The sequence below is a fragment of the Leucopleurus acutus genome (genome assembly GCF_964270905.1).
Source record: "Leucopleurus acutus genome assembly, chromosome: 12".
NCBI lineage: Eukaryota > Metazoa > Chordata > Mammalia > Artiodactyla > Delphinidae > Leucopleurus > Leucopleurus acutus.
This window is the reverse complement of record NC_139154.1, coordinates 82,163,366-82,235,454: the sequence shown is the minus strand read 5'-3', so window position 1 is coordinate 82,235,454 and position 72,089 is coordinate 82,163,366. Positions and strand designations below refer to the sequence as shown.

At 37.2% G+C, this 72,089-nt stretch overlaps 1 protein-coding gene across 1 annotated transcript; it reads left to right on the top strand.

The window, feature by feature from the left end:
* Positions 1-16,632: 16,632 nt before the first annotated feature.
* PELI1 (pellino E3 ubiquitin protein ligase 1) lies at positions 16,633-65,334 on the top strand. The gene is made up of 7 exons (XM_082851894.1): positions 16,633-16,933; positions 52,931-53,070; positions 55,829-55,958; positions 59,536-59,637; positions 61,866-62,063; positions 62,154-62,342; positions 62,920-65,334. Exons 2-7 carry the CDS (start codon positions 53,000-53,002, stop codon positions 63,484-63,486), a joined length of 1,257 nt encoding a protein of 418 aa, XP_082708020.1. The 5' UTR covers positions 16,633-16,933; positions 52,931-52,999; the 3' UTR covers positions 63,487-65,334.
* Positions 65,335-72,089: the final 6,755 nt, after the last annotated feature.

Below are 72,089 nucleotides of genomic sequence, written 5' to 3'. Positions count from 1 at the left end.
ATTACCTGGATTCTTTAACAACTAACAACTGCCATACACACACGCGTGCATGCACACACACACACACACACACACACAACTTGGAGCTTAAAAGAGACTTAATAATCACTGGTAGTTTTATACAATAATGTTCTTAGCAGCTTTATTCTCATTAGCCAAAACTTTGCATTAAGCAAATGTCATCAACAGGAGAAAAGATAAACATATGTAATAGTGATAGCAATTATAAGAAACAGATTGATCCAACAACAAGGATGAATTTCACAGGCATTATACTGAGAAGAAGCTGAACATAAAATAGTATAAAGTTCTAGAACAGGCACTAATCTAAGGCTTAAAACAATCAAAGTTGTGATTGCCAGGGAGGAGGTAAGAGGCGCAGGGGAACCATCTAGGGAGAGGGAAATGTCCTGTGTGATGACAGAGGTTTACATACATATATCCATTTGTCAAAACTGTACAACTAGGATTTGTATATTTAAATACATGCACATTTTACCTCAAAAGACTGTAAAAAATAATTGAATGGAAATTGGAGAGTAGGTGGAGGTATAGATGATACAAGAATGACAGACTGTTGATCATTGTTGAAGCTGGGTGTTGAGTACATATGTTATACTGCTTACTTTGTATATGTTTGGAAATTTCCATAACACAAAGGTTTTATGTTTCTTTTTTTTTAAATAGAGAGAAACTTAAGAAATATAACAACCAATGTCATTTATATTCTTTTTTGGATCTCAGTTCATAAAAACTGTCTGGATATTTGAGGATATTAAGGAAATATTCAAGAGAGGGTATTTTTAGGTGTGATAATTGCATTATAGTTATGTTTTTAAAATAAAGAATCCCACTTTTTAAGAGACACATATGGAAATACAGATGAAATTATATGGCATCTGGGATTTGTTTTGAAATAAACCAGCGGGTGTGGTAGAGGTAGAGATGAAACGAGATTGACCAGGAGTTGAAAATTGTTGAAGCTGGATGATGGGTACATGGGGTTCGTTAGACTACTCTCTGTCATTCTGTATATTTGAAATTTTCTGTAATAAAAAGATTTCCAAGTACTACATTTTAAAAAAAGTACTCCCATAAATTGAAAAACTCCAGGCTGGCTAAGTCTAGTCAAATGGATGGAACTGTATCTCTACTAATGTTCAATGCTGATTCTATCTGAGAAGAGACAGGGTAGATTGGGGACAGGAGCCTGGGCTGGTAACACTAGAAGGGGGCGTATGGTGACTCAGGTTGGGAGGCTGGGAGCTTTGCATGGTGACACAGTGGGGTGGGGTTGTGAAGAAACTGAGCTCTGAGAGGTAACTGTGGAGGCAGGACAAGCAGGAGACACAGATGATTAAGGCAGGATGTGAAACTGCATGGGGGAATTATGTGAGAAAATATTAAAGCAGTACCAGTTCAAGAGAGGTAGTTGTGAAGAATCAATCCTCAGAGAGGCAGAACTCAAATAGGAAATTTCTATTGGCAAAGTCCAGGATTCCTGTACTTAAGTTTACAAAGAGATTAAAACAAACAAACACACAAACAGAAACCAAAAAAACTGAGGAGTTTAAGAAGTAACTTGCTACTTTACTTATTAAAGTAACTCAGAGGACTAGAGGAAACAAACATGGAAGATTGGGTTATGGGCACCTACCTAGCTGGGAGGATGAAATAGGGAGAATTCAAGTGAGTATCGTGAGATTATAGTCTTATAACTTACCAAATTTAAATATGATTCTTTACCCAAAACCCTCTCCCAACCCTACCCTGGCTTCCCAGTATTCCCTAACCATGTAACAAGAGTTTCTATAGTACCACCTGAGGCTGTAATGCTTAACAGTCAACGTGGTTTTTTTTTACTTGAATACTAATGAAGTAGTATTTTAGAAAGTTGGATGTGTTCTTAAAAGTAATGGTATAGGGCTTCCCTGGTGGCGCAGTGGTTGAGAGTCCGCCTGCCGATGCAGGGGACACGGGTTCGTGCCCCGGTCCAGGAGGATCCCACATGCCGCAGAGCGGCTGGGCCCGTGAGCCATGGCCGCTGAGCCTGCGCGTCCGGAGCCTGTGCTCGGCAACGGGAGAGGCCACAACAGTGAGAGGCCTGCGTACCGCAGGGAAAAAAAAAAAAAAAAAAAGTAATGGTATATGGCTAAGTATTTGAAATACTTTTCAAAAATAATGAAAAATAGGTTCCTCTATCATGGCAGACTGAGCTAATTGGAGCCACCTTTTCTGATACAAATATATAGACATGCTGGGTAAATATAACAACAGAAACAAAAATGAAGCTTGAGAGAAAGAGAAATCCCTGCTGCCAGAAAAAAAAATGTTGTGTCAGGGGAAAGGGACTCAAAGTCAGAGACCTGAATCTAGGCCTGAGGGGCTGGGGGCCAGGGTTTCAATGCCCACATGGGGACAGGAGATGTGCCCTCCCACCTGCAGTGCAAAGGTTAGAACTGGGACTCCTGCTAATGCCAGGACTTCTAAATAGCTGCACAATCAGTGAAAAGGAGCTAGAAAAGTTTTGTCTACCAGACTAGACAAGTAGCAAGCAGTTTGTTTTCTATTCTGAGCTCTGAGTAGAGAAAAAAATTCTCCTTGGAGAAATCTAAACCCAAAGCTCCATAATTGGTGACTATAGGGTCTGGATTTATACTACCTTTGTGATAAGAGACTCTCAAGTTGAGAAACTTTCATAAAAACTAGTCCAGGTAGTAAACATATTATATACATATATATGTATACAATATACACATATATACATATATATGATAAAGGACTTATAACTAGAATATATAAAGAATTTCTATTAATAATAAAAAGAAATTGTAATCGGAAAATGGGCAAGATTTTAACTTAAACTTTTCAAAGAAAGGATTCCCAAATGGCCAGTATTCTTACAAAAAGTTGCTCTAACCATCAGGGAAATGGAAATAAAAAACACAGTGGGATTCTACATACTCACTAGAATAGCTAAAATGAAAGTGACAGAAAATAGAGGTTGGTGAGAATGTAGATACATAAATATAAATAAGCATTTATTGTAAAAAAAATAACAATGACAGCTGACTTTTAGGGAGTTAAGAACAAGGTAGCACTAAAAACAATAATATGGAAAGTGGGGCAGGCAGGGTATGATCAGAATCTTTCTGAATTCCTTGTATTGTTTGGGAGCTGCTTTAAAATGTTGATTAAATAAGTATACCCTATTAAAAATCTAAGGGTAACCATTGGAATGATGGATATGGAATGTATAACCACCTAACCAGTCAATGCGGTTGGCATTTTGAGTAAGACATTTCTCCTTTGTGCAGTAATCCTGGCCCTGCCTGTGAAATGCCAATAGCAGTGCTCAGTCATTGTGAAAAACAAAAAATGACCACACACATTTCTAAATGCCCCCTAAGAGATCGGTGACACCACTAACTGGGAACCATGTTATGAGAAGGATAAAATGGGGGGAAATAAGGAAAACGTGAGCAGATCAATGGAAGCTAGGAAAGGGGTGGTGGAGGAAAAACAGGGAAGAATCAATTAAGGACATTGTCACATCCATTGGTTTTCTTTTGTAAACTCTTAGATTTAGAAAATATCTTAATTTGTTTTAAAGAACACTCATTTACCATCTGTATTTTTGCAAGGGTATTTTATTTTGCAAAAAGATTCCCATTTCCTCTATCACAGTCAGAGGTACTGTCCTTTTCTATGAAACCTTATCTGAAAAAGATATCTACAACCTTATAGACAAATTTTCCACAGTAATGTATCTATTAAAGTCAATAAATTAATAATGGAATATCTCAAAGATTTAGAATCATATATTAATGATAATCCTTAACTGGTCTGAATATATAAAGCATTGGTTTTTCAACTATAAGTAATTTGTTGGTTAGACTCAAATCTAATCTTTTATTATTTTTTTCTTTTATCAGGTTTTTAATCTTGAATAAGAAAATTAAAATTTTTGATAAAATATTTTTAAATTTCTTATATCCTTTCACTGTAAATATTGAAATACTCCAAAAGATACTGCTTTGGAAAAAGACACTAGGGACGTCTTAGCTGCCAAATGCAATGGGTTTTTTCAAACTTCATTTTACCCAACCTCCCCCATTCTAAAACACTTTCCTCCTTTGGAGTCCATGATAATGCATAATGGGTTTCTTCCTACTTCTCTGCTATTCCTTCTGTTTCATTCATGAATCTCTTTCTTCCTCTTGCCAGCCCTTAATGTTGGTATTCCTCAAGATTTTTTCCCTGGTTCTCAAGGATCAAGCTCTGAGCTCAGACAACCTGGATATGAATTCTAGATTCACAATTTTGTATAGTTCAGTAACCTCAGGCCTATAAGCCCTGGTTTATTCAAAGTTAAAGTATTGTATTAGTTAGGGTTCTCCAGAGAAACAGAACCAATAATATATACACACACACACACACACACACACACACACACACACACACACACACACACACAAAGATATTTGGCTTACACAGTTATGGAAGTTGACAAGTCCTAAGATGTGCTGTCAGCAAGCTGGAGACCCAGGAGAGCTTATGGTGTAGTTCCAGTCTGAAAGCTGACAGGTTCAAGACCCAGGAAGAGCCAATGTTTCAGTTTGAGTTCAAAGTCAGGGAAAGTTCAATGTCCATGCTCAAGGCAGACAGGCAGGAGGAAAAGCCTCCTTATTTGCAGAAGGGTCAGCCTTTTTGTTCTATACAAATTGGCCTTCAACTTATTAGATGGGGCCCACACATTAGGGAGGACCCTAATGTAAAGAAGATTAGGGCCTTTACTCAGTCTACCAATTAAAATGTTAATCTGATGCAAAAACACCCTCAAAGACACACCCAGAATAATGTGTGCTTTTTTTGGTGTTTTAAAAAATTAATTTTAATTATAATGGGAAAATAGGAAATAACGATAGAACAACCTAAATGCATATATAGCTAAACAGTATTAAAAAAAACACTACAAAAAATATATATATTTTAACATCTTTATTGGAGTATAATTGCTTTACAATGGTGTGTTAGTTTCTGCTTTATAACAAAGTGAATCAGTTATACATATACATACGTTCCCATATCTCTTCCCTCTTGCGTCTCCCTCCCTCCCACCCTCCCTATCCCACTGCTCTAGGTGGTCACAAACCACCAAGCTGATCTCCCTGTGCTATGCGGCTGCTTCCCACTAGCTATCTACTTTATGTTTGGTAGTGTATATATGTCCATGACACTCTCTCACTTTGTCACAGCTTACCCTTCCCCCTCCCCATATCCTCAAGTCCATGCTCTAGTAGGTCTGTGTCTTTATTCCCGTCTTACCCCTAGGTTCTTCATGACACTTTTTTTTCTTAGATTCCATATATATGTGTTAGCATGTGGTATTTGTTTTTCTCCTTCTGACTTACTTCACTCTGTATGACAGACTCTAGGTCTATCCATCTCACTACAAAAAACTCAAATTCGTTTCTTTTATGGCTGAGTAATATTCCATTGTATATATGTGCCACATCTTCTTTATCCATTCATCTGTTGATGGACACTTAGGTTGCTTCCATGTCCTGGCTATTGTAAATAGAGCTGCAATGAACATTTTGGTGCATGACTCTTTTTGAATTATGGTTTTCTCAGAGTATATGCCCAGTAGTGGGATTGCTGGGTCGTATGGTAGTTCTATGTGTAGTTTTTTAAGGAACCTCCATACTGTCCTCCATAGTGGCTGTATCAATTTACATTCCCACCAACAGTGCAAGAGTGTTCCATTTTCTGCACACCCTCTCCAGCATTTATTGTTTCTAGATTTTTTGATGATGGCCATTCTGACCGGTGTGAGATGATATCTCATTGTAGTTTTGATTTGCATTTCTCTAATGATTACTGATGTTGAGCATTCTTTCATGTGTTTGTTGGCAATCTGTATATCTTCTTTGGAGAAATGTCTATTTAGGTCTTCTGCCCATTTTTGGATTGGGTTGTTTGTTTTTTTGTTATTGAGTTTCATGAGCTGCTTGTTAGTTTTGGAGATTAATCCTTTGTCAGTTGCTTCATTTGCAAATATTTTCTCCCATTCTGAGGGTTGTCTTTTGGTCTTGTTTATGGTTTCCTTTGCTGTGCAAAAGCTTTGAAGTTTCATTAGGTCCCATTTGTTTATTTTTGTTTTTATTTCCATTTCTCTAGGAGGTGGGTCAAAAAGGATCTTGCTGTGATTTATGTCATAGAGTGTTCTGCCTATGTTTTCCTCTAAGAGTTTGATAGTGTCTGGCCTTACATTTAGGTCTTTAATCCATTTTGAGTTTATTTTTGTGTATGGTGTTAGGGAGTGTCCTAATTTCATTCTTTTACATGTAGCTGTCCAGTTTTCCCAGCACCACTTATTGAAGAGGCTATCTTTTCTCCACTGTATATTTTTGCCTCCTTTATCAAAGATAAGGTGACCATATGTGCGTGGGTTTACCTCTGGGCTTTCTATCCTGTTCCATTAATCTATCTTTCTGTTTTTGTGCCAGTACCATACTGTCTTGATTACTGTAGTTTTGTAGTATAGTCTGAAGTCAAGGAGCCTGATTCCTCCAGCTCCATTTTTCGTTCTCAAGATTGCTTTGGCTATTCGGGGTCTTTTGTGTTTCCATACAAATTGTGAAATTTTTTGTTCTAGTTCTGTGAAAAATGCCAGTGGTAGTTTGATAGGGATTGCATTGAATCTGTAGATTGCTTTGGGTAGTAGAGTCATTTTCACAATGTTGATTCTTCCAGTCCAAGAACATGGTATATCTCTCCAGCTATTTGTATCATCTTTAATTTCTTTCATCAGTGTCTTATAATTTTCTGCATACAGGTCTTTTGTCTCCTTAGGTAGGTTTATTCCTAGATATTTTATTCTTTTTGTTGCAATGGTAAATAGGAGTGTTTTCTTAATTTCACTTTCAGATTTTTCATCATTAGTGTATAAGAATACCAGAGATTTCTGTGCATTAATTTTGTATCCTGCTACTTTACCAAATTCATTGATCAGCTCTAGTAGTTTTCTGGTAGCATCTTTAGGATTCTCTATGTATAGTATCATGTCATCTGCAAACAGCGACAGCTTTACTTCTTTTCCAATTAGGATTCCTTTTATTTCTTTTTCTTCTCTGATTGCTATGGCTAGAACTTCCAAAACTATGTTGAATAAGAGTGGTGAGAGTGGGCAACCTTGGCTTGTTCCTGATCATAGTGGAAATTGTTTCAGTTTTTCACCATTGAGGATGATGTTGGCTGTGGGTTTGTCATAAACGGCCTTTATTATGTTGAGGAAAGTTCCCTCTATGCCTACTTTCTGGAGGGTTTTTATCATAAATGGTGTTGAATTTTGTCATAAGCTTTTTCTGCAACTATTGAGATGATCATATGGTTTTTCTCCTTCAATTTGTTCATATGGTGTATCACGTTGATTGATTTGTGTATATTGAAGAATCCTTGCATTCCTGGAATAAATCCCACTTGATCATGGTGTATGATCCTTTTAATGTGCTGTTGGATTCTGTTTGCTAGTATTTTGTTGAGGATTTTTGCATCTATGTTCATCAGTGATATGGGCCTGTAGTTTTCTTTCTTTGTGACATCTTTGTCTGGTTTTGGTATCAGGGTGATGTTGGCCTCATAGAATGAGTTTGGGAGTGTTCCTCCCTCTGCTATATTTTGGAAGAGTTTGAGAAGGATGAGTGTTAGCTCTTCTCTAAATGTTTGGTAGAATTTGCCTGTGAAGCCATCTGGTCCTGGGCTTTTGTTTGTTGGAAGATTTTTAATCACAGTTTCAATTTCAGTGCTTGTGATTGGTCTGTTTATATTTTCTATTTCTTCCTGGTTCAGTCTTGGCAGGTTGTGCATTTCTAAGAATTTGTCCATTTCTTCCAGGTTGTCCATTTTATTGGCATAGAGTTGCTTGTAATAATCTCTCATGATCTTTTGTATTTCTGCAGTGTCAGTTGTTACTTCTCCTTTTTCATTTCTAATTCTATTGATTTGAGCCTTCTCCCTTTTTTTCTTGTTGAGTCTGGCTAATGGTTTATCAATTTTGTTTATCCTTTCAAAGAACCAGCTTTTAGTTTTATTGATCTTTGCTATCGTTTCCTTCATTTCTTTTTCATTTATTTCTAATCTGATCTTTATGATTTCTTTCCTTCTGCTAAATTTGGGGGTTTTTTGTTCTTCGTTCTCTAATTGCTTTAGGTGCAAGGTTAGGTTGTTTATTTGAGATGTTTCCTGTTTCTTAAGGTAGGATTGTATTGCTATAAACTTCCCTCTTAGAACTGCTTTTGCTGCATCCCATAGGTTTTGGGTCGTCATGTCTCCATTGTCATTTGTTTCTAGGTATGTTTTTATTTCCTCTTTGATTTCTTCAGTGATCTCTTGGTTATTAAGTAGTGTATTGTTTAGCCTCCGTGTGTTTGTATTTTTTACAGATCTTTTCCTGTAATTGATATCTAGTCTCATAGTGTTGTGGTTGGACAAGATCCTTGATATGATTTCAATTTTCTTAAATTTACCAAGGCTTGATCTGTGACCCAAGATATGATCTATCCTGGAGAATGTTCCATGAGCACTTGAGAAAAATGTGTATTCTGTTGTTTTTGGATGGAATGTCCTATAAATATCAATTAAGTCCATCTTGTTTAATGTATCATTTAAAGCTTGTGTTTCCTTATTTATTTTCATTTTGGATGATCTGTCCATTGGTGAAAGTGGGGTGTTAAAGTCCCCTACTATGATTGTGTTACTGTCGATTTCCCCTTTTATGGCTGTTAGCATTTGCCTTATGTATTGAGGTGCTCCTATGTTGGGTGCATAAATATTTACAATTGTTATATCTTCTTCTTGGATCAATCCCTTGATCATTATATAGTGTCCTTCTTTGTCTCTTGTAATATTGTTTATTTTAAAGTCTATTTTGTCTGATATGAGAATTGCCACTCCAGCTTTCTTTTGATTTTCATTTGCACGGAATATCTTTTTCCATCCCCTCACTTTCAGTCTGTATGTGTCCCTAAGTCTGAAGTGGGTCTCTTGTAGACCCACTTGTTTTTGTATCCCTTCAGCCAGTCTGTGTTTTGGTGGGAGCATTTAATCCATTTACATTTAAGGTAATTATCGATATGTATGTTCCTATTCCCATTTACTTAATTGTTTTTGGTTCGTTATTGTAGGTCTTTTCCTTCTCTTGTGTTTCTTGCCTAGAGAAGTTCCTTTAGCATTTGTTATAAAGCTGGTTTGGTGGTGCTGAACTCTCTCAGCTTTTGCTTGTCTGTAAAGGTTTTAATTTCTCCATCAAATCTGAATGAGATCCTTGCTGGGTAGAGTAATCTTGGTTGTAGATTTTTCTCCGTCATCACTTTAAATATGTCCTGCCACTCCCTTCTGGCTTGCAGAGTTTCTGCTGAAAGATCGGCGAGAATAATGTTTAACCAAATATCTGGACATTCCATTAGCCCAGTGAAGTTGATACATAACATTAACCATTGCAAGTACTTATCTCACAGGGTGGTAGCAAAGATTAAATGAAATATTATACAGCAGTTGCTTGGCACAAATAAGATCTTAATAATGCAGTAAATATTAAATACTGTCATCATCATTACTCTACATACTCTTCCTGGGTGATCTTATCCACATTCTTGGATTCGGTGATGGGATGAGTCCTAAATATTTATCTTATGTTTACTGATTATCATAGAATTCATTTCAAGCTTACATGTCCAAAATAAAATTCATCATTATCCTTCTCTACAAAGTTGCTTCTCCTCTAGTGTTCACTATACTAATGAATAACTCCAATATGTAATGCCCAGTTACACAATCAGAAACCTCCACATTATTCTTCCCTCCTTTTCCTTTTACCTCCCACATCCAATCAGCCATCAAGTCCTGTTCAGTCTGCCTCTTAAATGTCTTTGGTATCTTTCTCTTCTTTTCATGCTCCACAGCTATTTAGTTTGTCCATCATTTCTCACCTGAATTATTGCATATTCTCTTAACTGATCACCATGCTCAAAGATAAATATGATTTATGTCACTCCTCTGTTTAAAATCTTTCAACAGTTCCTCATTGCCAAACTTCTTGGCATGGCACGGCATGGCATACAATGACTTTTGTGATCTGATGCCAGAAAATTCCCCCAACCTCAACATTCAGGGTGCCCATGTTACACCCTATGATCTGGCCATACTGAACTGCTTGTAGTTCTCTAAATAGGCCCTGCTATTTCATTTTTCCATGTCTATTCTTAAAGTGCTACTTATACTGAAACGTCCTTACTTACCTGATGAACACCTTCTCATTTTTCAGGACTCAGCTCAACCACCAACTCCTCTTAGAAGTGTTTTCTGACTGCATTCTCATGAAAAATTGATTATTCCCCCGTCTACACTCTCACTATTCCCTGAACATCATTCTAGAAAAGTGCCTATAAAATTTTATTGCACTTATCTATTCACTTGATTGTAAGCTTTTTCTGGGTTGGGAACATGGCTAATTAATCTTTGTGTCCGTAGCCTGGCACCATAGTAGATGCCCAATAAGTATGTGGTGAAAGAATGAATGCATGAAATTTGAGGTACAAAAATACAAGTAATTATTCCATGAGTAAATAAATCGATAGGAATGGAAACACAATCTAAATTTTCTCTTCATGAGTTTTCCACTTCTCTCATTATTCAGTATTTTTTAAAGTTCCAAAATAACTGCTGGCACTCATGTTGGTTGGACTAATACTGAGAATATATAGGCTGCATTCTTTGGTGTACAAGCATACTCCTTTAAAACATTAAAATCTTAACTAGCTTGTCTTTGACATTTTCCAAATATATCTAAAATGTCAGAGCCAGCATTTGGGGCCTACAAATCTTTTGAGTGAAAGCCCAGGCCTTCAAATTGTGTGCCATTCACAGGTTTAAAATAGGAACATGTTCCATGTTGGCTGTGAGCTATTTGGAGACTTTGAGGACATTAGGAGAGAATAATTTTATTTGGGGGAGGAATGTTGGAAGGTAGGAGTTTTGAGAGAGAACCTATTTATTATCTGAATATTGAAATGAACACACACACATGCACGAGCACACACACACATACTTTATTACTCTCAAATCCAAGAATCTCAGCAAGAGTCCGATATGCAGTCCAAAATGCAGTCTGGGGTTTTTCTGATCCCAGAGGGAAGCCTGCCTGAATTTTTAGCAACAAAAAATAACTTTTAGCATACATGAATTAACAGTATATAATCATTTGTCCATATAAAGTAAGAGAAATTTGGACTAAACATAAAAAGATATGTTCACTTGCAGGAAATTAAAATTTTCCAATAAAAGGAGAAAAACAAGTTTGCAACAGTTTTTTCAAGTCATAAGAAAAGTTTGGTGTGTCCAATTTCCTCTGCATCATTTAGATAATGCATTTAGATAAATCTAGTAAATTAGATTTATCACATGATGTTTTAGAGAAAGGTACCAATATTGTGATTTTTCCTTATGTTCATATCCTAAATACCATTTTTATTTGCTTGGGGGAGAGTAGAAACATAGTTTTAGTTGATTTTTACATAGTCATACAGTAGAGGAAATGCTGAAATTTACTGAGCAGCTTCCCAAGATGAAAAACTTTTTAGAATTTAAGGGATAGAAATAATCCAACTTGTTAGTCCCTTAGGATTCACTTTCTTACTGAAATGGCTAGATATCTGAATATACCAAATTTGAAATTGCAGATAACAATAGATTAGCTACTTCAGTCAAGGAAATGAAGGTATTAAACTAGATATGTGGACTGAGTAGATGGTAATCAGAGGTGCACTCACTTTCCGTGACTGAACTGTCCTCTGTTCAAAGGACTGCAGATTTTGAAGAACTATACAGAACTGTGTGGTGGATACAATTTCAAAAAGAGATTCACAGATTTTAGTATATAAGTGAATGCCACCTTGATTTTCTACACCTAACTTTGGAGCACAAACCCCACCATATGTCTAAAAGGTGGTACATCTATCTTATTTTTGTGGATCTGTTTTAAAGTAACATATATTGACTGAGCATTTACTATATTCCAAGGACTACGCTAAGCAATTTACATGTATCTTCTCTTTCAAGAAAAACTGAAGAATTAATAGTAAGTGATGTTCATACAAAAGATGAACTATCCTTGGAATTATAGTGACAATTATGAACTCCAGAACATGTGTTGAAGTTATTGGCCATGTGGCCAAATTCTGGGCAATGTGCGGGTCTGCCTGATTCTGGGAAATACACTTGATGAAACTACTTTTAGGCCTGTGGCTATTCTGATTAGGTTCAGCTGTACATAGCACAGACTACAAAATAAATATGCCTTTAAACAAGACAGAAGTTTATTTCTCTTTCACTTAAAAGAAGTCAGGATGTGAAAAGTCCAGAGCTGTATGTCAGTTCCATGGTCATTAGGGACACAGATTTCATCTATATTTCTGTTTTTATTAGCTATACCTATTATTATCTATACCTGTTTATTATTAGCTATACCTGATTGTTTTATTTTTGAGGGCTGTTCTAAGGTTTAGAATATGCATTTTTAATTTATCAAAATTTACCTTCAAATAATAGTATAATGTAAATTCTAATGATATAATTCCATTTCCTGCTTCCATCCTTTGAGTTCAAATAGTTATTGTGGTCAAGCATTTTACTTTTACTTATATGTTATAATTTTTGCTTTAAATAGTCAATTATCTTTTAAAAATTTTTTAAATGAGGGGGAAGTCTTTTATATATTAACTCATGTAGTTATCATTTCTGGCACTTTTCATTCTTTAGCATAAATCCAAGTTTCCATGTGGTTTTGGTTTTTTATGCCAAAGAAGTTGCTTTAACATTTCTTGTAATGCAGTTCTGCTGGCAACATTCTCTCAGCTTTTGTTTTCTTTAGCCTTCATTTTTGAAAGATATCTTCTCTAAATATAGGATGCTATGTGACAGACTGTTTTTTCTTTCAGCACTTTAAAAATGCTCTTTCATTGTCTTCTGACTTGCATAGTTTCTAATTAGAAGTTTACTGAATTTTTGTCTTTGTTTCCTTACACATAACCTACCTTTTCTTCCACCAGCTGCTTTTAATCTTTTCTTATCACTAGTTTTCAACAATTTAATGATGTCTTTTGCAGTGGTTTTTGTGAGCATGTGGGAATGTGTGTGTTTATCCTGCTGAGGGTTTACTGAGCTTCTTGAGTCTCTGGGTTTATAATTTTAATCAAATTTGAAAATACTTTCAGCCATATTACTAATAATTTTTCTATCACCCCTCTCACCCTCCTCTCGTCTGGAACTCCAGTTACACCTATATTAGAATATTTGGTATTATCCCACAGATCACCAAGGCTCTCTGGTTTTTTCTTTTTTTCTTTTTGGTTTTTGTTCTTTGTGTGCTTTATTTTGGCTAGATTCCACTGTTATGTCTTCAAGTTTACTCATCTTTTCTTATGAGTGCCTAATCTACTTCTGAGGGTTAATCTGATCCAGTGAAAATTTTATTTCAGAAGTTGCAATTTTAATCTCTAGAAATTCTATTTTTATGTCTTTAATTTCTCTTTCAGTATATAGAACATATTTATAATAATTGTTTTAATATTTTGACTGCTAATGCTACCATCTCTGTCATTTTTTGGCTTTGTTTATTGACTTTTTTTCCTAAAAATGTAATAGATTACATTTTCCTACTTTGTAATATGTCCTAGTTCTCTTGCTAGTTCCAACGCATCTTCATGCTCTTCCTGCCTACTCTTTAAGTGCTGATGTTCCCAGCACTTAAGACGTAGGCAGGAAGAGCATGAAGATACCTTGATGCTATTATTGGCTCCTCCTTTTCTGCTGTGCATTCTCTCCCTGGCTGATCTCATCTGCTCCCAGAATTTCAGTTACCATCTATATGATGGTATGCTCCGATTATATCTTCTGCTGTCCAGATTTCTCTTCAGAGCACTAGATTCATATGTATAACTGCCCACTCCACTTCTCCACCTAGATTCAGAGCCATCTCAAACTCAGCATATCCAAAATGAACTCGTCAAATTCCCCCTCAAAATCTGCTCAATGTCTTGTATTCCCTAACTCAGTGAATGGCATCACTGGCTCATAATCATACAAGCCAAACATCTGTGAGTCATCATCTTTCTCCTTCCTTGTAGTAGGTATTGTGGTTCTCCCCTTCTCAGCCTCCATTCTTCTTTTTCTAGGTAATTACCTCAATTTTCACTGGGATATCCACACCTTGTCATCACAGCTTTGGACCTAGAGGCAGGGCATATGTCTTTATCCTAAGATAACTAACCTCATGCCATCCCCTGGCCACCATGAATCAATTCTTGAGGCTTCTGGGAAAGTTTTCTCTCCTTTCTAAAAGAGTTTTCATAAATACTCGCTCTTCTTCTCTTCTTGGACCTAGATGGTGAAACTCACAGCCATAAGAATTGTTGGCAACTGTAAAGCCAATACTAAGGAAAGAAAAGCAGTGAAACAAGAAAGAAACGTGTCCTTAATGACATCACTGAGCTGTTGAATCATTCAGCCCTGTAGCCCATCTTTTCACTGGCCTTTCTATCTAGACAGGTCAATATTGGTTTATTGGTTAAGCCAGTTAGAGTTGAGTTTTTTGCTGCTTGCAACCCAAAGCATCATAATTGATAACTTTCCTTCACCCTTCACCCCCAAACACAGGAAATTTACTCACTAGGTTCTAGTAATTCTATTCCTTAAATAGTGTCTGATTTCCCTCAGTTCTGTCTCTTGCTAGTGCCAGTGCCAGTTCAGGCTCTCTTTTTTTAAATGTATAAAATGCATTTCTAAAGTGTATACCTTACCAAAATTTCATCTGCTTCCAATCCTGGCATGGCTTTCCCTTGCTTCTAGAAAAGACTCTACATTCTTTGCGTATTGTACAAGATTCTTCATGATCTGTCTCTTTTACCTTCTTGTGTCTCCTTTTGCCACTCCCTTCAATCCCATCCTACCACAGGCAATGCTGAACTCTTTGCTGAACCAAAATACTCTTTGCTCTCACGCCTCTAGCACTTTACTCTCGCTGCCCTAACCGTAACCCTAACCTATGCTCCCAATACTCTCACTCACTTCTCCCTTCTCCTTCCTCCACCAGAGCACACAAACACACTAACTCCTAGTCATCCTCAAGTTTAAATGTTCTTTGAAGCATTTCCTGACCCTGCCTGAGTCTGGGGTAACTGTGTGTCAAGGCACCTAGTGTACTTTCCTACTAAAGTATTTATCACACTGAGTCTGTTTATTTACCTGGCTCCTCCTCTGCACAGTAAACACTTTGAAAATAATAAATCCTTCTTTTACATTCCTGTATCTCTATTTCTGGGAACTAATAAAGTGCCTGAGACATGGTATACTCAATAAATGTTTTTTGAATGAATAATTATGTGGTCTGCAAACATAAGGATACTTGATCTCGAAACTCTCTATCCGAAAACCTTAACTTTTCCTGTATTCCTGATTTCTAAGCATTAATCTTTTTCTTCCAGAATATGGGGTTCTAGGTAGGCAGAGAAGGAAAACAAAAGAGCTTGGGGCAGGCTGCCTATAGTCCTCTGGAGATCCAATAACATGTCCTGCCTTTCACCACTCTCCTCCACCACCTATTCACACCTGGGTGCCCTTTGTGGGTGTCGAGTTAGCTGATGAGCCCAACAGCATACTCAGACCTTGCTTCAGATTTCTCTTATTGCCAAATGAAAGCTGGCCAATGTATATACCGTAAACAATGTTCAAATTTCCACTTATCTTTTAAACTTCTACTTTATGAAATTTGTATTTCTTAAAAATTGTAGGCCTTAAAATTTTAGAAATTTGGATTATTTTGCACTGATCAAGTAAGATACAGCGATCTTAATCCCAAGCTTTACCTTTACTGGCCTTAAAGTTAGATGTGACTAATTGAGCGAAGAAATGAACTACCGGAATCTGACAGTGGCAATGTTCCTAGCCGTTTTGTAACCTAATTAACTGTTATGTTATTGGCAGCTACTACCTTTCTACAAGTCTTAGGTTGAAAAAAACAAAAACAAGCAAAGAAAACCTTGAATTTAAGGCAGAGAGGATTCGCCTGAGGGAAGGGTGGGAACTGGGTATTCGTGATTCCGAATTTATGGGATAAAATTAAGCAGAAGGGAAGACCGAGATATGGTGAGGAAGTCAGATTTCACTGCGCACTTATGAGTGGTGAGGGTAGGAGTTGGAGGTGGAGCGAAGTAAGAAGGACTAGCGAAGAGCGGGATCCCTAACAGCACAATAATACAAGGAGGGCCTTGTTCAGCCAGGAGCAGCACTGAACACGTACCCTTCCTTAGGGTGTCGGTGAGCATAGTAACAGTGGGGCCGAGCCTCTCCCCTCGAGCATGCGTGGTGCAGAGCGAGCCCGGAAACGATCTCAACAAGGTGCACCTTTTTTCTTCAGGCAGAGAACTACAACTCCCAAGAGACCACTCGGCGCTGCAGCGCCGCCTCCCGCTGTGGCCCTACCCCCGTCCCCTCCCTCCGGCCCCGCCCTCCAGCTAGTCCCCTCCCCTCCCTCCGAGAGTGTGTCAGTGACCCAGAGGCGGTGTGAGGCGGAGGAACCGTCGGGGGGCGCCGCCGCCGCCTCCAGCAGCTGCACAAGCCGCGCCGCGCGTTCGGATTTGCCTCGAGCCCTCCGGGAGCGCATCACAAAGCGGACCCCACGGCTTTCCCTCCGCCCGCGGCTTCTCCAGCTCTTGGCTCTGCGGCCAACTTCCTCTCGCCGGGCTCGGCCGGCAGGCGAGGAAGGCTGCGGTGGAACGCTGGGCTGTCTGCTCGTGCTCCTCGCGCACGCACCCTTCACCCCCCTCGCTCCGGGTCTCGGGGCCGTGCTGGGATTCCGGGCACCAGCAATTGTCCGGTGAGTGTGGCCGCGGCGTGCCGTGGGAGGGGTCGCGGCGGGGCCACCGAGGGACGCGGGCCAGGCGGGCGCGCAACTTCCTCGGCAGCTTCCCCCGGCGGCCGGCCGGCTCTCCCCGCCCGCCTGCGCGCCCCCGCGCCGGAGGCGGCCGAGAGAGGAGTTTGCGGCGCCTGCATCCCGCGCTCTCGCAGTAGGAAGCGCCTTTGTCAGGAGCCGGCGGGCGCCCCCTCCCCCTCCGCCTGAGTGCGGGCGCGCGGCAGCCAAGTCCGAGCCCCGCGCCCTACGCCCCGCGCCCTACGCCCCGCGCCGGGCCGCCAGCTGCTGGAGGGGAGCTCCGCGGGGGCGGGGAGCAAGACAGAAAAAAGAGAAACAAAGGGGGTGGTGGGCTTTTGTTTGTGCGAATCTGATAACTTCTTCCTTCCTTACATAACACAGACTCCCGAGTTAGTCATTCTTTTTTTTGTTACGACTATTGCCATCATCTTTGCGTGTCCTTCGCGTTTTCTTTCATCTCTGGATCTCAGAGCACTTAAAAACACTAATTAATTACACCTCCGGGGCCCCTACGAAACACGTTAATAAGCCCGTTTCTGTAAGTGGGTAAACTGAGGTCCAGAAGAGCTCTCTAATTGATGGATACGCTTGCTCTTCCACCGCACCTGGTGTCTGAGGACCTGAAAGCATCTATGAGTAAGAACTCGTTCTTCAGTGCCCCGTGGAAAAGTTAAAGGTGCTCATTTTACTTACAGGCTAACTAAAGTCTAAAAGAAGTAGGGGTGATGTTAGGTAGTTCAAACAATAACTCTTCTTACATAGTGTTTGAATCTTAAAACCTCAAAAGAGTCTTGAAAAATACTCCGAGTGGGGAAAATACTGTACATCACAAACTCACCTCACCCATCTACTTTTATTTTTGTACATGCAGGTCTCTTACAAGGCGGGAGAGCAGTGATGGGGGATGGGGGTTGGGGGAGGGAGGACAGAGATTTTTTTAATGGAGGCTTAACAGATTTTAATCACTACACACAAGGAAATGTGTCTTGGTTTTAATAGCACCAACAACCTTCCCACCGTTTAGTCATCAGATAATTGAGTGAGCACTTTATCCATAAGACGCCGGTTGTGCTAAGAACTGACGCTTTAAGTGTACGAAACGGTCATCTGTTTGTTTTGGTTCAAAGACTGTGTACTTCTCTTACTCTGTAAAATGTTATTTTGTTTTCTTAGCAGCTGATCTTTTGTTTTAGAACTGGCTTTGTCTTTTTCTACATTGAATATGTGTTACTTTTGTAGCTGAGCAGAATCGTAACAGTGTTGTTGTTGTTTAGTTTGAATAGTAGCGTGAATTTAAATTTTTGAATTGTGGAGAAGGTTTGGTTTCTCCAGTTCTTCGGTTTCAGTTTATGACGTTTTCTTTATAGCTAACAGAGAAAATGTTTTCTCGGTGTGATCAGATTTATATCTTTCAAAACATTGTCCTTCTTGTACAAATACAGCATATGAATTCCTTATGTTTTTTATTCACATCAAAAACCTCTTCTGGAGGAAAATACATAATTCTGAGGACAAGTTTGTTTATTTTGGTAGTTGAACCAAACTGGAAGGTACTAAAAATTTAAATCAAGCATCATTTCTACTAGTTATTTCCTGAGATGACTAATGATCAGAACTGTAGTAACAGTACTTTCTCTTCTCCTAAATTCTCTTGAATTTAATTTTGTATTTTATAGTTGCCCCCAGACTTTAGATTCTGGTGGTCCCATCAGAAAAGGAAAAGACATTTGTTATTTTAATATTTTTCCCCTAATCCTCTAAGCTGTCCCCTTTCTGTAGTATGTTGAAAGAGATCTTGAGTTTAAAAAATTGAAAAATAAGTTGTTTGGAACATACAGTTAAGTGTATGGAAAATTGTATGTAGTGAAGTGGTTATAGTACTTCATCTAATAAATTTAAGACTTTTAAAGAGAAAACTGTCACCTAGGTTTTTATTAATATTATAGAAGTGCTGTAATGTAATAATAGTAGTATTTATTGACTTGCAAAAAAGTGATCTGGGAATTGTGCCTTAGTGGCGGATTGGGGGGAGGGGGCGGAAATCTGTGCTCTCCTTAAAATTTTCATTTAGGTGACCTTACAGTTGGTTATGTTGAACTTTTTCTGTAGTGTTTACAAACCAAATTTGCCAGAGGCATTTGTACTTTAAGGTAGCTACTAACACAATGTCTGCTCAGTCACTGGAGTCCAAAGGCAGAAGTTAGTGTTGACTGTCAAAGGCTGGCATTGCAGGTTTCCTAGTTTCTTTGGGACCCCTTAAAGGAAATGAGTGAAAAGTACAGGGCAGGGAACTGAGTCTAGTACTGCTGAGCTACAGAGCCAAGTTTCAAGGGAAAGCCTGAGTGTGTTTGCCTTTGTCTTTGTTTCAGCTTCCTTTCTGGTTGTCAGAATGTCACTTGTATATGAAGAGTTCTGTCAATTCAGAATATGCCTTATTGTGGTTGTCCAGTAGGTCAGATGATAAGGACTATAGTAGTCCTGCTCTGCGAACAATTGTTTTCAGACAGAAGCTTCTGTAACTGATAGAGATTTTAAGCTGGAGGAGGTAGAATTGAAAACTATCTAACATTCTCGCATACATACATCTTACCATGGCATGTCAATATAGACCTATTCTCATATTTATTAAATCAGAAAGGCTTATATTGATTGTTTTATTTCATCTGTTTTAACTGTGTATATGAAAACATAATGACAAACACATGATGGCACTGAGAGATGGTTCTAGGAGTTTCTTAGGAAAAATCATCTTATTTCATAGTTACATTTGTGTCTTTTAATTGAGGAGAATAAAACAAATTTAAAAGCCAGTAGAAAGAAGGAAGAAAATCAGTAGAATGAAGGAAACCTGGTGAAGATGTTTTTATAGAGAACAATATTACAGATTCCTGACAACATTGTATAAGGGACAAAATTCTAGCTAAAGTCTGTAAAGAGTGAATTCCACTTAGCATTTTCTGTTTGTAGATCTCTAGCCATCTTTTCATGATTCTCTCTAAATATATCACACAGGAAAAGTAAATAGAAAGCATTCTTTCAAGGCATTTGGGTTGTTGGAGTATTTTTTTACACATGTGGTAGTGGAGGTTTATTGTTTTTCTTTAAGTTTGACCTCTGCCAGAGAACATTTTCCCCAGACTAATGTGTGGGAACCTCAAAACAAGAAATATTGGACACTGAAAGAACTAGATATAATTTCAAGTTGTACCACTAGCTTGTTTTATGTTCTCTTGAAAGATCCCTTCTAATAGTTGTGCCTTCCAAAGGCTGAAAATAATTGCACTTAGTAGGCCCTACATAGTTTTTGTTTTTGCTGAATGAATTTACAAGTAATAAAGAGAAAGCACAAGATTTCCTGAGTCAGAGAATTTCTGATTTTTTTCTTTTTAAATAGAAGTAACTGATGAACATGTGATTGGAGCCCTTCAATTAGCATAGCTTCCTTCAGAAGTAAACTTAAGAGGAAAAGAGCTTCATCAGGTGATTTAAGAGAAGTAAATTGCAAATGAGTCTAAGAACACCTGATTATTTTTTCAGAATGTTGTATATGATGTTTTAGATTTTTTGCCACAATAAACTCCGTTTCAGAGAAGCAGAGTTCTACATGTTACTCCTTGTATCACGCCTGTAATGCTTTTTTACACCTCAAAATACCATTTACAGAAAAATAGAATATGTTGCTGGTGCCTATGGGAAAATCCTGATGTTTGTCATCCCTCAGTTAATCGTGACCATTCATGTAGTTAAAAGTTTTTAATTGAGTACACATGTAATTTACTTTTCAAAGAATTTATTGCTGATTTTTATTTTATAATAAACCTCTTGGGATGTTGCTAGTTCTAAAAATATGTAGTACCTCCCAGTTTCCCACCATGTTCTGCAGTTTCTTTTTCTATTAATTTTTTGGCTGCAATTTGCTTTTTCCCCTAAATTGTCTAAAATGAGCTAAGAAATGTTTAAACATACTTGACAAGAAATACAGTCAGTAATTTATTATGCTAAGCTTCAGCTAAATTTCCAGATACTAGGTATGTGAATCTGTTTTAGAGATAGAAGTATACTTACTTTGAAGGGGGCTAAAGCAGGGAAATAGCCAGTAGATTTCATCTTGGGTATCAAATCTGATTGCCTGGTAGTGACTGCCTGGAGTGTTATGTTTAGAAAATTGGGAGTCCTGGTTCAGACTCAGCAGGAGCGAGTGCTGTGATTAGCAATTTCTGCAGTTGGGTGGGTGGTGGGCTTTTGGTATGAATGCCAAATATTCATTTTGTACTTTTTGGATGCCTTTTATGTGTCAGACACTGGTCTAGATGCTGATATCACACAGACTAAAATCTCTGCCTTATGGTGTTTACATTCTAATAACAAGACACAGACAATAAAAAGGTAAAATATCTTGTGTTTAAATGACAAATGACCTGGTTTCTTTAAAAAATAAATAGCAAGAAATGGGGGGATATAAGATTAAAAGCAACTAAAGGGGGCATATCCACCAAATGTATTGTGTGGACCTTAGATCCTGCTTTGAGCAAACTAACTGTGAAAGGATATTGATGAAAAATTTGGACATTGATGGGTATTTAATAAAAAGGAATTGTCAATTTTTTTTAGGGTATAGTAATGTTTTATGGCTTTAAAACAAGAGTCCTTACCTTTTGGGGGTATATTTATGAATTAAAATATGATATCTGGGGCTTCCCTGGTGGCGCAGTGGTTGAGAGTCCGCCTGCCGATGCAGGGGACACAGGTTCGTGCCCCGGTCCGGGAAGATCCCTCATGCCGCGGAGCGGCTGGGCCTGTGAGCCATGGCCGCTGGGCCTGTGCATCTGGAGCCTGTGCTCCGCAGCGGGAGAGGCCACAGCGGTGAGGGGCCCGTGTACTGCAAAATAAATAAATAAATAAAATCTGATATCTGGATTTTTTTACTTTAAAATAATTTGCAGGGGAGAGGAGCATAGATGAAACAATATTGGCCCTATATCGAAAAAATTTTGAAACTAGATAATGGATACATGAGATTTCTTATATTCTCTCTACTTTTGTGTATGTTTGAAAAATTCCATAATTAACAGTTTTACACATACAAAGCAGAAAGGGGGAAGAGGGAATATGTGGGATGTGAGTATGGGATGGGAGTGAGAAGGTGATAGTTATTTGAGTAAAGACCTGAAGGAGGTGAGGGAGTAAGCCTTGCAGGTAATCTTAGGGCAGGTGGAGGGAACAGTGAGTACAGTGACCCTGAGAATGGAGCTTGACTGGAATGCAAGAAATTACAAGAAAACCCGTGTGTCTGGGTTAGAGTGAGAGAGAATAGCAGGGGATAGTCAGAAATATAAAGGAAGGGTAGAGACCAGATGGTATAGGACTTGGTTGTCCATCCTTCCTTTAAAGTAAAGATATTTATTTTATACACTTATCTAAAATAAGTCTAGTTTAGTCCCCCTGGAAGCTCTACACTTATTTCAACAGTACTAGCATTACTCAAATTTTTTTGGTTCTTTTTTTTTGTTTAAATTGCCTTCTAAGCCAGTTTAAGAGCCACTCATGAACAGAGCTCATTACTTTCTATTTCCGCCTTGTTTTTAAGGAAGAGGGGGGTATTAGCTACATGATACCTTATTTATCAGATATGACTCAGAAAGGATTTTGACAGAAAGAAAATAGGAAATAACTTCAGGCTGTTTGTAAATGTCAGATCTACTCTGAGAAGGCCATTGCTGTTTCTGAAAATCAGATCCACCCATAGACTAAAGAGGAATTTTAATAATGTTCTGGACAATTGTAGCATCATTTAAAGTAAGGATATAATGAGAGTGACTAATATGGAAAGACTATATTCATTTGGATATTTAAGTTCTGTCTCATACATTAAAACACATAACATATACATACAAGACCATGCATATTTCTTAAGTATTCAAAACAGTCATTGCTGATAAGTTTCATTTGTGTTAGGCATCCAAGACCGAAGAGATGGCATTTATCGTTGCAATGAAATTGTATAACTTTCTTGTTGCAATGGCATACACTTGGGAATTGAAAGACTAGCACACGTTTAGTGTTAGGAATCTGGCTTTCAAGTCTTCTTGTATTCATGCTTCAAATCTCAGATTAGTGCTTTTTTCAAGAACATGCTGATTTCTCATAAAGAACTCTTTTTAAATCTTTTTGTTTTTAATAAACTTATTTTATTTTTGGCTGCGTTAGGTCTCCGTTGCTGCGTGCGGGCTTTCTCTGGTTGTGGTGAGTGGGGGCTACTCTTCGTTGCGGTGCGTGGCCTTCTCACTGCAGTGGCTTCTCGTTGCAGAGCACGGGCTCTAGGCTCGCGGGCTTCAGTAGTTGCAGCATGCAGTCTCAGTAGTTGTGGCCCGCAGGCTCACTAGTTGTGGCGCACGGGCTTAGTTGCTCCGCGGCATGTGGGATCTTCCCGGACCAGGGCTCGAACCTGTGTTCCCTGCATTGGTAGGCGGGTTCTTAACCACTGCGCCACCAGGAAAGTCCCTCTTTTTAAATCTTTATTAAAATTATAGAAAAATCAGTCCTCATCCTCCAAATGTTTGAAAGCCCCACCCCCAGAAAAAACCTTCCATAAATATGGGTTTTTTAAATCTTCTACTTAAAGGGCAGTATACATGTAGAGATTACTAGTTTTGAATAGTTTGATACTAGTTCATTTTTTTTTTTTATAAGAATAAGTTTTCGGGCTTCCCTGGTGGCGCAGTGGCTGAGAGTCCGCCTGCCGATTCAGGGGACACGGGTTCGTGCCCCGGTCCAGGAAGATCCCACATGCCGCGGAGCGGCTACGCCCGTGAGCCATGGCCGTTGAGCCCGCGCGTGCGGAGCCTGTGCTCCGCAACGGGAGAGGCCACAACAGTGAGAGGCCCGCGTACCGTAAAAAAAAAAGAATAAGTTTTCCAACCTAAGAAACTAAACGTATTTCAGTGGTTTTTACTCTACTGATAACACTGAATAAAGAAAACATCCTTTTTCTAGTTAATTATGCATAACGGGAAGGCACAATATTTTCTTTAACCAATAATGTGTAGAATATAATGGGATTAAGTAGAATTTGTGAAATGTTATTATATAATAGATTGCAGAAAGTGACCACTAAGCATATAAGTATATAACTGTATAAGGAATACTTTAACAAAGCTTCCTATTTTTCCGAAAATTGTTAGGAATCTAGTTGTTCAATTCACTCAAGAGTTTTTGTCCCTTTGGTGGATAGGTAGATAGGTATATAGCCAGACCCTTTCTTCATATACTGCACATACCATTAAGATTGAGCTGCTAGGCCGGATTATTTAATGTGTTTTAAACACTAACCTATGAGCATGGAACACAGAGCCCATGTTTAATTTCTGGGCTTTCCACTAACTCTGAAAGTCTTTAAAAAGCTATCTTTGGTTCATCTGTAAAATAAAAGTGGTGGTAGTTTTTCAGAAAGGACTTTGAAATTCTAAGGTGGTGACTGTACTTATGTGTGGCTCGTTTTAGAAATAGCTTTGTCTTTTGATTTGGTGGTAGGATTATGAATCTGTTTTTCATTTCCATTTTTGTGGAATAAATAACTTCTGAGGGAGGAGGAAGAGAAAGAGAGAGAGGGGAGGAAGCAAGAGAAGGAAGGAAAGAAAAAAATTGGTTCCCACAAAATAGTAAACATGACCATGGATAGATAATTCTTGTAACTTGAATCTGTTTGTCCATGACCTAATGAGCTAAGACTCATACTTATAAATGAAGTAGAGAATAGTAATGATAATACACCTTGCATTTTAAGAAAAAAAGTTGCTTTGCAAAAGGGACATGTTATATTTCATGTTGACTTAAACATTATGACCATGATAAATGATACATGATAAATATACTTCATCTTGGAATTGATGATGATGATGATTAACAGTAGTTAAGAATTATATGGAAATTCAGTCTATTACTTAAGCTCTGTAGATGGTTGCAGCATCAGGTTCTAGGTTATTTCTTTCACGTTGTGCATTGCAAATACTCATATTCCACATCCCTGCCTCTCTCACTTCATCTCTCTCTCATGCTCATCTCTCCATCACTCTCACTGGCTCTGTTTATCTTCCTTCGCCAGCTTTAGTAGTGCCCATTGCTCTTATACAGTGTTTTCTACATTTGTCTGCCATTTTTTATATTTATAAAGAGGGCTTGGAATGAATTAAGGGCCTAATAAAAGAAGTGACATGTAGATGGCAAGTATAACACTTTTCCTATTTGTGTCTTATGTACTTAGCTTCTTTTTATCTTGTGCTATTTTTGGTGTGTATTCTGGTGGAGGGATGGTATATTGTATTAGCTGGCACTAACTGACCTATAGGATGGCATACTTTTTGAACTCAGTAATGTAGGAAATAGTAATAAACTCACTGATTTGAAAGCCTCATAAGTTAATCCTGCATCTATCCAGAATCTATACTTAAACTAGCCTAGTGGAATTTCAAAAGCTGTTTTCAGCTCTTGGTGTATGTTGTTGTCTTTTCTGAAAATGTCAAACAATCAGGGACTTCATCATCACTGTAATAATAGTTAATCATAAATGGCCTTGGGGAAAAACTGTGTCTAGACTCATGTTGAGCTGCCTTTTTTTTTTTTTTTGCGGTACGCGGGCCTCTCACTGTTGTGGCCTCTCCCATTGCGGAGCACAGGCTCCGGACGCGCAGGCTCAGCAGGCATGGGTCACGGGCCCAGCCGCTTTGCAGCATGTGGGATCTTCCCAGACCGGGGCACGAACCCGTGTCCCCTGCATCGGTAGGCGGACTCTCAACCGCTGCCCCACCAGGGAAGCCCCCAAAATGATTTATTATTGCTATTTTTTAATAAGTATATCAGAAAGGAGAAGCAGTATGATTCAGGATAAGAAAGTCTCTTGATTCAGGAGATCACTTATTATCTCCATATTGCTAAATCCAATGACACTTTTCCAGTATTTATCTTACCTGACCTCTCAGCAACATTTGACATTGTTGCTACTTCCTACTTTTTGAAACATTTTTCTTTGCTTCCAGGACACCATATACCTTACACCAACCCCATAATGCTGTTGCTTTTTTAATCTCTTTCAGAAGCTGCTGCTGTTCTTGCAGCACCCTAAATTTTTGAATTCCACAAGGCTTGGTCTTTTTTTTTTTTTAATTTATTTTTTGGCTGCGTTGGGTCTTCATTGCTGTGTGCGGGCTTTCTCTAGTTGTGGTGAGCGGGGACTATTCATTGTGGTGTGCAGGCTTCTCATTGTGGTGGCTTCTCTTGTTGCGGAGCACGGGCTCTAGGCGCACGGGCTTCAGTAGTTGCAGCACGTGGGCTCAGTAGTTGTGGCTCGTGGGCTCTAGAGTGCAAGCTCAGAAGTTGTGACGCACGGGTTTAGTTGCTTCACGGCATGTGGGATCTTTCCAGACCAGGGCTTGAACCCGTGTCCCCTGCATTGGCAGGTGGATTCTCAACCACTGCGCCACCAGGGAAGTCCAAGGGTTAGTCTTAGGTTCTCTTCTCTTAGTCTGTACTCTTCCTAGGTAATTTCTTTTGTAGAAGATTTCCAGGTTTATATTTCCATCCCAAGCTCCAGACTTGTACGTATAATTGTTTCCCATGGATGTCTCAAAGGTAACTCAGATTCTCAAGTTCAAAATCAAACTAATGGGAATCACAAGAGTTATTATTATTTATCTCCTAAGAACATTAATATCTCCTAAGAAGGAGTTAAAGAATTAATATGTAAAAGTCTTTGAAAAATGCCTGGCACTTACGATAAGCACTGCGTACGTGTTAAGATTATTACTTATTATTATCTCAGGTTTACAGGAGAGGAAACTGACCAACTGTACAGTTGGTCCAAGTCTCACACCTATTAAATGACAGTGCCAAGAGTCAACATAGACAGTCTGACTCCAGAACTCCCTTAACCACTCTATTTTACTTCATCTCAACTAATAAGAATTTATCTCATCCTTTTGCACATGGACTCCAAATTAATGGTCTCGTCGTGATCCTAAGAGTATTGTAATTCATTCCAGCAAACACACCTGGTGTTTAAAATGTAGAAGATCTAAAATATGCAGGTAACATTTCACTTCAGTAAGATATGAGAAGCACAAGGATATACATCTTAATTCTATTTTATTCCATGTGTATTTTTTGTTTTTTTCCCTTTCTTGTTAGCAGTTAAGTCACGAAAATCCCTAGAAAATGGAAGTACTAATTCTGTATTACTCTTAAGTGACTTCAGTTGTTGTCATTTACTTACTCTGTTAAATCCTCTTTAGCTAAAATTTTCAGAATGACTTGGGGGCTCAATAGCATGTTGTATCCACATAATATGCTTAAAATCAATAATTTTTATGATTTTGATTAACTGTTACCTCTTTTGAAATTATGTAGTGATTTGTCTGTTTTCAGAAGTCTAAGACATTTCAATTTCCCAAGAAATTTGTCTTTAAATTTTAATTTTATTGGCTGATTTTCAAATAAGAACTTTGATTTTAGCATTATATCTTTGTATTAGATTCTAGATGTAGTTGAATCTGCTTAATTTTATAAGCTTTAGTCTCTGACTCTCATTTAACTGTTTAGTAAAAAGCACATCTGGATATTATTTACAGTTTCTATAGAGGATTTACTTCCCCCCTCCCCCCAATTACTTATTTCTTCTTTCCATTGTTGATTTTTTATTCTTATTCCTTGGCGGCAAAAAAAAAAATTTTTTTGTATTAAGACAGTATAAAGGCAGAAGATATGAAGTCTTTCATAGTTTTTGAACTTAGCAGGGGGTGGGGGGTTCTTGAGAAGGAGAGTGGATTTTGAAAAGCCAGAATCATCTATGGGGAAGAGTCTGTTCTTACCTTGTTTTTGGAACTGAGTTTTATGACCTAGTGTATTTATTATTGGAAAACACTTAAAATAGTTGTTATATCAGCTAAGACTCTATTTTTTACAGAAAACTCCATTCAAACTGACTTAGGTAGGGGTGAGCCCAGGGGGCGGGGGAAGGAGATTTATAACGGTTTGTGTAAACTGGTCCAGGATAGGTGTGGCGTCAAGAATGGCTCCACCCAAGGCTCAAATAATGTCATCAAGACGCAATTTCTGTATGTTTCTTGTCACTGCTTCCTCAGTGTTAGCTTTGTTCTCCAGCCCTACATAAGCAAAAGATAACTTCAGTCCCTTCAGCCCCTAAATCCTTAGTTATGTATATCTGGAAAGATTAACCATCTTTTTCGTAGAAGTCCCAGCAAAAGTCTCACTGCATCTCATGGGCTCATAGTAGCCCACTTCCCTTGCAGCCAAGGGAATGTGAAGTTTGGATTGTCGGGACAGAGCCATGTACCCAGCTATTGAGTTTGAGGGTGTAGTCAACTACAGACACACATAAACTATATGTATTTACAATAAGGGAATGAAGATATCATTATACCACCAGAAGAGTGAATGTTTTATGAGCAGTGGAAAATAGATGTATTTTATAGTATCTTTTCCATTTTAAGAGTTGGCACTCAAAGACCAGTTTGATTTTTTTTAATTTAGTATTTAGCGCTAATTTGGAATTTGTATAATTTCACTTCCAAATTACTGTTTAAAGCAGTATGTAAATGGGAATTGCTAGACTTTTCACCTCTGAAGAGCTTTGAGAATGTATCAAAATTTAAAATTTGGTGCTATGTTAACAAATAGCCTACTACTAATTTTCCTATTATCTATGGTAATCCAGTTTGTTGATAACTAGTTCTTGTGATATAGGGCAGTGTCTTTATGGATTAGCATCTTTTTCTAGGTTAACACTTTTTTTTTTTTTTTTTTTTCTTTTGCGGTACGCGGGCCTCTCACTGCTGTGGCCTCTCCCGTTGCCGAGCACAGGCTCTGGACGCGCAGGCTCAGCGGCCATGGCTCACGGGCCCAGCCGCTCCGCGGCATGTGGGATCTTCCCGGACCGGGGCACGAACCCGTGTCCCCTGCATCGGCAGGCTGACTGTCAACCACTGCACCACCAGGGAAGCCCGAGGTTAACACTTCTTTAATGCCTTAAGCAGACTGGGCTCTTGGACCAAGAACTTCATAAAGAACCATAAAATCGAATATTCTGTCCTGGACACTCAGGGCCTTGGTGAGAGGAGGTGGAGTAAGGGGCTATAAGGGACACTAGTAAAGACATTACATATTGATTTCTATGATTGATTTTAGTCTGAAAATGAAAACTTGGTTCTTACTGAAAAAATAAGATACCCATTGTAGGGTTTTTCTTGCTTTTTAACATCAAAAATATGAAATGAAGTGGCAAGTGATATTTACATTTCAGTCTCTAATATAAGCATTTAGCTATCTCCTTCTAGTTCTTATGTTACATTAATATGTATACGAATGAGTACATCCATCCTCATAAGGCTTTAATATTCTATAGTCTCTAGGAAATTTTAGATTTTTTCTTTTAAATTTCTTGACACCCCAGAAATATTTATGCTTTATCCACCAAAATTAAAATGAAGACTCCAAAGGAATCTAATGTAAATGTATATTTAACATCATCTTTTCCTTTATTATTAAGTGCTGCAAAATGAGCAAAACACTCTTTCTTTTGGGGGAGTTTTCAGCTTTAATAGGAGAGGTAGCACAAGGTCATACATAACTGTAATGCAAAGCTGGATATAAGGATAAGAGTTTAGGGGATGAGGAAAAATTTCCTGATTGGAGAAGGAATATCAAATGGGTCTTGAAACATTAACAGAATTTTTTTACAGGTAAATAGGGATAACATTAAAAGTTACTGTTTACTGAGCATTTATTATATATTCAGTTTCATTTTTGTCAAAAACGTGTGTTATATATGACATAGAGAAGGACAGCCGTAGCACTTTATACTTGGGAAGAAGTTGGAAAGAATTTGAATTACAGTGGATTTAAAAGACACATGGTTTAAAAATTAAAAATTGAAGTAATGGAGCTCATTGGGGCACATCAACTGGGGAGCTTTCTATTTCAGCCACCACAGTAACTCTTCCTAGTATAAATACTAGTTGAGAATCATTTCTAACAAAAATTACATTGTTTCTCTATAGGTAATCAATGATTTGAATAAAATCTTAATAGTACATACATTGCCTTAGGGGGTGCTAAATTAATGTTCTAACATTAGAGTCATTATTAAAGAAATCCCTGTAACAGTATATGGATAGCAGTATTACCAATTGTAGACTGTATTCTACATCTTCTAGAATCAGCAATATATTTATTTACGTGGTTTTTATATAGGTGTTAGTGCATTTTACAAATCTAGGATGGTTCATTTAAAGTGGATTTTCCACAATACAGTGTGACATTAAATGAGTGGTCTTAGAAAATTTATAAATGGTCTGAATATTTACTGAAGAACATTTTTATAATAAAAAAGGGAATAATATATTTCATGAATTATTAAGAATTTAAGTCTTAAAAAGAGCAATTAGACAAAGCCTATTCGAATGATTATAATTGCAGTTTATTGAATTATATGAAAAAGAGCCCAAATTAGTTTAAACAAATAAGATCTGAATCTGTGGTATTGTGTGCCTAGTATTTTTTTCATTGAATGTCAGGGGTATATTAAAGTGCCTGCATTTATGTTTCTCTACAAAGGATTGTTCTGACAATAAGTTGAAGTCATTTTCACCATTTATTGCTGTCTAAAAATTTCCCTTGACTTCACATTTTGTTCTGAATGTCTTGGTTTCTTTCCTCCACCTACACAATATTGAAGGCAAGTGAAGCAAGAGTTGCAATATGAATTTGAGAACCCTGGCTTTTTTTTTACCAAAACAAAATACACCTTTATTATAAGATTGCTTTTTATTGCTACCAAAAAAAAGGACTTTTTGGCAAGTGTTCAGTAAATGTGTGAATAACCTAATTGATTTAGTGGAATGAATAGAAAGCTTTGCTATTTGTCTTTGTAGATACTTGGCTCAGTAAACACAGTGATAGACCAAATGCTATATAGTCAAAGGTAAAAACAAAACCAAAAAACTCCAAAGGCCCTCCAAACTTACATATCCAAATAGCAATTTCTTGTCTATGTCAGGGCCTTCAAAGAGAAAGAGCAATATGTTAATTAAATCTTATTTCTATTATGAAAAATAATCCTGTTAATGCACATAAAACTCAGTGCTTTGACAGATGTTAATATGTGAAAATATTGATAGAGGAGATCCTCTTTACGAATTGTAAGCTGTATGAAATTCAAAGATATGTGTGGAAATTTAAACATACTATCATATACTCTGCAATAAAACTCCAGTAAAGGCAGGAAGCATAATTAGGACAAACAATTAAAGATAACAGTAGAAGCAAATTAAGAATTTTTAAAAAACTCATTATAGATGTCATATTAGTTCGAGTTCAACTCAGTCTGTAACTCTGGTTAAAAATGAAAAATTTTAGGTCCTGTAAAAAAAAAAAAAATTCTGTAGTGGGAGAGGAAAAAAGAAAGAAATGGTGGTGGCAATTAAAATGTATACGGTACTTTTAAAAAGTACATTTACAAATCTGATCGCTTAGTTTTAAAAGCGTAGACGTGTATAGTGTATAACTTGATTTCCTTATAAGACCATTATATGGTTAAAATAGGAAATCTCAGAAGAATTCTAGGGGGAAAAGGTGTTTTCCCTAATTTTAATGACTCCTTTAAGATAAGAATGTTTTTCATTTAATCTTTGTATCTATAACTCCTGGCACAGTACTTGACCCATAGTAGGTACTTCATAAATGTTTACAGAACTAACCTTAACTTTAGAAATTTCAGGATAGACAGTGTTATTTTTCTGGCCTTTAAAACTGTACTCTCCCCCAGCCCCCCACCACACACACACACCTTTGTATGTCAGTTTTGATACAAATAGGTTTTCAGTTTTGATGTGAAGAAAACATGTTTTTCATCTACCCAATCTTAGCTTGAACTGAAATTACTTAAAAGGGACCTCGAGGGCTTCTCTGGTGGCACGGTGGTTGGGAGTCCGCCTGCCGATGCGGGGGACGCGGGTTCGTGCCCCGGTCCAGGGGGATCCCACGTGCCGCGGAGCGGCTGCGCCCGTGAGCCACGGCCGCTGAGCCTGCGCGTCCGGACCCTGTGCTCCGCGGCGGGAGAGGCCACAGCAGTGGGAGGCCCGCGTACCGTAAAAAAAAAAAAAAAGAAGGGAACTCGATTTAACAGCATTCCTTCTTTTCAGGTGTCTGGTGTACGAAATATAGATTCTAAACCATAGGGATGGGAAGAATCTGGTTTTAACTGAGGTGACTGATGGGAAAAAAGTCAATAAACTAAGATGGAGAACCAGTTGGAAAAAAGGATCTCTTCCTGTTTAGTGGTCATTCCTAACAAATGTAATTAGAGGGAAGTTAAATTCTGACTTTCAAATGTTAACTGAGGCAACAACCTAGATTTTCCAGGTTAGTTCCAATTTCAGGTACAAAATTACTTTGACAACAAGGAAAAGAACTATGGTTAGCAAAATTGCAGTTGTTGCAGTCAAGTTCTGGTTGGAAATACAGTTTGAGAAAACAGTTAAAGCAGCATTAAATGAATATACTTTTAACACGATGAAGTTCCAAAAGGCATCCACTTCCAATTCATCAGTGTTAAAAACCTGAAAGAAACATTGCTGTGATGCTCATAATCTACTAAAGCATGATCTCCAAACAAACTTATACAGAATCATACTCTGAAAAGTTTTCAAACCAACTTTTTTTTTTTTCAAACCAACTTTTAATGGCTTGAAATTGGATGAGTTTTGTGCTTTTGTTCTCCCATGTTTTATTGTTATTGTTTAATAAATATCAGCAAAAGGGTTATGTAACAACCTGGGCTTTTGCAAGTTAATATGCTTTAAGAGAATGTTTTTTCTGGTCTTGGTAGTCTGTCCACTATTGAAAAAATACAGTGTAAAGAGATTTTATCTATTGTCAAGATATAAAGAGGAATCAATAATTGTTGTCATACTTTTTCTTTATGCTGAACTGAATTTTTTAAACTGAGGTTTTATTGTACAAATATTAAAAATCATAACGGATGAGTGATTTCTTTAGTTTCCTTCCAATCTACCCCACCCAGCTTCTCATTCTTACAGGTAAACTGATCCTTGGTCAGGTTTGTCAGTTCTGATTTGTCAGTTTTTCTGGTTTGTCAGTTTGTCAGTACTGGTTCTCAGTACCTAAAAATATGAAAACCATATCCAACATCAAACAGATTCCTTTTGATCAGTTTGGCCTGGCTAGTTTTAAAAAGTTTAATAAGCATCTTTCAGCTTTATATACAGCTTCGTACTTTATTTACATACTTGCCTTCCAGAAACATGTATGCAACTGATCTCACTTAGGGAGAGAGCCACATTACTAATCTGTTCTTGATCCATCAACCTGTGAAAAAGGAAAGGTACAAATCCATCCCTGTGTGGTGACCCCAAGGGTCTCCTGCCTTCCTTGGGGAAGGAGCTTTACCTCTGGGAGAAATTGAATATTAATATACACAAATGCTGAGGGAGTGCACACCAGCCTTCTGTATTCATCAATGTAGATTTTCATAAATAAACAGTAAAAAATTGTGAGGAGAAGCAGTAATGAGAAAAGGAGCCATGCTGCTTGTGTCCTTGTGGGCTTTCTATGGCTTACATCATCCATTTCATCTTAATGAATTGGCATATATTTCCCTCTTCAGATTAACTTCTCTTATATCAGTTTACTCTGTTTGGAAAGATAACTCTTTCTTTGAGACGACTTTCCAAGAATGCCCAAAATGAATTTTATGTGTCTACTACAGCCTATATTTTGGGTCAGACTATCCCAACATTCTACCCAAATTTGGCAAAAACCCATTTTACCATAATGTAGTAATAAGCAGACTAAAAAATTTAATTTGAAATATATAATTATTTTTATCCTAGACATTGTGGCCAGACATCTTTTGGCCCTGTCTTGATTGATTGGTTGACTTTTGCTGTGTAGAATGGTAGACAGGATGTGTGTTTAAACTCAGATGTCAGCTTTTGCCACTTAGTTTCGAAATGACCTTGAGCAAATTATTTTGCCTGATTTCCTCATCTGTCATAAGACAGTTGTAAAGATTGAGTTTAACAAATGTAAAGTTCTTACTAGCTACATAGTAGGTAATACAAGTTTGTTTTCTTCCTTTTCTGAAAGCTTTATTTAAAGACTTTGGACTAACTCCAGAGTAAGTTCAATCTCTACCCAGACTCTTAAGGCCCACTATATCAGGCACTTCTTTACCTTTCAGCTCCATCTCATTCAGTACATTTATCAATGCTTGCTGATACAGTCACTGAGTCTACAGAAGGTTACATGGTCCCTGATTTCCAGGCTTACTGTTTATTGGTCTCCTAACCAAACCCTTCACTCCTGGGAACCTACCCTTTCCTGAGCACACAATACATTTTTTCCGCTTGCCTTTTTTAATCTTGATGCAAGTTGTTTCTCCCACCTGAAATGCCTTTTCCCCACTTACCAGAATCTAGACTGTCTCCCAAGGCCCAGCTCAAATACCTCTCTTTCTATGAAGCTTTCCCTGGGTCCTCTTACACCAAAGTGGTAACACTTTTCTTTGAAGTCTTACCTTATCTATTGTCTTTTGTTTTAATTGGGTACCTGTCCTTTACTGATTTGGGTTAGTCTGACTGATTTACACCTTTGTTTTCATAACTATAAGTAAATGAGAGGTAGTATAGGGAATCATACCTTTTGCATTAGTTTGAATACTATTGCTTCTGGCATTGTAGTGAATGCTCAATAATATGTTGGATTAGTAATTGCATTATTAGACTCTAGATGTGACTCTAGATGTGAAAGTAAGGAGACCACAGGCCTCAGTTTGAAAATTACTCAAACATCTAAGTTGATTAAAGTGCAAGGAAGCCCATAATTGCTGTTGTTAGTAGAAGAAATCATCAATAAGCATTTAATGGAATCTAGAATATTGAGAGAAGGGTGACTTCTCTCATAATCCTGTTGTGGAGAGATACCATCATCTGGTAACCTAGATATTAATTTTCTAACTGTTTTCAGCTATTTAGCCAAATAAGACTATAAGCTGTTTAATACTTTAAATATTTAAATAATACTTCCCTGTATAGTAAACTGGTAAACGTTAAGTGTTTTCCTGAGTTGTGTGAGCCATTCTAGTAAATTATGGAGCATGAAGAGGTAGTCATGGGAACCCACAATTTATAGCAGAATTAAGGGTTGCCTGGGATTTGCAGCTGACATCTGAAATGGGGCCCTTCTGTAGGACTGAGTCCTTTAACTTGTGGGATCTGAGCTTACTCCAGGTAGTGTCAGAATTAAATTGAATTCTTGGACACCCAGCTGGTGTCAGAGAATTGATGAGTTGGTTGGTGTTCGAGGAAACACCCGTCACTCGAACTCGCTGAAGGTGATGTAAGATGTCAGCAAAACCAAACCAAAAAAAAAGCCAGAAAACCTGTGTCTACAATTAAAGGTAGATTGAAACAGAATGTGAAATTAGAAATTCCAAGCCTAATTGTGAATTTTGAGATTTCTGGTACAAAAAGCAGGTGGTTTGGGAAAGTCTTCAGCTCTGTTTGTGAAAACTTGTATATCTTGTAGAACGTTCAAATGATTGTTTCCCTCAGTTTCTGTGGTTCAGGAAATAGCAAGTTCAAGAGCAGTATTTGAATTCCAGGTGCATGCCAGCATCCAGTGATCTTGAATTTATGGCAGGTTTTTTTGTTTTTTTTACTGTGGTAATGCTTTCTTTCTCTCTTTGTCATTATAATAGCTTCATTAAGATGTAATTTATATACCATACAGTTTAACCAACGTAAAATATATACTTCAGTGGTTTTTAGTATAGTCATGGAGTTGTGCAACCATCATCACAGTCAATTTTGGAACGTTTTCATCACCTGAAAAAGAAACCCCATAGCATTTAGCCATCACCCCTTCCCAGCCACACCCCCATCCCAGCCCTAGGCAACCATTAATCATACTTTTTGTCTCTGGATTTGACTACTCTGGACATTTCAAATAAATGAAATTGTAATATGTAATCCTTTGTGGTTGCCTTCTTTCTCTTAGCATAATGTTTTCAAAGTTCATCCATGTTGTAGCATGTATTAGTATATTATTCCTTTTTATTGCCAAATAACATTCAGTTGTATGGATGTGCCACGTTTTATTTATCCATTCATCAGTTGTTGGACATTTGGGTTGTTTCTACTTCTTGGCTATTAAGAATAATCCTACTATGAACATTCATGCAGAAGTCTTTGGACATATGTTTTCATTTCTCTTGAATATGTACCTAGGAGTGGAATTCCTGGGTCATATGATAACCTTGTGTTTAATCCCTTGAGGAATTGCCAGACTGTTTTCCAAAGTGACTGCACTTTTTACTTTCCTACCAGCAGTGATTTTGATTTTGAATTTTCCACATCCTTGACAATATTTCTTTTATGGATGATAGCCATCCTAGTGGGTGTGAAATGGTATCTCATTATGGTTTTGATTTACCTTTCCCTAATGGCTATTGATGTTGAGCATTTTTTTTTCCTGTAGTCATTGGTCATTTGTCTGTCTTTGGAGAAGTCTTTTTTCAGATTCCCTTACCAAATTTTAGTTAGATTATTTATATTTTTATTATTTAATTACGAGAGTTCTTTATATATCTGTACCTGGATATAGATATATACCATTCTGTGGGTTATCTAATGCAGTGCTTTTGATATCTAGATTTCTTTGGTTTGTTTAGGGAGACTTACAGGTTAGCAAAGCTGACAAAGCGGGAGTGTGACCAGTTCGGGGAGGCATGACCCATCTGGTGAGCAAAAAGAAAGAAATCTCCATGGTATGCACATCATCAAACTTTTATTTGTCTAATTTTCAGCTTTTTCTTTATGGTATAAAGTAACAACACACAGCAAAGAATAGAGCTAAAGGTAAATACTTGGCCATCTCATGTGATAATACTATGGTACAAGGTGTGAGTTACTTGTTAGCTGCCTGCTCTGTTCTTTAGTGTTTGTAGTATTGCCTCCAAAACTAATGAAACAACCTAACAGAAGTCAAAAGATCTATTAGCTGGTTCCACTACTTAGTCCTATGACTTAATCAAATACCTTACCCTCTCTGGTTGTAGATTTTCCTCATCTATAAAATGAGGGAATTGAAAATTGAGTAAGCTGAGAGGATATTCGTTAGGGTTCTTTCCAGCTTTAATAAGTGGTTATATGATACAGTAATACCAGTGACGTTTTTCTTCTTCTTCCTGCCCCTAAACAAGGAAGATATGCCTTGTTGAAAAATCTTAGGCTCCAAATACCTTTTCCTCAAAAGGATGAGAGTTAGATGCATTTGGCAAGTAAAAAACTGGGCACATGTAGATATTCAGTAAACGCTTATTGGGGAGTAGCCAAGGCCATCTATGTGAATTTGCCTTATGGGTTAGAGGAACATGACATAGCTGTCACCGGTGAGGTGGAACTAAAGGATGAAATAATTTATAAGCCTGCTGTGGGTGTGGCTAGAGGTAAAGGGACTATAGGAGGAATGAGTCCTTGATTGCATCCTCAGAAGTATTCAGAGATCATTAGGGGAGAAGCAAGCTCTCAGAGGTCAGTTGTGTCCAAAGGTAAAATCAAAACCTAAACTACAACACATAAGAAAAATAGGACATGAGAAAAGAAACATCTGAAAAAGGCATAGAAATTGTGAGGTAAGTATACTTTGTTTTGTTTAGTTTTCTTCTGGATTGATTTTTTAAAGTTTTCAGGGTACTGAAAGTTTTTTGTTGGTCTCTGAGCCCAACTGAGATAAGTGCCAGAAGTTCAGATATTGTAGGTGAGGACAAGAACGAAGTTTGACACCTGTAAGCCAAGGCAGATATGGAAGAAGAGTGGGGGAAAGGTCATTGAGATTAAGGTCCATCTGCCAGAGTTTGGTAACTTTGATTCCTACCAGCCAACAAAGCTACTTAATGTTTTATTTTTGTATTTGACTGGCTTCCATGATGTTATTTAATCAGACATCATTGTAAATAAATCGCATGTGAAAAGAAAAATAAAACAGGTAACTAGTCAATTCAAATTGGGAAAGAAAAACTTAAATATTTAATTCTAGCCCTTTTCCCTTATGAATATGGGTCTTTGTCCCATTTAAAAATTGCTCATCATACTCACTTAGTAAATAGGGAGGTTTTGTCCTTAATGTTTTCTTAGAGCTCTTTAAGAAAAATATATTCCTTCAGGAGATTATTTGGTATAAACACAGAGCTTGAAATATGTAAGGAATTTTTATACTCTTAATGCTCTACTTTTAATCATTAAGGTAAGTCATTATGACAGTATATGAGCTATTGATACATTGACTGCCTTAGGAGTTGAGCAAGAAATACAATCCCAAAATTGAGGTCAATATATTGGTCTAAAGAATGGCAGGTCCTCAGGTTTTGTTGTGGAATCAAGTTTAAGGCATAGTCAATAACAACTACATTCTGTTTAGTATAAGTGTTGGACCTGTCATGTCCGGCTACTTGAGCAGTTTCATCAGCCTAGAAGCACATGACATGGCAGGATCACCAAATAGCAATATGTTAGAATATGCCCAGATCATTTTTACAAATAGGTTTCCTGAACTGAACATGTATCTACATTGGACAAAAGCAGACTACCTGAGCAGATTTACTTTACAGTAACCTAAGTGGGCCTGCTGCCAGCAGAATGAGCAAAAGAAACAGTATGCAGATTTACACAAGAATAGCTTCAGGGGATGTGACACAGTTATGGAATGCTGGGTAGCAACAGAAGTAGACTTGTAGCTATAAGCTAGAAGAGGGTTCATTTTGTGACAAGATATTATTAGACCTAGGGCTACCAAAAGTATTTTTGTGTAAGAGCATACACCCCCTAGACTCAAGCTGAACAACAGTTTAGTGGGTGAGGAGTATAGATGGTTTGCATATGCAGCTTATTGAACAGGTATGGAGCAGAATTTGCTCTTGTGACTTAATTTAGCATGCTTAAAAAAACTTAAATGTAATTAAGCACAAAACAGATTCACCTTTGTGTAGAGGAATATACAAGTTACATGTGTAACCCTTCACCATAAGGAAACACATTTGTTAAGAAAAGGTACAGGGGAATTGGGAGAAGCAGGCAGTAACTCCTCAAATGAAGCTTATGAGTAGGATGATCTAAAAGCAGCTTAAGTCAGTAAGTCAGGTGCCTTCAGTAGCTATTTGGTGAAACTTGTATAATCCCAACTCCCTCTGGATACTGCTATCATTTCTCCATGTTTATGAACACCCAGTGAATCTATTTTAAAGTATAAAGCTGGAAATAGACAAGCATGATCAATTAAAAATATGATTGAATGTTCACCTGTTCTTATGCCTGGGATAATGTAGTTTTTTATAACAAGACCAAAAAAATCTGCTTCATTTGATAGTTCTAAAAGGGTACTTTTTCTTTACATATGAGTGGTATTGATTCTTCAGTTTTTTTTAAATGGAGTGTTTCTTTCTTAACAGATGGAGTATTATACTAAATCTGTTAAAATAGACTATTACTCTTATCATGAAAATATAGTTCAGTATCTTAGTTATATTTCCGACATTTTTAGAGAGCATTTATGTACTTAATTCAGTCAGCCTTTTAAGAAATAGAATACTCCCTTTTGAGGTACCTTATTCCATAACTTGAAATTCAGCCAGTGTTAAAAATTGTTCCGTGCTTTCCTCTTACTTCCGTTTCTTCCCTTTTGGGACGCAGACTTCCTTAGGGAGGAGGGAGGAGAAGTGAATTCTCAATTCAGCCAATAGAATCTAAAATTATATAGTGTTTACCTATTTTGCATAACACAGGCCCACCCACATATATTATGAAGGTGCTTAAGTGAAAACACTGAGCAGACTGCTATTCTGTGTGTGATTCCAAGTGTAATTGGAAGGTGCTTTAGTACTATCTGGATTTTATCCTCTGGTGAGAAGGTTGTTTATCTAACTTGTGATAATAGCGATGGAATAAAGAGGTAGGTGTTCTGTGGCTTAATTTTAAGTGTCACATTGTCAGTGCTTGGGTTAAAGGTAGGGTTGTAAAAGGAATGATTTGAATTATCAGATGGTTTATATTTAATTTTTTCACATTTTTTCACATTCAGTTTTAGAAGTATGTTATGTATAAATTATATTTCCTTCCCTCTTAGAAAAAGGGTTGAATAAATCTCAGGCTCCAAGGATTTTGTGTTTTTAGGGAGGTTTAGACTATTAATCTTAACCTCTTATTAGTCTTTAAGAAAGCATAAGGCAAATAACTACAGGGGTTTATTGCCTTTTGACTGTTGGTCAGCAGAAAACTGAAAACTCTTCATTTGCAGTATTTTTCCAATCCAAGCTACAGTATTTAGTTTTTAACATGCTTTGGAACTCAGTGTTGTCCATTGTTTTCTTTTGAATTATTACATTTGAGAATTACGTCGCTCTCTGAAGGAAATCGTTTGGTAGCCAGAATGATGGTGCTGTCATTGTACTTTGGTTAGCTGTTGACAGTTTATTCAGAATCTGGTTTTTTGACCATAAATCTCCTGAGGTCCTCTCAAAGAGATCTAGGCCTTTGAGATAACTACAGTTTACTATTTAAACATTTTTATAAGGTAGGGAAAATTTATAAAGAATTTATGGAAATATTGAGAGTCTTGCTTTATAAGAATTTTAGGTAATGTCTCTACCTGAATGTTTTGTTGTTCTTCTCTGATGTGGTAGGAAGAGATTTAATAATTTTAGATCTGATGATTGATTGGGGGGGGCGTGGCAAGTAAGGCTCTTTCTGCTAGAAGATGAACAGTTATAAGTTCCCAGCAGTGTTCTTTTCTGAAGCATTTTATTTTCATTAAAAGAAAAGGTATAACTAAGATTTTTTAAATTGAAAATTCATGAAAAAACTGAATGTTTGCTAGAATACTGACATGCTGCCCAGTAATATGTGTTCATTTTTTAATCAAATATTCTAATCTGTTCGTGAGGGGGAAGTATTCATTGTCTTGTGTATGTATACAATAAGTCAGCAACAATAGAAAAGTTGCAAATTAGGAGGAAAATTTGATCGTTAGTTACCTTATCGGGGTATTTGTAATGTGATACTGTAACAATAATCAGAGTGGAAAGAGGAAATTTATAGAAATATCCAAGCTATATGTATGTATTATTTTCCTGATAAAGAGTTAAATAGGAATACCATACTGAGTGATTTAAAATATTCACTCCGCTAAAAAATAGATGTTCTTAGCCTCCCACACACAATGTCTCTAAATTACTGCTATAAAAATTTATGGGGAAAACATTATGATTTGGTCAAAGAAAGATCAGCTGCTGTTACTTTTGAGAACTTTTCATGAATCAAAGAAAAATTAAAACTCATAACATGAAACTTTTGTTCATTAGTGAGATTATAATAGTTGTCATCTTTTAACAATGACTTCTCTCTATGGGTAGCTGATTTTACTGTTAGAAAAAATACTGGAGATTCATTTGTAATTTGAATTTTCAACTACATTTTTCTTTTCCTACTCCTTTTTAATAGAGCTTATAATGGAATTGTGAAACTGTAAAAGAGTTGAAGTTAACTTCCTTGTAAGAGCAAGAAATACATATACTAAATCTTATTTGATTTAGATGTAGTTTTTTCCACTATTGAGAATCAGTCACTTGTGTAGCATTCAACCTTGAAACTAATTGCAATGATCTTTGAGGCTTTTGATTATATTTCAGGGTCTGTTATATATTATGAGCAGTAGAAAATTAGAACTTCTACATGGTATCAAAGTTACCTACAAAGAACAGATTATAAACATTTGTTTAGATATTCAGAAATGAAGATGCATCTCTGAGGAAATAAATATTAAGTGATGAGGCAGCATCACCATAAGTTAACAGTTATTATCAAGACCAACTTTGTATGCCTAACTTAAATACATTTAACAAATACTTGATTTTTTTTTTTTTTTTTTTTTTTTTTGCGATATGCGGGCCTCTCACTGTTGTGGCCCCTCCCTCTGCGGAGCACAAGCTCTGGATGCGCAGGCCCAGCGGCCATGGCTCACGGGCCTAGCCGCTCCGCGGCATGCGGGATCCTCCCAGACCGGGGCACGAACCCGTGTCCCCTGCATCGGCAGGCGGACTCTCAACCACTGCGCCACCAGGGAAGCCCCTGATTTTTTTTATTTTAACATGGCATTAGAACCTTGAAAATCACTGGTTTAACTCTCACAGTTTTAATAATTTTAAGAGACTCAAAATTCTGTGACTTGGATATTTTGTGAGTGAATCAAGCAGATGACCCAACATACAAATCTCCGTGCAGCTTTGTTGTTCGCATTCAGTTATAGTGACAAATCATATGAGGTGTGGAAAATATTGCCCCCAGTTTTTAGATGGAAGATTATGTGTTACCGGACTGGTTTGTAGGTTTGAGAATTCGTGAAGGACCATTGATAGAGCCCTTATGACTGTCAAGGGCCAGAATTCTCAGGGTTGGCCCTAGGCAATCATAGCTTAGTCCTTCACAAGTCTCTCTTTAGTTTGAAGAACGCAGTATCATAATGAAATAATTAGTGAATAATTCAGGAAAGTATTTGACTTTTTATTTCTTGAAAATAAAATTTTCAAAATTTTAAATGAAATCTGTCAAAATTACCCAGGGCTGATGCTTCCCAACTCTTCTTTCTTCCAGCTCCCCCTTCTGTTCCCTTTTATATACTCTTTAAGACCAGGATTAATGTGTGTAGGTGGCTAGAGCTCAAATTCAAATACTGTTAGAGGTTTCAGTGTAGAGCATTAATTCAGAAGCTATGATATAATTCCATATACAAAGTGTTTTCTAATGATGCCACCTAGAGCATTCAATAGTAAATTGCCCTTATGTCTTACCTTTTTAAAAAAGAAAAACCTGTGAAGCATGATTCTGCCAAATTCAGATCAGTATGCATCACTTTTGTTCAGGTATCACTCAGTCCAATGAGTGGCCACACTTGTGTAGTAACAACTTTCTTCACCAAAGAGGCTGTGGATGGGGCAGTTTCATATCAGAGAAAGAACATGAGACCAGACACTGACTTGACAGGGCCAGCATAAACGGAAATCTTGAACCTTTAGGTTGTGAGAGGGCTGAAAGGAAGCAAACTTTGAATCATGAATGCATTTTTTTAATTAAATTTTTTGTTTTTAAATTTTTATTAAATTTGGAGGGCTATTTTGTTTTCTATTTTTATTATCTTTTTGTTTTTAATTTTTATTTTGAAATAATTTTAGCCTTACAGAAAAATTGGAAAAATAATGCAGTGAGTTTACATATACCCTTTACTCAGCTTCCTCTAATGTTGACAATCTATATAACCAGAGTATATTTATCAAAACCAGGAAATTAATATTGGTACAATATTGTTCACTAAACGATAGGACATATTCAAATGCCAGTTTTCCACTAATGTCCTTTTTCTGTTCCAGGATCCAATTCCTGATCCCATATCCCATGTTGTTGCATCTCCTTAATCTCCAATCTGGGACTTTCTTAGTCTTCCCTTGTTTTTCATGACCTTGGCACTTTGAGTACTGATAGTTATTTTGTAGAATGTCTGTTAATTTGGGTTCGTCTCATGTGTTCTCCTGATTAGATCCAGGTTATACAATTTTTGGCAGCATAACCACCGAAGTGATGTGGCTTTAGTGCATCATAATCAGGGAATACGTGCTATCAAAATGTTTTATTACAGATAATGTTAACCTTGATCAGTTAGTTAAGATGGTGTCTCCCAGGTTGCTCCCACTGTGAAGTTACTATTTTCTCCTTTATAATTAATAAGTACCTTGGGGTAGGTACTTTGAGGCTATTGTTGTTGCCTTTTTAAAATGCGTGTAATTTGGTCAGTGTTTTAATAAAAATAAGGACTAGAGAAAACCCAGATTATTCTAGAGTAACCTAACTGTCCAAAAATAATCATTGCACAGTACTTTTTGTGGAACATGGACTCCATATTCCATTTTTAATTTCATAGGTTGGTATAGATTTAAAGTGGTTGAGAAAAATCCATTTTATTCATTTTTTTCAAATTTAAATTTTATCCAAGGGACTTTTAAACTCAGCTTTAAAATTGAATTACTAAGAAAATTTAAATAGTCAATATTATAGAATTAGGACTGTATTAGGACTGTAGTATTTAGGACTGTAGTTAGGACTGTAGTATTATGTAGTAGTAGTATTATGTAGTATTAGGACTGTAGTATTTATGTAAACTCTCACTCTTTAATACATTATAGTAGGAAAAGAGTTGGGGGATTTTCTTGTTTGTTGTTTAGTTTCCCAATGTAGTTCTTTCCTCCCCACCCCCCATGAACTTTTCATTTAATTTTATTTAATTTTATTTATTTGGTTGCACTGGGTCTTAGCTGCAACAAGCGGGCTCCTTAGTTGTGGCATGCGAACTCTTAGTTGTGGCATGCCTGTAGGATCTAGTTCCCTGACCAGGGATCGAACCCAGGCCCCCTGCATTTGGAGCGTGGAGTCTTAACCACTGCCCTTTTTTTTTTTTTTTTAACTTTTCATTTGAAACTCAGTTGTTTCAGCAGTTCCAGAGTACTAGCTAGAGTTTGAGTTGTAACCTTGGTTTTCTTATCTATTAAACAAGGAATATAATAGTTCCTACCTCATAAGGTTGTTCTGGGATTAAATCAGTTGATACATGTAAAGTATTTAGAACAGTGCTTGGCACAGAGACAAAACCCAGGAAGTGTTGGACACTATGAGAAAAGGGTAGCACAAGCATGAGTTGCCTGCCAGCGTTGGATGCTGACTTTAGAAAACTATAGAATTTCCAATGAGTATATTTTATCAGATGTTTTATGTTCCAAGTAGCTATCTAATCCCACTGAATTGGCTGCATTCTGCAGAATTTTCTTTGAGACTTTAGTGGTTAAATCTAGGGGAATTTCTAGTCTTGCTTTCTGAGAAGTATATTATCATTTTAGGAACTTTGGTAGTCTAAAAGAGTTAAATACAGGCCAAGCATGGGCAGAGACAGTAAAAATGTTTGAGTCCTTAGTTGTGTCTTTTAAAACACATTTTCTAGACGTGGGGAATTAAGTGATCATTTTGGAGTGGGGTGGCAAGGTTGTATTTAAACCCCCTTCCCCAGTCAGGAATACTGCCCTGCGGTTTTCTCTTGGCTGTCACTTTTCTGGGAGTGTATGAAGGCTTCTGTCCATAGGCTATCTGGACTCTCTTCTAATACATGTTTTTTTCTTCCTGGTGGTGCCAGGAATTTGTCTTAGTGTAATACCCTGCTTTTCCCCTTGGGTTCCTTTCTCCCCTCCTCATTTTTAAAATAAGCGTGCAAAGTCCACTATTTACTGATGTTTTTATTGTTGGTCACTACCAGGAAACAGGGTTGACAAATACAATGAGCATTGAGGAAGTGACAAAGTTTCAAATCTCAAAAAGCCCTAGTCATAATTGCATAGTTGTGACTAGTGTATGCTGGAGTGTAACTTGTCTAGAGTTTATTATACTTTTTAGTCTCCCTTCTAAATGGCCCCATAATAGGGTCTCTTGCTCTTATTTAGGAGTCAGCCCCACCCAACCTTGTTTGGGGTGTGATTAGTGGTATCAAAAAACCTGGACTACTTAACTTCTAGGAGTGTCAGTCTTCCCATTTATCAAATGGGGATAAATGATTATACTTGATATAGTTGTGATAGAAATTAAATGAGTTAAATAATGTATGTTTAATTAATATATGGGTTTCAGCTAGCTCTGCCAAATATTACCTGTGTGGCCTTGAACCAGTCATTGGCCCTTCTGACTGACAACTTCTGTTCCCTGTCTGGAAAATGGAGTTAGTAAGACTTTCCTACCTAATTCACATGGCTATTGTGAAGGTCAAATAAAATAATCTTATGAGAAAGCACTTTGCTAATTAACATTCTGTGCAAGTACAAAATAGACCTTAATCTAAGTTTGATTCAAATTGATACGCCTTTTGATTTAAAAGCATTCCCCTATGCTTTCCAAAGCCTACTTCTAGTTTCTCTAGGTATGGGTCCCCTAGGTCAAGAAGATATTTCCTTATCTGGCCTCCACAGATTAGCCTTTCTCTAAATGTCAGGCTACCCAGCACTGGCATTATAGCTACTTCTTTGGCCACCCCAACTCCAGTCCCTTCAACCACTTGAGAGAGGTTGCTACAATACTAAAATATTTTAAATGCACAGAAATATTAATAATTAATCACCATCAAGGTAAGATGATAGTTCTCCCATTCTCACTCCCAGCCACTCTTTTCAAGTCTAATGAAATACTGAAACTGCAGCTTCACAGCCATTGCCTTCACTATCACAAGGCTTAGTAATAACCTTTTAAGACGTCAGTATGATTATGGTAGTAAGCAAATGTTTATTAAATACCTTGATATGTACCAAGCATTATACCAAAAGTATGGGAAATTCCCCTCTGAAAAAAAAATTGTTATCCCGTTTGTTCTCAGTGGCTCTGAGGGTGAAGAAGAATGGAGAGGAAGTTAGAGGATGGAGTGTGGGAAGGTGAGACATTTTTGATCATTACAACCAGGGGTGCTGCTGAACTTCTTAAAATGCACAGGCCAGCCCCCTGCCCCCATGTCAAAATGTCAGTAGTGCCAAGGCTGAGAAACCCTAGCTTAGAGGAACAAATACTATCTGTGGGAAAGATGTTCATTGCTTTCCCATCAGGATGAAAATACGTTATCCCTGTAGCTGATAGAATATCAGCATGTCATTTGGCCACCTTAAAAGGGGAGGCTGGGAGTTTGTCCAGGGGATGCCCTGTATCCTGAGAAGGGGAACATGGCCTTCACTTCCTTCAGTGCTATACTCAGAAGCCAGAAGACACCGACAGAAAGTAAAGTAGTAACCTCATACTCCTACATATATATATATGTAGGAGTATAAAGTAGTAACCTCATACTCTCCTATCCCTCCTCTCCTTTTATGGAAAAATGCTGCTTATTAATCCTGCTGGTTGTGAAAGAAGGAAGAAGGTGATTAATTTTTCACTCTTATCAAGCAGCTGCTATAAGTTTACCTCCCTCCAATCATCAGCTAAATTGGTTTCATAAAATGGCTCTACCACAAATATAAGAAAACAGTTCCTTCTGTTTGAGTCATCCTTTTGAAGTCAACCACAGGAGAACTCTAGTGTAGATGGAAATCTGTTTCATCAGAGATAATATATGCAATCCACGTTGTATTTTTCATCATAAAGAAGCTTTATAACATTTTCATGTTTTAAAACATTTTCTTTTTTTTCCCAGCACCCCTTATGCCTACTCACTTGCCCGCCAAAATAGGAGTGTTCAAAAGATTATGTAAACATCTTCCTAAGATCTGTTTTGTCCCTTGCTTAGTGTTTGTTTTGCTCCTTTTTATTTTTCAGGACAGGAATCTTGTACTTGTGTTTAGTATTTAGTAAGCAAGCAAAAAGGCTGTGTGCAATGTAAAAAAAAAGAAAAGAAAAATGTTATGTTGAGGGAGCAATTTGGACAAAGATTGGTTTACCAGATTTCCTTCTTAAGGTAAAACTGACAATTACGTATTATGGAGAGTCTTTCCTTTGCAAAGACTTGATAAGAAAACAATTGTATTTCACTGGCCTTTAAAGAACAAATGATTAGAATGTTGTATCAGTCAAATTAATGAGACTATTTCTAAGAAATATATTTTTTATGGCTAATTATTCGTATTTTCCTTGCCCACACAAAAAACAACACTATTCCAGAATATATTTCTTTAAAATATTTGTTTAACTTGGGAAGGTCCCTGCTGATGAGAACAGCATGCTTAGTTTTCAAGCATCAAGCAGAGCTTCAAAGTAATAGATATTATAGAAAACAGCCTTATTAATATCTTAGCAAGGTTTTCTTTATCATTTTTTTCAAGTCTCATGTAGAATTAATGGTGCTATTTCATATTCTTTGTGCTAGATCACCTTGGGGTAGGACTGAATATGTGGGGTCAGACCAACTAACTTAATACCAACAGGTGGGGCCTGTGATTGAGGCATTAGAATATAAATACTTTATGTGCATACCCATTTCATGTTCTCAGGAGCATGACTTAAGGAATTGATTTTGAAGAATTCTGTATATTATTCAGATTTCAAAACACAGAGATTATATAAAGAGTGATGCAAGAGCACTATCTAGCTGCTGGGCTTTAGGATTATACATAACCAGTACTACTAAAGTATTTTATTACAGATTTTAGATTATTAGATACAGAAATAGAAGCCAAGTTTGTGTTCCTGTGATTGAAATTTTGATATCACTGATAAAATATACCAAATCAGACCTTCTAAGGGACCTAACCAGAGTAAGAATAATTGGGAATATGTTATTTTTCTTGGCTCATTTGGCCAGCGGTTCTAGAAAGTATAGAATGGTGAGTATACGCCAGCCCTACTCTACTAATTCCTTGTCAAAGCTAAAATTTGTTCCTTTTTCTATAGAGGCAATAGGACTAAATCTATAGTGCCATGTGCACATTACTTGTAAATTCTTATGTTAGGACCAGATGGTCTCTTATATATTTCCACTTCCAAAATTATCTTCATTATACTTTAGTCCCTTCATCTTTAGAGTTGAGGAAACAGATTACTTTGTTCAAAGAGAGAGCTAGAACTGGAACATAGGCTGATACTTGCTAGCCATGCTTTAAACTAATATCAGCCAAATATGGACATTCATGTATCATTTTCAGATTTTTGCCATATATGTGTACTTACTAATCCTATTAATACTATTGAAATTGACTTCTTTAAATAAGTTCTTTTTAAGGAAATGTTTTGCTACTATAAATGAAAACCCCCCACTTCCTAAAAATAGAAAGTAACTCTAAAAAAGAATCTGAATCAAGACAAAGCAGTGTTATTAAAACTTAATTTAAATTTTCAATTTAATTAATTCTTGTTATTAAAATTTTAATTCTTGCTGTTCTTGGTCAGAAGTGTGTCAAAGCAGTGTTTTCATGTTTGACAGCAGTACCTTAATTGTCTAAGAAGACCACATTTAAAACCTCTAGTTAAGCTTCTGCTTAGCTTTTTAAAATGGAATCCTTCTTTAGGGGAGAAAAGATATGGATACATGTTCATATATTAAAATATGCAGTGTAGATTAGATGGTCTTGTTATATGGAACTAAATTGTTCTTTAGTTAATTTTTCTTAAAACTTTTACATTTTTACATTGAAGGATTTAGTTAGCTTCACATCAGTTTCTTTTTCTAAATGGGGTATTTGATCAGTATAGTTTATTTTACTTAAGTGAACATTTCTGCACAAACCTAATGTCTCATAATTATGGTGCTATACCTATATATTGATTTCTGTAAACTTCGAACAATTTAATATATTAAAATCTGGTCATCAAAAGCAAATTCATCTGGGGAGATGAGAAGATTTTATAGCATATTTGAAGGAAATGTTTTTCTTAAAGTAATTCTTTACAAATGTGTCATTTCTTTAATTTAGTAAGCAATTTTAAAATTTACCAACAAAAAAGTTAGTGTGTTTGTCTGGATTGCTGGTCTAAATGTGTATGTCAGTTACAAGGGAATACAAGGGCATCAAAAAAGCTAAGCCTTGTTTTTTACTTGTTCGTACTCATTGGGCTACAAATATTCTTTCTTTTTTTTTTTTTTCGCGGTACGTGGGCCTCTCACTGTTGTGGCCTTTCCCGTTGCGGAGCACGGGCTCCGGATGCGCAGGCTCAGCGGCCATGGCTCACAGGCCCAGCCGCTCCGCGGCATGTGGGATCTTCCCGGACCGGGGCACGAACCTGTATCCCCTGCATTGGCAGGCGGACTCTCAACCACTGCGCCACTGGGGAAGCCCAAGGGCTGCAAATATTCTGTGTTGCCTTCTCTCCAGAAGTGTTGCTGTACAAGCATATTTTACTGTAATGTAGAAAAAGGCAAGTAGGCATTTTTCATTCATGAGTTGCTTATGAAACCAATTAGTGGAAGGATAAAACCAAGAGACTTTCATGGGTTAGCTAGAAAAGTTTTCTTGTGAAACCTTCATAACAGGGCTATCAGGATGACCAGGGAGAGAATGGATACAGGAAGTACCTGGTCCCATTAAACTTCTGATAAAATAGACATCATAGTATTGTGGGGATTATTTATTGTAGTGATTTTTCTGGCTTATCAGAAGTGCTAGTCTTTTGTTTTTCATACATGTGTCAAATTTATATTTTTAATTAAACTTTTTATTTTGAGGTACTTGTAGATTCACATGCAGTTGTAAGAAAGAGAGAGAGATCCTTTGTACCCTTTACACAGTTCCCACCAATGGTAATAGTTGCAAAACTATATAGTACAATATCACAGCCAGAATATTGACATTGATAAGGATACAGATACATTTCCATCACCACTGTGGTTCTTTCCTGTTGCCTTTTTGTAGCCACGCCCACTTCCCTCCTACTCCCCCCGTCCTTAACCTGTGGCAACCACTTACCTGTTTTCTGTTTCCATAATTTTGTCATTTCAAGAATATTATATAAATAAAATCATATGTAACCTTTTGAGCTTAGATTTTTATACTCAGCATAATTCTCTAGAGAGTTGTCCATGTTGTTTCATATACCAATAGTTTGTTCCTTTTTCTTGCTGAGTACTATTCCATAGTATGGGTGTACCACAGTTTAATCATCCACTCAGTAAAGAACATCTGGGTTGATTCCAGTTTTTGGCTATTACAAACAAAGCTGCTATAGACATTTATGTACAAGTTTTGTGTGAACATAAGTCTTGATTTCTTTGCGAGAAATGCCCAGGAGTACAATATATGTATTACCTTAAATAATTGCCTTAAATATTTCCTTTACATACATTTGGAACTACATAGGACAGTTAAAATTTTTGCTTTGACCGTCAGACCTAATACAGAAAATTCAAGAAAAGGAAAGCTTATTTACCCATATTTTTACTACCATGTTCTTTCTCTTTTCTGATGTTCCAAGTTTTTTTTTCTTATTTATCTTCTGTCTAGAGAATTCCCTCTAGCCATTCTATTAGAGTAGATCTGCTGGTGACAAATTCTCTTAATTTCCCCTCATCTGAGAATGTCATGATTTCCCCTCCATTTTTGTTGGGTGTAGGAATCTGGTTGATAGGTATTTCCCTTCAGCACTTGAAAAGGGCCACTTCTTCTGGCCTCTATAGTTTCTGGTGAAAAATTAATTGTCATTCTAATTGTTTTTCCCCCATAGGTAGGGTGTAGTTTTTCTCTGACTGCTTTTAAGAAAATTTCTTTGCCTTTAGTTTTCAAAAGTTTAATTATGATGTGTCTTGGCATAGATTTCTTTAGTTCTATCCTGTGTGGGGTTTGTTCAGCTTCCTGAATCTGTGGTTTTGTTTCTCTTTTCAGATTTGATGAGTTTCAGTCATTATTTTTTAGTACTTTTTCAGCTCCACTCTTTCTCCTTTCATTCTGGACTCTGGTGATAAAAATATTAGATCTTTTGCTGTAGCCCCACAGGTCCATGAGGCTCTGTTTTTTTCTTGTTTTTTGTTTTCCAGTCTATTTTTCTCTCTGTTGTTCACACTGGGTACTTTCTGTCTTCCAGTTCACTGATCCTTTACTACATTCCTTCCATTCTGGGCTGAGCCCATCCAGTGAGCTTTATATATCTTATGTTTCTTTGCAGAGACTTTCTATTTTTTTTTTTGTTTGTTTGTTTGTCTATCCCAAGCTTGTTTGTAATTGATTACTGAAGCATTTTTATCATGACTGATTTAAAATCTTTGTTAGATAATTCTCACATCTGTATCATCTAAGTTTTGGCATCTGTTGATTATCTTTTTGCATTGTTTTAATTCTATCTAGTCCTTGATATAATAAGTGGGTTTTCTCTGAAACCTGGACATTTTTGTATTAAGTTCTGACACTGGATATTATCCAGACCTTCTATTTTCACTGGCTTTTCCTCACATTGCTCTGTCAGGGGAAGAGGGGGAGCCTCTTTGTTTTATTGCCAGGTGGACATGGAAGTCCAGGTTCCCTCCTCAGCCTCCATTGACACCTGAGGGAAGGAGATCCTACTGAGTCCAGGATGGAAGTCCAGGCTCCCTGTGGTCTCCACTGACACCACTAGGGCATAGGAGGGGGCATGTTACTAGCCAACAGGCTGGAAGTGCTGGCTTTCTACTTGGCCTGCTCTGACACTACCTGTGGCAGGAGCAGGGCCAGGGCCAGGGGAGGTCAGGCTGCCTCATTATGGCCTCATGAGGTAGAAGTCTGGGCTCCCCACTCAGGCCTTGCCGGTGAAGGTGGTGGTGGGGTCACAGTGTTTTCTGTGGTGTTGGCTGCAGTAGAGCAGTCATTGTCAAAAGTTTTCCGTCTTGCTAAGGCTGCCGTTTTCTTGTTCCTTCGATTAGGGAGGCCAGGCATTTGTCAGGTGTTTGTTTGTTTGTTTTTTCTGTCTGCCAGTTGGTATTTCCAGGTTGCTAGTTTCTTCAGCTCCAAGTCTGGGATTATATTAGGCAAAAAGAAAACCCAGAGAACTCGCCACTGAGTCGTTCCTTGAGGCCCAGAGGCCCTAACTATTCTACCTTCTCTCTACTTCTCGGAGTCTTCTCATGTATTATATATAATGTCCAGGGTTTTTAGTTATAATTAACAGAAATAGTAGGGAAAATAATGTCTACTTCATCTTCCTGGAACCAGAAGTTGCTAAATTTACATTTTTAATGTATTTAAACGGTTATATCAAATATATAACCATTATTGAGGAAAATGTCACCTACTTTATATATTACGTACATAATATTGTGCTCACAAAGACTGCTAGAAAAGAACATCTTTATTTAAACTGAAATTCATTGTTCAAATTATTAATGAAAACTTTTCCCCTCTAGGAAATAATGCAAAAGGTGTCCCAAGGCTCCTGACCAGTGAACAGAGATTTGAGAAAAACAGCCAAGCTCATGTTTTCTCCTGATCAAGAAAATCATCCATCCAAAGCACCAGTAAAATACGGTGAACTCATTGTCTTAGGGTAAGGTTTCTCCATCTGATGAGCATATAATGGAATGATATATGGTAACTTGAACATCTAGGTTGAAAGTACCTTTTTTAGAATTTATATCCTACCTATTTCCAAAGAGTATTTAAAGCTACAGAATAATATTACCAAATCAAGAAACTCTTTTAATTCTCATTTTAATATCATCTTTTATAAGTACTCAAATGCTACATAAACTCTGCCTCACCCTCACCCCTAGAAAGGACAAACCTTAAAGATGAAGTAAAAGAGGTATTTGTCTAAAGTCACATAGCCAGTCCATTTGTCTTTCCTGTCCCTTTTAGAAAACTTGCCTCAGCTGACTTTACCAGAAATCCCCTCTCTGCTTAGGTGATTTCATGTAGGTTAGTATTTATTTATTCCTTTCCCCTCTGAGGTAGTTGCTGCTTTGTGCTTATAGTCCTGTACTTGAAGAAAAGAGTTGTATAGACATGACGATATGATGGTTCTGCAGCCAGGACCTTGCTACTTGTTTACTTCAAAAGTAATCTCATCCATTCAACTCACACAGATATAATCTGTGATTGAGGAATAGGTGATTCCATTATTTCAGTTTATTCAATCTAAACTTGCCACCGCTGTCAAAATGGAGACACAGTGTTACTCGGTTTACTAGAGATCTCAGAAACTAGAAATTGTGAAATTTACTTTCCCCCTACTGTTTCTCTCCTGCCTAAAAAGCGGCTCTAGACATTATAACATGTTTTAGAATCAGGTTGGTGCAAATCTTCTTTAAATGAGAATGTGTCCATTGTTTCAGATAAGAAAGTAAGAAAAACTGGGGAGATAATATGGCATTACTGAGCTTGACTAGAAGCCAGGAATCCTGGATTCCAGTGCTTATTCCAACACTGCTAGCTGTATGGCCTTAGGCAAGTCAGTTAACCATTCTGGGCCTTAGTTTACTCTTCTGTAAAATGACCGTTAGACAAGATCATCTAAGGCCCTTTGAGATAAAAAAAAAAAAAAAAAAGCAGTTTTTTTCCCAAAAACAATTTAAAAGATTATAAACAATATAGTAACTACAATATTACAATTTCAAATCACATAGGTTTTGATGTATTAATGACAAACAGCTTTTAACCACCAAAAACTTTTCAAAGTTAAATTCTTCAGGAAATTTGAGTCATTTGAAGACTTAGAATTTAAAATTTAGTATATGGTTTAAACTGGCTTTTAGCCTAGCAGTTTCTTAGTTAATCTTATCAGTAGTAGTTGTCTCTGTACCTGGCACTTGGTATCTTAAAATGCAAATAATGCTTCGTCTCAACCCTCTAGAAGGAGAAGTCAAGCTGCATAAGGTTGTCAGTTTCATGCTGTTGCTCTTTAAAAAATGAGCTCTGAGCTGCTGGAACACAGTGTGGGAATAGAGAGCATATGTCCAGGAGAGGAACAAGGCAGGCTCTGGGTGGACAGTAGTGAGGGGCAGTGAAGAGCCCACAGTGGGTGGGCTGGGGCCAGCACGGCCTAGAATAGCAGACTTCATGCATTAGCTGCCGGCGCCACTCTGAACTTCCAGCAGGGGTTTTCTCCAGTAGAGTCAGAGTGTGTGACATTTTTATAAAGCTTCAGTGTAATTGCTGTATCTGACAGTCTTTGAGTAAACTCCCTTCCCTTCCTTGTCAGACACTAATATAGGCCATTTTACAAGTACATTCTCCTCCACCCTCAAAAGTGTCCCCATTCCTTGCCTCATTTTCCCCCAGATTAACCAACTGTAAATAAGAAACCATCAAACCAAAGATTTTTGTCGGGAGGTGAGGGGATAGTACATGAGGAGAGATTATGATTAAGCTACTGTTCATGCCGCAACGGTGCAGTAAAGAATGAAAAAAGAGTGACAGACACCTGGATTCCAATCCTAGCTTTGCCAGTGTCACTTGTGTGACCTTCAGGAAATAACGTAATTCCTCTGAGCCTCTGAGGAACTTAATTCCTCTGAGAGATAACTTAATTCCTAACCTGTAACAGTGGCTAGTGGTGCCAGTCTCGCAGTTTTTATGAGAATGGATTAAGGGAGGTGATGTGTGGAATAGAACCCACTAGTGCCTAGTACATAGTAACACCAAAATGTTTTGAACTTTTTTCCTATTAGTTCAGTCCTTGCTTACTTGCTTAGCTTTAGGGCGTATATATGCTATCATGGAGAAATGGTCATAAGGTCTGAACAACAAAAGTATGTTTAACTGCCACCTAGTTACACTCAGGCAGGTTTTGCTGACATAATGTGAATGTGAGTGTGTACGTGGCAAGTAGCTGAGACTTAAACAAACCTAAAAATTCCTTATTTCAGAAGTTCAGCTATTTATAAAGTGTTTGGTTCATAGTTAAAGGAGATTATATTGTACTTTTAAAGGTTGTATTAGCACATGCAAACATTCACCTTTTTAAAAAAATAGAATGAGTCATAAGAAGTCAGATATGCCATTAATCAGCTCTTGATTATCTTGAATAAAAGAGGGAAGGAAAATATAGATAATTCAAAGCTGTGTGTAATCCAAAAGGTACTTCTCTGTGACTTCGAATGTCACCAGAAAGAATCTCATTTTGTTTCACACTCAGGCAGCTGGTCTGAGGATCAGCAATTGATAGAAGTTAATTCCAGACACTTACAATCTGCTAATACATAATTAATTGGGGACTGATATCCTCTAAGACAGTGTAAAACATTTGTTTTAGAATTGGTGTGGTTCTTACATGAGATCCCCTAAACTTTTTTCTCCTCCATCAGGTATAATGGGTCTCTCCCAAACGGCGATAGAGGAAGGAGGAAAAGTAGGTTTGCTTTGTTTAAAAGACCTAAGGCAAATGGGGTGAAGCCCAGCACTGTGCATATTGCTTGTACTCCTCAGGCTGCAAAGGTAAAAAAAAAAAAAAAAAAAAACACCCAAAAAATAAAAACTAAATGAATTAACTTGGAGAAATTGAAAGACTTGTACTTGCTGTTCATATTCTTCAGCATTCCCTTCACATTCTGTACCAGAAGCTTCCTTTTGTTTGGGTGGGAGACACTTTGGAGATACAATATCTGAAGAACTGCCATCTGGAAGAGCATAGGACTTTTTTTTTTTTTTTTTATAACAAACTGGGATCAGTGGGTGGAAATTAGAAGGAAATAATTCCTTTTTCTTATTAAAAAGGTGTGGGTGGGGTGGGGCCAGGGCTTTATGTAGTATTTGGAATTGTGAAACTCCCCTGAGAAGTAGGGTGTCCTGCTGTTACCAGAGAGACCCTGCCTGGGCTGGGCAGGGAATGTGGTTCATAATATTTGTATTCAGGTACTAGAAGCATGTTTGGATGGGGTGATTTTTTTTAACTAAAGATCCTATGGATGCTCTTGTTTTTATTTATTTTTTGGTTTATGATCCTCATGGCTTTTAGCATACTGCCTTGAACACAGTAGACCTGAATAATTATTAAATTGAATCAAAGCTATGAAAGCAAATACCCAATTGTGTCTATAATATAACTTCTCAATCTCCTGGCCTATTTAATGCTTCTCACCCCCTTTTTATTTCCCAACCAAGATCTCAAGAAGCTGGGCCACCATTTCAGGACCCTTGGGCTTTTCCTAGACAATAAGGGGGAATTTTCAGATCTTTACATTTCCTGTGAGTTCCTCTACTTCCAATTTTATAACAGACTGAATTTGATACTGTGGTGAGTGAATAAAAATTACAAAGAGTTCTTAGACTTCTGGAAGTGTCTATATCTTTAGCTAAGCAGCCCTAGAATGTATGTTAATATTACACCATCTGAGGTACATTTTTGTAGGTTTAATAAACGAGAGAGAAATTGGCATACAGTGCCTTGCTCTAGGTCACAGCTCTGGTCCCTGAAGTCAGTTGGATTTTTGGCTTTGTTTTATATCCAGTGTGGTGTCTAAACAAGAGATGTTATGCCTTGAGTAGTCTCCTCTTTTACTGTTCAAGAACCAGTGAATGTAGAAAAGGGACAATTTCTTTTAGGTGTTTCTTTCTGCTCCTTTGCAGAGAAGGGATGTGCTAATAAATAATAAGCAGGTGGTGGAATGAAAGGCTTATTGATCCAATCTGAGGAGCTTCTTTCCAGTATTTCCCCACAGAAGTGCTCTTGACATTTTGGGTGTGCCAATTCTTCTTTATGCAGGACTGTCCTACATGTTGTCGGATATTTAATATTCTTGGTCCCCAGCCACTAAATGCCATTTAAGCCCTCAAATCATTGTGACAGCCAAAAAATGCACCTACGTATTTCCAAATTCCCCTTACACAGCTAATATTACCTCTGGTTGAGACCCACTATCAGAAATCTTTCTGATCCTTACTTCTGTAATTTCCTATTCAGTACTTTTCTTCATATTTTTACTGTCATGCTCCTAATGTTTCATTGTTGGCTCCTTTTCATCTTTACTAGGCAACAAGAATCTTAGGGGTCAAAAATTGACATTTTCCTCTTTCAATTTTGGAGGGATGTGGTAATGAGGTCATGAAGAAAACTAATTGTTTAGTCTGGCAGTCATCTGGGATGAGTGGTTAAACCCTGCCTTCCAGTCCAGTGAGAATTTGATGTAGTTCTTATTCTTAATCTAAGAGTAGATCTGATAGTTTAAAAAACAAGCAAACAGCAACAGAAAAAAACCAGGGCTTACAATCTCAAAGTACACAAAACCTTTGTTTTTAAATCCCTTTAGCCATTAAGAATTAACTTCCAGGGCTTCCCTGGTGGCGCAGTGGTTGAGAGTCGGCCTGCTGATGCAGGGGACGCGGGTTCGTACCCCAGTCCGGGAAGATCCCACATGCCGCGGAGCGGCTGGGCCCGTGAGCCATGGCCGCTGAGCCTGCGCGTCCTGAGCCTGTGCTCCGCAACGGGAGAGGCCACAACAGTGAGAGGCCCGCGTACCGCAAAAAAAAAAAGAAAAGAAAAGAATTAACTTCCAAAATACTGAGCAATTCTTTCATTGAAAAATCAGCTGCTTAATGCTGAGTTAAAATAATTATAGGTTTTCAAACCTTTAAAACCATTTTATAATGTTTATGAACACATAAATGTGTAGTAAAACATGTTAAGCACATGCATGGGAGTGACCTACACTGCACTCTTGAGGTTCAGTACCTCCACACAGAGAGGGGAGTAGGGAAGGACATGTAAGCAGCCTTCATTATATCTGCAGCTTAATTTCTTTTAAAAAGTCAGAAGCAGAAATGGCATTAGTAAGAATGATAAAGCTGGGTAGTTAGTGCCCAGGTGTTTGTTTATTCTCTTTGTATATTTGAAAATTTCATGATCTTAATTATCTTAAAACTATGGGTTTAAGGCTTTATCTATTACAGATTAGCTACAGATTAAAACCAAGTAAAATTTTATAATGTCAAAGTTCTAATTAAGAAAGTTTTTTCATTTAGCCTCTTTACTGCCTATAGTCATTCTTCTGTGTCTTTCTGTTTTTTCTTTTATGCAACCTGTTTCCACTTCCTTTGTGCAGGTTTTTCCCCCTCTGCTATTATCGTCAACTCATATACATAGAAAACGCCTGAAAACAAAACTGAAAAGTTCTTTTTAGCAATGTTTTTAGTTTGGCATAAGTCAGAAGTACAGTCATAAGCATTGTATCCATTTCCTTTGGTATATTTAATCATTCTGTGAATTTTTCTGTATCTAGCCCAGCATATGGCAAATATTTGTCATCTATAAAGTCACAGAATGGCTAGGAAAACCAATTATCTCTGCTTATTTGTTAACTTTAAACCTCTTTGAGTTACTTTAAAAATAAGATTCCTCTTATCTTGCAAGATTTTGTATTTTCTCCTTATCAGAGCACTACTGAGTACTGCTTTCAGTTTCTACCTGGGATTTGGTTTCGATTACCTTATAATTTAAAATACTTATAATGGAGACTCAGATTGTATAATGTTTTTATACAGTGAACTTATGTTCTTACTCTATAATTGCTTCAGTGTACAGGCATACCTCAGATATATTTGGGGTTCAGTTCTAGACCACCACAATAAAGCAAATCACAACAAATTTTTTTGGTTTCCCAGTGCATATAAAAGTTATGTTTACACTATGCTGTATTCTACCAAGTGTGCAATAATAGTATTGTGTCTAAAAAAATAATGTATATACTTTAATTTAAAACTACTTTATTGCTAAAAAATGCTAACCATCATCTGACAATGCAGAGTTGCCACAAACCTTCAGTTTGTTAAAAAAAATACGCAAAATCTGTGAAGCATAATAAAATGAGGTCTGCCTGAATTCTTCCGCATCCCACTTAACCTAAGAAACCACTGTCACAGCCGAGGTTACGCAAGAATTATTAATCTCTACCCTAAATTTCAGGGGGGAAATATGTTACACACATAATAAATAGATGACCTTTCTTTTTTTATGAAAAGATTATCTATTTTGATTGACCTACCTGCTAATTTTTGCTATTGATCTTTCCTTCCTTAGGCAATAAGCAACAAGGACCAGCATAGCATATCATACACCTTGTCTCGGGCCCAGACAGTGGTGGTTGAATATACTCATGACAGCAACACTGATATGTTTCAGGTATTGTAACATCTACATTTTTTTTTTTAAGTTAAAAACCTGTTGTAAGTGACTTGTGCTGTGGTCTGATTAAGGATTGTCATATTTGAATGCATTTCATTAAAACATATATTGATTTCTAAACCTCATATGTAGAAGTCCATGTAGCATGGTTAAAAGATGGGCTCTGAAATCAGAATTCCTGGTAAACATTACTTAGTTACTCTCTGCCACAGTTTCCTCCTATAAAGTGCAGATAATAGAACTTCCCTCAGGTGACTATTAGGAGGCTTAAATGTGTTAATACCTATAAAGTCCTCAGAACTGTGCCGGGTACCTGGTAAACTTAACTGGTAATATTAGTAGCTATAATAATTATTAGCTATTATTATCTAAAAAAAGGAGCCAAGAGATATTTTGTACACATTTATGATTTCTTTTTTGCTATTACTTGTCTCCTTCCTCTCTAGGCAACTGAAACTACAGGCAGTTTCTAACTGTTCACATCATATATGTGGAGTCAAACTTGCTTCTCAGCACATATTTGGTCAAAGCTATTGGCAATAACAGTTTTTATTTCTCTCATTCTTTGTACCAATCCAGTGCTGATGGTTTTATAAATTGATAGATGATAGAAGAGCTAAATCCAAAGACATAAGCAAAATTCATGATATCTTCTCCCTTAATATTGGGTTTTGTAAGGCCTTGGGCTTTTTTGAAACAAATGGGACATAAAGTACCTAATAATGTTGTTCTTATAATTGTAGTCCCAATGACATTTCAGTTTTTCTTTATTTTAAAGAATTAAATGAATATGAAAAGGCCTGGAGATGTCTTTGCTGTAGTCAGTAACAAAGTATTTCTTTAAAGTCACTATCCCCCACATCCTTTTAATGGAATGCTGAATTTTTTAGAACAGTAGAAATATTTTTAGTTCCAAAGGTCTGAGACCATTTTCTTTGGATATCATATTCTTAAAAATAAAGGGACATCCAATGTTACATTTTTTAACCAAAAAATTTCCCCCTAACACTATCCAAACTAAATAAAGACTTTGTACTTCGTGGCAGGATAAAAACACTGAAGAATTTTATCTAAAAGTGTGCTGATATAAGGAATTCTTAAAGCTCAACTATGCAAAGAATGACTGAAGAGTCATCATCTTTGTAAAGGGTCAATATTTTTTCTTAGTAACGGTATTCTTTAATTTTTATGATACTACTTTATAACAAATACATTAATGAACTGATTTCTAAATGTTTACTTTAAAACTCTGTGACATTTGTCACTTCTGTCATTTCTTCCACTGATTTCCTTTTTTCTTTTCAACATTCATCTTCCAAAATGAAATTAATTTATACTTGCTAGACCTTTGAAGATGTTTAGTTCACTGACACCTCACCCAGCAGAACTTTGTTCTAAGAACCTTGTCTCTCTGAAACATGACCAAGAACGAGGAATAAAACAAAAAGGACATCTAGGCATATAAGATAAATGCCACAAAGTCCATGCCCTTTTCCCTGCTCCCTGGAGAATCCCTTAGGCCATCACTAAGAACCTTTTGAAATACTATTCTTTGAAGTTTGGTTATTTGATTTCTCAACCCATGGCAGAATTAGAGTAACTAGTTAGAGGAGGGGTATGCTGCTAGAGACAAATATGCCCAACAGCAAGAAATGATAGCTGACAACCTGACAGAAAAGACACAAGAATCCTGTAAAGTATACATAAGACCTCAAAGCACGGCTTTGTAAGCCTTTAACATAAGGATCAGCGTTCCTCTACACCTTTGTAGCACCTGAAGACATCAGGGCAGCTCAGCTTAATATAAAGGTATTCATAGTATAATGTCCTGGAGTCATCATAAAAGATTTACTTTTATGTTCATTATATTCTGTTAAGGAAACTAGAGTAATACATGGTAGACATATTTCTGTCCAAAGAGGTTAAAATTAAAATCTGCAGCCACCCAGAAATCTCAGCCATCCTAAACTTTTCATTCCCTGAGGTTTCATATATTCTGGGTTGTAAGTTCCTACTTAATTTTATGCTCTAAGTGATTACTACATCAGAGGGAATGTGACAGATTGGTTTTCAAGGGTATAGATGCCCCAGAGTTAAGTATGATAAGTTTGAGCATTAGAAATTTCAGAGGCTTAATGATTTCACCTTACTGTTTGTGCCTTTCTTGAGTGGATTTTCCATTGTGTTCCTTTGAATAGGTTTATAGATATTTGTTTTTCCCTTAGATTGGTCGGTCGACTGAAAGTCCCATTGACTTTGTAGTAACTGACACAGTTCCTGGAAGTCAAAGTAATTCTGATACACAGTCAGTGCAAAGCACCATATCAAGATTTGCCTGTCGAATTATATGTGAACGGAATCCCCCATTTACAGCACGGATTTATGCTGCAGGATTTGACTCATCAAAAAACATCTTTCTTGGGGTAAAAAGCTTTTTTCCTAAATGTTGCATTGTATGACCACTTCTATTTCCCAGTTATAAATAAACAGAAGATCACTATTTTTCCTACTAGGAGAAGGCTGCCAAATGGAAGACATCAGATGGACAGATGGATGGCTTGACCACCAATGGCGTTCTTGTTATGCATCCACGCAATGGGTTCACAGAAGACTCCAAGCCTGGAATATGGAGAGAAATATCAGTGTGTGGAAATGTATTCAGCCTGCGTGAAACCAGATCAGCTCAGCAGAGAGGGAAAATGGTAAGTACTGAGATGTAGCTTCTTTTTTAACAACAATAAACTCATAGGGTGAGTTGGACTGAGTGCATTACATATTCCCAAAAACTATTTAATCTTTTGCTGACACAGAGTACCAAGTATGGCTATCAAGTGCTGACAACCAGATACTATACCAGGAGGATAATATCTTAATGTTTCAATTAGAACACTCTAAAAATTTATTCTTCTTTTATATTATGTTAATATATTTTAAAACCTAAGCTTTCCCAATTTAAACAGCACTCTGTGTATTTTCTACTTGTATCTATATATCTTTGACCAACATATTTACCAAATTGGAAATATTAAACTTACTGATTAGCCAGATGTTTTAATCATAAATTGTCTTTACTATAAAGCTGAAAAGAGATAAGTTACTGCTCAATATTTTATCCTTGATTTTCAAACCCATATTTTTCATGACTACCATTTGAGTTTCTTAAATAAACAACCAGAGGAAATCTTGATTCTTGAGTAAGGAGCACGTAAGACCAAAACTCTTAGGTAAAAATCCAAAACTCAGTGGTCAATGTGTTTTTTTGATTCTTTTTTCCTGTAGGTGGAAATTGAAACCAATCAGTTACAAGATGGCTCATTAATTGACCTCTGTGGTGCAACATTGCTGTGGCGTACTGCAGAAGGCCTTTCCCACACTCCTACCGTGAAGCATTTAGAAGCTTTAAGACAGGAAATCAATGCAGCACGACCTCAGTGCCCTGTAGGGTTCAACACACTAGCATTTCCTAGTATGAAGAGGAAAGATGTTGTTGATGAAAAGCAACCATGGGTGTATCTGAACTGCGGCCATGTGCATGGCTATCATAACTGGGGAAACAAAGAAGAACGTGATGGAAAAGATCGTGAATGTCCTATGTGTAGGTCTGTTGGTCCCTATGTCCCTCTGTGGCTTGGATGTGAAGCTGGATTTTATGTGGACGCCGGCCCTCCAACCCATGCGTTTAGCCCGTGTGGGCATGTGTGTTCAGAAAAGACAACTGCCTACTGGTCCCAGATCCCGCTTCCTCATGGTACTCATACTTTTCATGCAGCCTGTCCCTTTTGTGCACATCAGTTGGCTGGTGAACAAGGCTACATCAGACTTATTTTCCAAGGACCTCTAGACTAACAGACCATTGTCCTCCAGGACTACATTATACATTTATAAGCTAAGTGATTTGGGTTTTCCAACCTGTTGTCCACATCACAGTTTTTCTGCTCTGGTCATTTGCATTAAGATGAAGAATTTTTTTAAACATTTATAATAAATAGTAGCAATTTCTGAGCAAAAATCTGGGAAACTCAAGCAAAGGAATTTCCAAAAGTACCAGACTTCTGAATTCTGAGTTTTGAAAATATATTTTGAGGAGAAAAAGACATAGTCTAATTTGATGCCTTCATTTTAGTGTTTTGAATCACCCATCCTCAGTGTTGAAAAATTGTTTTGTATAACTGAGGGTACTGTTGGTTCAAACTATGTTAGTTTACAGTTTGTTGCAAACATTGTAAAATACAGCAACATGTATATTAACTTTTTTTCTATTTATCTTTATTATAGAAAATATCTTAGAATGTTCTTGGTAGAGTAGCATGGTAACGATGGTCTCACACTCTTGGTGTGAATGGTAGTTTAGCAAGCATAGCTCAAGGATTTGCAAAGTTAGGAAGAAGGACAAGAGAGCCTCTCTTCCCACCCCCATCTAAATATGAAATTTGGTAAATTAGAATACTTTGTAAAACAAAATTCATATTAATTACCATTATGTAAGAGGTGTTTGTTTTTAACCACATTGAAGATAATCGGGAAAGATTTTTTTCCTTAATGTTTCTCCCAAGTGTAGTACTATAACAAAAACTTAATGCTAAGAAACATTTCACATGCTCCTTTGAATATGCAATTTAATCTAGATTATCTATTTTTCTCCCATGATAACTAATCTGTTTTTAGTATCAGCAACATTTGGCAAGTTTATTTTTTAGATATAAACTGTGGTTCATCTGTTCACTGTTTCTAGAAAAAAAATCATTCCCATGAGAAAAAGCATAAATAACAAGAAAGGAGAGTGACTTGATTTGCTTTTAGAAAAAGAAATGCTTAATTAACTATCCTGTATTTGGACTTATTTAGGTAAGAAATTTAGAGATATAAAGGGTTGAATGACAACAGTGCTCTTTTTTTTTAATCTAACAGACCAGCCTTAACTGTGGGCTTGAATCCTAAAAGGACAGTTGCCACAGTGTGACTCAAGGAAATGCTTGGTTGGCAAATGAGCACCAGTGACAGCCAAATGGAGGGACATACTTGCATGGTCAGTTTATTCTCTAATTCCAGTAAGTTCTTTGCTTTCAGAAGCAAGAAAACATTTCTTCTCCCCTCCCCTACCCCCCCCCCTTTTTTTAACACACCACAAGGAAAGTATAGACAGTTGCACTACATCAAACTCTTTGTGACACTTGTAGAAATCAGTACACTTTTAGATTAGACAGAATCATTTTTTTAATCTTTTGTTTTCCTTTAGTTCGAAAAGTTGTATTATACTTAATTGACTCTAGCAAAATTTTGTATGTGGTAGCACAGCTTTAATTTATCCTATTACAGTGCTGTTCTGAATTTTCTTTTGGTTTTTAAAAAACAAAATCTGTTGCTTAGAAGCCATGAACTATTTTACTTTACTTCAACTTGTCAGAATTTCCTTGTTTTAAAAAATCATTTGGGTTCACTCAGGAAATGCATGTCAGGAAACTTTGTATTATAAGTTGACTAGTTGTGATGTATCAGTAACTGCTGTTACTCCTTTTTCAAAGAAATATAATTGATTTTGAAGTTTTCTAGATTGTCACATGCTTTGTGACTAATGCAAGGAAATCAAGTCCTGTGTTGTATTTGTTCTAGTCATTTCTATTCAGGCTATATATTGTAGCTGATTTTTATTTGCAATTAATTTATTCAAACTGAGTAAATACTTTTCAAAATAGATATTTGAATTTGCCTTTGTGAGTTCGTTTTTGCATAACTGAGAATGGGAAACCAGAAGTGAAAACTTGTGGACAAATCTAGTCCACACTCCAAAAATATTCACTTGAAATAGATGAGGAGTTTGCATTTAATGTAACACTTTAAATCTCTGGTTCTCTTGGGAAAGCATCTCTTACTTATCAATAGAGGAACTTCTTTAGTGGTTGAATAATTGAGGCCTTTCTCTAAGTCAAGCCCTGCTGGAGAGATGGCCTGTAGCAAGTTGCATACTAGACCGTTTAATAGTGCCTCAGTGGTCATAAAAGGTTCATGTTCTTCCCAAGGTGCCTGAATTTCCTCCTACCAAGTAAGAAAAATCTGGTTCACTTTCTATCAAATTTAAGTTTTGAAAACTCAGGTAATTTAAATCTTTAGTCATACTTTTTCTGTTCAAGCATTTTAATTATTAGTTCTGTCATTTTGCCAATGCCTAACAGAATACTTTTACTTATTCAGTTGTATTAAGGGAATGTCAGTATTCTGGCCAAAGAGAAAAAGTTGTATTTAGGTCTCCTAAATGCACTCTCAAGAAAGACAATCTTTATGGCTCAATTCTTTTATCAAAGTGATCTTAATATCTAAATGTTCCTTACTTTGTACAGTGAATTAAATTTCCCTTCAACTAAAATGTTAGGGTCATGAAGCAAGACAGGGTAGATATCTAGAAAGAGGAGTCTTTCATCACGTTATCTTCTCGAAGCTGTGTTTGCTTACTTTCATGATATAAAAATCTTCTAGTACGTGTGAAACAGGATAGGAATAAATAATCATGTAAATATATAATTACATCTAACATGAGTACTCCCACTCCAGTCTTCCTTCAGAAGAGTGCCCCAAGAACCATGTGTGATGCGTGACCTTCTGACACATAGACTGAGTGAGGGCACCAGTGAAAGTCCATCCATTATTTCTTTAACTTTATAAAAAAAATATAATTCCAACATGTTGACCCCTCATCCTAAGCGATCATCTTATGCTACCCCACTTTATAGACCACTGGCTGAAAGATCTGTGATCCATTCTTTGGTTTTTGTGTTCTAAGCATTAACCATGTAGCAAATCAGATCACCAAAATACTACATAACTGAACTGTATTACTCTATCTCCCACTCCCACTTTCAGAATTACTCCTATATAAGTATACTCTAAGGCCATGCCCTCAGAATTTTACCTACACATTCTTACAACGGATATTTGAATATCCACTGTGCAGACAAGCCCTGTTCTAACACTGGGTGATGTAGCAGGAAACAAAACAAAACCCTGCCTTCATGGGGTTACATTCTAGTGGGGAAGATGGAAATGAACATGAAAATGAAAAGACATAAGATAGATAGTGAGCAGTTCTGAGGGACCGATAAAGCAGAAAAAGGAGATACAGAACGTCACGTGTGATGGGTGTGGGTGTGCGGAGTGTTTGCAGTATTAAATAGAGCAACAGAAAGCCCCGCTGGAAAGGTGGTATTTGAGTAAAGATCTGAAGGGAGTGGCTACTTAGGAGAAGAGCATTTAGGCAGAGGGAACACCAATTGCAAGGGTCCTGACACTTGGAACATTTCTGTAACAGCCAAGAGGCCAGTGTGACCATGTGGTGTGAAGCGAGAGGAGGAGCAGGTTAGGTCAAAGAGGTAAAGAGACAGAAGAAATGGGGCATGGGGGTGGAACTAGATCTCAGAGAGCCTCCTGAGACTTTTGGCTTTTATTCTGAATGAGTGGGGGGCCATAGGAGGATTTTGAACAGGGGAATGATGTGCTCAGACTTCGATTTTAATAGGATCCAAATAGGCTGAAGTGGAGCAGGGAGACCAGTTAGGAGACTGTTGCAGTAATCCTGGAGGAAAATGATGGCGACTTAGGTCAAAGCGTGGGGGCAGTGGAGCTGGTTTGAAAAGTAACCAGAATCTGGGTATGCTTTGAAGGCAGAGTTGATGATATTTGCGGCAGATCAGATATGGGGTGTGAAAGAACGAAGAGGAGTCAAGGATGACTTGGTTATTAGCCTGAATAACTAACTAGAAGGATCGAATTGTCATTTAGTGAAGTAGAGAACAGTTTGTGGAGGAGGGTGTACTGACTCTGGAACTTAGATTGAGACTCCTCTTAGAGGAGGTATTTACCGAAAACTGTCTCTGCTTTTTTCTTTTCTTTGACTACTGTCAAAGTTCTTAATTATTATCATCAGTGTTCCCCATGTATCCTATGCTAGCTTAGAAACAAAAAAGTATTCCTCCTGATTAAGGGCCAGCTTCCTTTCATTGAAATAGAGAGTCAGGATACTTCTCATGTTTCTCCCTTTGCTTTGGCTGCCCTCTGAGGAAATGAAGTTCTGTTTTCAACTACAGTAACTTCCTTTAGCCAACTTGTTCTGATACAGTTTTTCTCCCATCTCGCTCATATACACCTTTTTCCTTAGCTCTTGCTTTTAAAAAAATTCTCAGTTTTATTGAAGCTTAATATTTTGTTGCTTCAAATCCTTTCTGGCAGTGGCAGAGCACAGTTGTGTTTGTTTTAATTTTAATATTTAAATGTTAACGGAAAACAAAGAACTCTTGAACCTATTTTATAAGTCCAGATTTTAATATCCAGCTTCCCTTAAGGAAATATGCCTGTCTTTGATAATATTGTCAGCAGAAAATGCAGTAAAGAAGATCAAAAGAGTTCTTCTAGTAATCATTGTGAAATAGCATGTCCAAACATTCTGTTACATGATATGATGGGAATGCTGGTTTGTTTAGACTGACATTAGATTGTAAACCCAGCTATGTATGCTAAACTACAGCATAAAAATTCCTCACAGCTAACATTTGAGCGTTTGCTATGTGCCAAGCACTGTTTTAAATGCATCATTCTAAGTATATTACTGATTTTATTTAAAACTCAAAACAACCCTTTGAGAGAGGAACTATTATCTCCATTTTATTTATTTTTTAATTTTTATTGGACTATAGTTGATTTACAATGCTGTGTTAGTTTCTGCTGTACAGCAAAGAGAATCAGTTAAATATATATATATATGTATATATATATGTGTGTGTATATATGTGTGTGTGTGTGTGTATATATATATATATATATATATGTATGTATCTCCACTCTTTTTAGCTTCTTTCCCCATATAGGTCATTACAAAGTATTGAGTAGAGTTCCCTGTGCTCTACAGTAGGTACTTATTAGTTATCTGTTTTGTATGTAGTAGTGTGTATATGTCAATCCCAATATCCCAGTTTGTCCCTCCCCCACCTTACCCCCTGGTAACCATAAGTTTGTTTTCTATATCTGTACGTCTCCATTTACAATAGAAACCAGACACAGCAGTGTCTAGTAACTTGCCCAAGGTCCACATGGCTCGTCACTAGAGGAGTCAAAATTTGAACCTCGGAAGTCTTGCTCCATAACTGTGTACACAGGCGCTACATTTTACTGTCCGCCCCCCACCCTTAATGGAATTTGAAGTCTTTTTTTAAATCAATTTTAAACAATTTTTCAAAAATGATTTAAGGTGGCTTATAAAAATTATAATTAAGAACGTTAAACATCAATAGTAAAAATTTTGGGAAGAACAAAAGTAAAAGAATTTGGTATTATAACAAAGTAAGATAGAATCAGCATTGGCATGAGTACACAAGTAGATTTAATGAAGGCCTGTAAACTTGCTAAAGGTGAGTCACAAATCGATTTAGTGCCAAGGTGTTTAGTAGGTTATTCAATAGGGGAACATGATCAGTTACAAGATCCAGGCAGCTGCCTGGAAGGTAGCAACACATCCACTGCTACAGAAACTTGTAATCATTTCTGGTCCTGCAAGCAGAGAAATTCACATTCAGGAAGCAGTGCCATTCCTTCATATAAGTAGATTCATGCAGTATTTTTCTTCCTGTGACTCACTTATTTCATTTAGCATAATGTCCTGAAGGTTCATCCATGTTGTTGCATATTGCAGAATTTACTTCTTTTTTAAGGCTGAATAGTATTCCAGACTATATGTGTATGTGTGTGTGTTTATTTATTTACTTTATCCATTTATCTGTCAGACATACAGTTTGTTCCACTTCCTGACTCTTGTGAATAGTGCTGCAGTGAACAGGGAGTGCTAATATCTCTTCAAGATTCTGATTTCAATTCTTCTGGTTAAATACCCAGAAATGGGATTGCTGGATCATATGGTAGTTTTGCTTTCCGTAGAGGCTGCACCATTTTACATTCCCACCAACAGTGGGCAGAGGTTGCAGTTTCTCCAACTCCTCGCCAATACTTTGTCATCTTTTGTTTTTTGATAATAGCAATCTGACAGGTGTGAAGTGATATCTTTTTGTGGTTTTGATTTGCATTTCCCTGATGATTAGTGGCATTGAGCATTTCTTCCTATACTTGTTGGCCATCTGTATGTCGTCTCTAGAGAAATGGCTATTCAAGTGCTTAGTCCATTTTTTAATCAGGTTATTAGTTTATTTTACTATTGAGTTATAAGAGTTTCTTATATACATGGTTTGCAAATATTTTCTCCTATTCCATAGGTTGCTTTTTCATTCTGTTGTTTCCTTTGCTGTGTAGAAGCTTCTTAGTATGTCCCACTTGTGTATTTTTGTTTTTGTTGCCTGTGCTTTTGGTGTCATATCTGCTGCTTCCCCACTTTAATGATGGAACACATTGAAAGAATTCTTTCCCAGGTTGATAAAGGGCTGTCATGGTACCTGGCACATGTAGATGCTCAAAAACTATTTCTTATATAATTATAGAAAACTGTTAGAACTCTGAACTGTTAAGCTATCCAAACAGTCTGAGTAGAAGCATTAACAAAAACAGTCAAAAGAATGAAGGTTACAGAAGCTGTTTATTTAATCAGAAAATGCGTTTTCATTGGTCAAAAAGACAAAAATGGAAAAGGTGGCGGTATGGCAAAAAGTAACAATTACTAGAAGGTTGACAGGGCAACAAGGAGAAAACCCATGGGTGGTGTCAGAAGACAACAAAAAAGATTATCCTGGAGAAGAGAGAAGAAATATCAATTATAGCCCAAAAGTATGTCATCCAGAAATTCAAGGTTTTGAGCCTTTTATTGGTTGGGGAAGACACAGAAAACAGCCAAGATTGAAAGGGAAAGTTAAGATCTACCCACCTTAGAATTTCCTAAAGTTTTACTATATCATATTCCTGTATAACTATTAATAAAAATATAGAATATAAACTAGAAGGGATCTTGGCAATTAAGTTACAGGTGAGAAACCAAGGCCTTGTTAGGTAGTAGCTACCAATTGATAAATCTGGCACTAGAAGCTCGGTCCCCTGTGTCCCCTAACAGTCTAAATTATCATGAACTTGAGTCACCAAGATTCAGTTAAATTCCCATGTTTTGTTTGTTGAAGCAGAGATTAAGTACATGCACTTTAATCATTTTTCTTTTTAAATTCAAAGTGCCAGCACAGTTAAAACATCAACTCTCATTGTCATGTAAACAATGGCTCCCAAACGTAGGGGATGGTCTGTTTCAGAATTCTTTTCATTAAAAGGTTATCTAGTTTGGAAATGAAAGATAAGAGTAGGGAAAGAAAATCAAGAGTTGTTCAGTAGTGTCGCTTATAGCCATTTGGCCTGTACGTGAAACATTCAGCCAACAAGAGCGCTCACTCAGTGACAGGGCACTTATTTTACTTTTCTATTTATTGTGAAGTTAGCACAGTTGTTTTGCATACCGCACCTGTGCAGGAATGCAACACATTCAGATACCCTTCACTTTCAGTAGGCTTCTTTTTCAGTTGACCTTTGGAAAAATAAGTTATTTGAAGTGGTGATTGTAATATCTCATTAAAATGTTAAAATTACTGTATTGTCAAGCAACTCAGAATTTTTCTTGGTCCACAATGTAATTGAATAATAATAGCAACCGAAACCCTAAGTGCTCATAAAGTTATCTTAATCTTGAATCATGAGGGGCAGATCTTTCGGTGGAGAGAGAGGAGTTAAATTGGGCTAGGTGTACAGACACAAGAAAAGGAACTTCCACAAGAAAGGCTGTCAGAGACCTGTAGGTGGTAGGAGCTCCCAAAGAAGGGATGGGCTCTGGTGACAGCTGAGAGGGGTAATGGGAGGAATTCCCCACTGTGGGTCTTGGTAACATGTTAGGATCCCTAAGGCAGTTACTTCCAAAGTTGAGTTTGCACAGGGATTGGGGGTGGGAAGTTAGAGAACTTGTGGCCCCCAACAGAGAAAGCATAGTAATTATCCTGATGTCCAGGTGTGGAAATTATGGGCAGGAATCATTACATCCAGAGACAGGCAATTTCTTGGATTCCCCGTTCACCACCACTGCCTCTCTCTCAATCAGTTTCTCTCTCTCCCTCTCTCCTTACCCCCCTCCCCACACCCCAAACACCTGCTCCCAATTTTGGAATAAGTATAGCTCCTCATGATGACTTTTTGAAAGAAACAGTGTTCACTTGAGTGTGTAAATTCTGACAAGTTTGTTAGTGTAATTTCTATATTAGTCACATTGAATGAATGCAAATGTTAGTTGTATTTTTGATTGATTTTATTCAGAGCACTCAACCGTGGCAAGAAGCCCTGAGTCAGGTGTACTATGCACAGTTGGTATTTAGTTGTAGAGGTAACGTAATATAACTATGACGTGATACTTGTGAGGTGATGAAATGAAAGTCAAAGATACTACTCTTGGGATGTGGCCTTTCGCAGAGAAGCCCTAAAAGAACGTTTACTCCTTT

What these genes read in the sequence shown, in the direction of transcription:
- PELI1 (XM_082851894.1), top strand. Translation starts at nt 53,000, where the DNA reads ATGTTTTCTCCTGATCAAGAAAATCATCCATCCAAAGCACCAGTAAAA. An exon ending in GGTGAACTCATTGTCTTAGG is followed by an intron (nt 53,071 to 55,828) that starts GTAAGGTTTCTC and finishes CTCCTCCATCAG; the next exon opens with GTATAATGGGTCTCTCCCAA. An exon ending in CTCAGCAGAGAGGGAAAATG is followed by an intron (nt 62,343 to 62,919) that starts GTAAGTACTGAG and finishes TTTTTCCTGTAG; the next exon opens with GTGGAAATTGAAACCAATCA.